The sequence below is a fragment of the Henckelia pumila genome, chromosome 3 (genome assembly GCF_033568475.1).
Source record: "Henckelia pumila isolate YLH828 chromosome 3, ASM3356847v2, whole genome shotgun sequence".
In the NCBI taxonomy this organism is placed as follows: domain Eukaryota; kingdom Viridiplantae; phylum Streptophyta; class Magnoliopsida; order Lamiales; family Gesneriaceae; genus Henckelia; species Henckelia pumila.
This window is the reverse complement of record NC_133122.1, coordinates 196,431,375-196,503,463: the sequence shown is the minus strand read 5'-3', so window position 1 is coordinate 196,503,463 and position 72,089 is coordinate 196,431,375. Positions and strand designations below refer to the sequence as shown.

Below are 72,089 nucleotides of genomic sequence, written 5' to 3'. Positions count from 1 at the left end.
TATATACAAACATATTTTTTCTATTTCTAAGAACCAATACACCCCTTTAAAATAAAATAAAATAAAAATTTTATCTTTCATAATTTTTTGAATTTTAATTACAAAATCTCACGAGAATTAAAATCATATTGATTAAATTTTTAAATAAAAACTTATTATATACACGACAAAAACTTATTTTATGGTTCATAAATTGAAAATAACAATAATAATTTTTTATAATTAATTCATTATTAATTATATAAAATTTGATTTTTTAATTAATTTTTTTATTTTTAATTTTTAGCTTAATTTTTATTATAAATCAAAATTTAAATTTTATTCACTTTAATATAAATATGCATATACATATATAATAATAATAATAATAATAATAATAATAATAATAATAATAATAATAATAATAATAATATGTATATGTATATGATTTATATATATTGACGTAGTTTTAAAAAATTATTAACATGAATGTGTGTGTATATATATATTATATAAATGAGAATAATATACTATATAAAACTAAATAATTCAAATTTTATAGATTCATATTAATTTCATAATTGCAACAAGTTTAATACTACTTATTGATTTTTATAAACGAAATTGATAAGTAAAAATTATTTATATGATAGATAAAATTATTTTAAAGAGAGATAAATATAAGATATTGATACTCGATTAATAATTTCAATAAATAAAGCATAATCAAAATCATGAATTACAAAACACATATGGTTCTATAAAAAAATTTACAAATGCCAATAAAAGTCATGAAAAAAGTTTACAAATGTCAATAGAAGTCATGAAAAACAAATCTGCAAGATTCTGTGAAAATCATTAAAAGTCTGTGAGATTTTATAAAAGTCTGCAGAAATCTATCAACTCCACAAAAGTCTGTCATTTAAAAAAAGTCAGTAACTCTCTGCAACGAATGCACCCCTAAATAAAATCAACAAAATTTATAAATCCTAAAAACAAACCACTTGCAAATAATGATTATTTCCATTTTTCAATTAAGAAAATAAAAAAATGACATAGAAAATCATAAAACTAAATGAAATTAAATCATTTCAATAAGCAGTGTTTTTATAACCGTAACGGTAATTGAACCGGTAAACTCTTAAAAAATGGTCTGACCGATTCGACCGGTTCAACCGGACGGTTCGACCGAAATACAATTAAATTATTTAAAATAACAATATGATACATTAATTGGTATATTTTAATCTTAAATGTGTATATTCATAATATAAATATATATATTTACTAAAGTTTTTTTTTGAATAAATATATATTTAATAAATTTTAAAATATAAACAACATATATATAATAAAAATATCAAATATATTTATATATATATTTTTTAAAAATATAAATCAAAAGAAACTCAAATACTACTAAAACTAGTATTTCACCCGTGCGATGCACAGACTATATATCATGTATAATATGGTTAAATTGGATAATATAAAAATTTTGAATATGAAATTAAAATATAAAAAAATTTAATTCTACAATAAGTAATAATAATAATGTTAAAAAATACTTTTAAAAACTTTAAAAAAAATCTTTAAAAAATGTGTCGTGCGATGCACATGATGTTATTTTATACAATTAATGATAAAAAAATAGCAAGATTAAACATTTGAACGAACATAGATAGAACATAAAAATAAATCAAAAAAATTTATGTATACATCAACATCTTAAAACATAGTTTTATCGTGTGAGATCTAGTAGATCTTAACAACATACTAACTGTGTTTCAACGATCAATGCTAGTCTGAAGGGTATAGTTCACGAATAACATTAAGCAAATGTGTCATTTGGTTTGCAATTGATTGGTGATTGTTTTATTGAAGTAGTTGATCATGTTAAATAATATTTTTTGCACATAAATATATTTATACATTAAGTTTATTCAAACCAATATTGGAAATGCTCGGTCAGTTTTGTTAAATTTTAAAATTTTTAATTGTGTGCAGAAAAATATAGGGATGCGATATCGAACCAAAATATCGACTTTTCGAGATACCGTACCAAAATTTTTTCGATATATAAACATTTTTTTGATATATCAAATTTTTTTCGTTATCTCTACGGTATTAGTATGGATTTTTTTCATACCAAAATTTTAGAATTTCGATATCTGTACCGGTATGAATTTTTTTATACAAATATTTTTATACGATATACCGAAACTCCACCCCTAGAAAAATCATGATTGTTTTTTTTATAAAAAAAATTAGAGGTGGAATTTTCAATTTTTTGGAAAGAAAATATTGTATGTGCATATAAATATATGAATGTATTAAATGTGATTTTTTTTCGAATCTTAAAATATGATTTTAATTTTTTTAAAAAAGAAATCAATTATCGTATATGGAATGCTGAAATCTTGGTTAAGATGTATACATATATGATAAATTAACAACATTGTGTAATCTATATATACATGTATATTTAATATTTATCGGGTATTTTAAATGTTTTATTGATATTATGATATATATTTTATATATAAATATATTTATACATATATGATAAATATGAAACATTCTGTATTTCTTAGTATTGTTTTTTCACATTAGAACCATTATCTAATCCATATATCCATGTATATTTAACATTTATCTGATATTTTAAATGTTTATTGATATTATGATACATATGTTTATAAATATATTCACACATACATGGTAAATTAGCAATATTATGTAATATATATTTTAAAAGTGCACTTTAATTGTAATTATAAGTGTTTTCAAATTAAAATATTGTATATTTATTAGAAATGTGGAATTGTAATTGTTTGTAAATATTTTTCGTATTTAAAATGAATATATATGTATATAAATAAATGTCAATATTACAAATTTTTAATTTTGTACATGAATATTGTGATTAGATGAAGAATTGTTGATGTTTTAGAAAGCAAATATAACGGGATGATATTTATGTATATTAATTTATGCAAATATTAAGAAATTACATTTATATTTAATAATAACATTTATAGATCTTAAAGGTGTATGTATATAAATTATATTATCGAATTCTGTGTGTGTGTATATATATATATATATATATATATATATATCTATATATATGTCTATGTATAAATTTATATTAAATATTTTTCGAATCTTATGTTGGATTTTTTAAAAAATTTAATCGATGAATTTTATATATTTTGGAAAGCAAATATTATGAATGAAATGTTGAAATAATGAAATATTTTTAATATTTCTGTGTAATTTAAATGAATATATATGTATATAAATATATGTAAATATTATAAAATTTTTAATTAAATGAATAATACGATTCAATTTAGAAATATAATAGTTTGTAAATATTTTTCCGTAATCCAAATATGCCAAATATGAAGAATTATAATTTGAAAAGATATAATTTTTTAAAACAATTTATTTTCCGATTTTCACAAAATTTTTGTTTAGAAACCAAGTTTTGGCGGGATTTTACTAAAAATGACAAAAAAATAAATAAATAAATATTAGAAAGGGAATGCTGAAATCAAAGAATAATGAAAATAATCATGTGTAATTTTACATGTATATATATATATGTATATAAATAGTTGCAAATGTTATGGAATTTTAATTTAATTACATGAATATTGAAATTTAATTATGAAATTTTTTATTTTCGTTTTTAGCAACACATTTTTGTCAGAATTTTGCCAAAATGACAAAAATTCTACTTATATTTATGTATGTTTAATTATATGAATATTTTGATTTAATTTCGTAATCAAGATATGAAATGCTTTATATTTTTGTTAAACCTAAGTTATTCTATATTTTTCTTAATTTTTAGATTTTGTTGTATTTAAGAATGACCGAGAAGTTAGTAGTGATTTTTTATAGTTTTAATTAAGGTAATGATTTTGTATGCTTCTAATTCGCAATTATAGATAGTGATTTTTTATAGTTTTAATTATAGTTATGATTTTGTATAGTTTTTTAATACAAAATTAAAAATTAAAATATTATGCAATTTTTCATTACGTAATATTTTGATTAAGCCTGAAATTTAAATTTTTGAAAATCCTCCATAATCAAAATATGCTAAATATAGAATAATTGATTTAATATAATTTTAAAAATTATGATTTTTTAAAACTATTTTTTCCCATTTTTGTTCTGAAAATTTTTATTTCCGAATCTTCTGTTGGATTTTATTTTAAATATTTATTTTTTATTTTTAATTTTTTTTAAAAGCAAATATTATAAAAAAAGAATGCTGAAATTAGGGAATAATGTAAATAATATTGTGTAATTTTAATTGGATATATATATATATATATATGCAAATATTATGGAATGTTTAGTTATATTAATATTGTGATTTAATTTAGTAATTAAAATCTGAAATTTTTTCTATTTTTTACGGGTTTAGAAATAATTAGTTATTTTTTTATAGTTTTTATTTTATTTACAAATTATATATAAAGACAAAGATTACGTAAATATACATAAATATTGTTTGGAAAAAAAATATTGTAAATATATGTATATGTATATGTATATAAAGATGCAAAGATTATGGAAGTTTTAATTTATATATATGTTACATAAATATGCAAAGATTATGCAATTTTTAATTAACTTAATATTGCAATTTAAGTATGGAATTTTTTATTTCCGTTTTTGGCAATATAGTTTTGGCGGAAATTAGCTAAAAATGGCAAAAACTCAGTTATTATATATACTAGACTAGATTTAACACATTTGATACTCAAATATCATGTATTTGTACCATATTTTTCATGTTTTGTACCAAATTTCATCCGAAACAAAACATGTGGGCCCAGGGAGTTTAAACAAAGTTTTTTTTCTGACAGGGACTGATTACCAATTTAAGTTTAGATCTAGGGACTGAATTATAAATTACCGTTATTTTATATATATATATATATATATATATATATATATATATATAATATAATGTTAGAGAAGGAAGGAAAATTGTGTTGCATTTGGAACAGAAATGGAAATAAGTTGTGGTTGTTTTCCTTATTTAGCTAATTTTTTTGTGAGATTTTACTATTTTTGGCAAAAACTCAGTTATTATATATATATAGATATAGATAGTATTTTTAGAAAAGTTTAAAACCAATAATTATATCTTCTACATAACCAAAAATGAAAATTGAAATTTTAAATATAGGAAATAATTTTTTTGAGTAGAGATAAAAAGAAATAATTAAATTCTAAAAATTTAAAAATGGAAATGTAGCATTGATTTTGGTTTGCTTTAATAATCATCATGTTGACATAGAACCATTTATAGAAAATATTTTTTTCCATGTGTGCACTCATCAATCAATCGGCCAATCACTCCCAAATATATTAATTTGTAATTAATAAAATTTAAAAATACTTGAACCGGTCAACCAGTTTTATACCGGTTCAAAGCCGGTTTGACCGGTTTTTGATCAAATATGACCGGTTCCTGACGGTTTTTTTAGCATACTCCGGATCGGACCCGTGATCGGTTCGCGGTCGAACCGGTCGAACCGGTCGGTCCGGTTCGGTTTTAAAAACATGGTCAATAAGTTCACTTCATAATTACTTACACGAAACCTTCGATTGCACACATTAATAAAATCAAGGAGTTAAGAATAACAAAATTTAAATTTAGAAAATGCAAAAAACTTGATAAAAATTAAAATTTGAGAGCAAGTGAAAATAAACAAGAATGAGAAAATAACTAGAATAAGAGTTGTTTTATCCTTCTTTGATTTATTTTATAAATCAAACCAAACAAGTTTCACAAATATATTTTAGAAAATAAGTTGGATCATGTATTGGACTAATTAAAAATTTTAACTTGACTAAGAGTACATATAAACTATAACTAATATTTTTTTTTAAAAAAAACAACAACCCTGGGCTGGAACCCACCCCAACCTTTAGGGTTGGCTCCGCCCGTGGATATGTGTGTTACAAAATTAACTTGCGAGACAACATCAAAAGAGTTTTTGTGACTAGTTTCAACGTGCGTCCGAGCTTGTAGAATTCAGACTCTGCATTCACGATCGCTCTTAAATTAGAGAGAATTACATTTTCTATGGTAATTTTTTTTTCCATAAAATTCAATCATAGTTAATCCCTATAGCAAATATATTGAATCGTCTCCTCTTTGAATCATGGATCAGCCTCCTTCAACAACTCATCCATATATGGCGTTCTCAAATCTCAATCACATCTCCGGTTCTATTCAACCCCCTGCCTGAACCAAGTCTCGTGGATTACATAAAACATAATACATGACGACTTGATTCAATTGCCATGAAATCCAATTGTTAAAAGGGTGTACTCCGAATTCTGAAGAAACTTGTACATCAACAGCAATAAAAGCAGCAACTAGTCGAGGCGAGAGAATCTCTCTATCCGCAAGACAAAATTGCTCGTTAACAGTGCTCAACGTTGGCGGCAATCGTCTCTAAGATACAACGACTATTCAATCGAGATATAGCAGCACAACAAACATCTCGATCTTCGTCGAACTAAAATATGTATCAACTTTTTCTTTTGTGAGAGAGAGAAGGAAGAATTTGCAGGAAAATCAGATATTCAATCGTTTGATGTTCTCAGATGTTTCAGATTGTCTCTCTGCGTTATAACAGTCATATATATATATATATATACTATGACTCCAAAATACACGATTTATGGTGTAAGGATGCAACCTATGACAGAAAAAGCCCAGAAAAGACGCAGCTTTTCGGACTGTAGATGGCGCGCTTGGTCGGTTATTTTTGACCGATCGAGCGCCCCACTTTTGACAGACTTTCTGTCTCGCTCAAATAAGGGTGAGCTCGGTCGGTAAAATTTGGTGGACCGAGCGCCCAACTTTTCTGAAGCCCACTGTCTCGCAAGGTGAGGACTGCGCTCGGTCGGTCATTTTTGACCGCTCGGGCGCACTAAATTTTTTTTTTCTTTTTCTTTTATCAATTAAATTTTATCCAAAAAGAATAATTGATCATAAGACCTCGCCTCGCCGCGCCGGTCGGCCGCGCGTGTGTGTTTGTTGCATCGATTAGCGTCTTGCCCCTTTACAAAACATCCGGTGCCCTAAGGGCCCAATCCCATAAACCAAATTTGGATTATTTAAGGTGAGAAACAAATTGGAGTTGTTCCAATGTGGGACAACCAATTCCCAATTTCCCTCCAATTTATTTCACCAAATTCAAATTATTTGTAACACTTGAGACAAACTTTTCAAGCCATTTGGGACAAGCTTTTCAAGCCCATTATTTTCACAATTCATTCAATAAAAATTTCCAACAATCCCCCACATGAATGAATTTCACGTATATTACCATTCTCACTAAAAAGTCATTTTGAGTTATTGTTAAATCAGGATAGGTAGCTTGTGGCTTTGAACCTACCGTAGTAAAATACTATCGGATTTACTAGTTGCATAGTGACGCGATGTCTTGAACTAGTCAACCGTTTATGTAAACCAAGACAATAGTACTTACATAACAATACTCTAACATATTTAGTTCTCACGTTGTGTCCATTTCGGCCCTGGACCATATCTTAGATTCATAAGTGTTGCAATCAAAGCGGTCAATTAATACTTTGCACTTATATAGGTAATCTCCTATCAAGAGTATCTTGCGTTACTCCACCTTATAGGTATAGGAATCATTAAAAGAAAACTTAACATCACCACATTTTGCAGGTCATTTATACTTGTATATTTCAGGAATGAGCAAGTAACAATTCCAAGCACTCAAACTAATATTTATAACTTAGTTGTCCCATTGAACCAAGGTTTTGGGATCTCCAATTCTCAAGGTTGGGTTACCGCTATAAATATTTTAATTTGTGGATTTTAAACCCATTCCTCCAAGTAGTTTGTACATTTGATATCTATTTATACTTTTTGTAAGTGGATCCGCAAGGTTTTCCTTTGAATTCACATAGTCAACCGAAATAACCCCATTCGAGATCAATTGTCTTATGGTATTATGTCTCCGACAAATATGTCGAGATTTACCATTGTACATACTACTTTGTGCTCTTCCTATTGCTGACTGACTGTCACAATGAATCGTAATGGAAGACACCGATTTATTACAACATGGAATATCTTCGAGAAAGTTTCGAAGCCACTCGGCTTCTTCTCCAACTTTATCTAGAGCAATGAACTCGGACTCCATAATCGACCGAGCTATACAAGTTTGTTTAGAGGATCTCCATGACACCGCTCCTCCACCAATTGTGAACAAATATCCACTTGTAGACTTGGAGTCTTTTGTGTCAGAAATCCAATTTGCGTCACAATATCCTTCTAGGATCGCAGGATATTTTGTATACACTATTCCATAAATAGAAATGTATTTTAAATATCCAAGCACTCTCATTAGTGCTTTCCAATGATCCTCACTTGGATTACTTGTGAACCGACTAAGTTTGTTTACAGTATATGCAAGATCAGGACGGGTACAGTTAGTTAAGTATATTAAACTTCCTATCACCCTTGCATATTCTACTTGTGAAACAGGTTCTTCTCTATTTTTGGCTAAATGTGTACCCAACTCTATAGGTGTTCTAGCCGGAGGACGATTTGTGGCATTAAATCGTTCAAGAACCTTTTCTTCATAATGAGTTTGGGATAACATAATTCCAGCAGGAAGTCTAGAGACTTTAATCCCTAGAATTATATCACACAATCCCAAATCCTTCATATCAAAATGTTGTCTCAACATCTTCTTGGTTTTCACAATCAATTCATGGTTGCTTCCCATGATTAACATGTCATCTACATAAAGGCAAACAATTACATATGCATTTGTAGTACCTTTAATGTAGACACATTTATCACATTCATTTATTGTGAAACCATGTGACAACATTGCAGTGTCAAACTTTTGATGCCACTGTTTAGGTGCTTGTTTGAGTCTATACAATGACTTGACAAGTTTACACACCTTTCCTTCTTTTTCGGGTACAATAAACCCTTCTGGTTGTTTTATATATATTTCTTCGTCCAACTCTCCATTCAAAAACGTTGTTTTAACATCCATTTGATGTATCTCAAGATCATGCAATGCTGCAATAGCCATAAGAACACGAATGGATGTTATTCTAGAAACTGGAGAGTAGGTATCGAAGAAATCATATCCCTCTTTTTGTCTAAAACCTTAAACCACTAGTCGAGATTTATATTTATCTATAGATCCATCTTCTTTGTATTTCCTTTTAAGAATCCACTTGGATCCTAAAAATTTACATCCCGAAGGGAGATCAACCAACTCCCATGTATGATTGTGCATGATGAAATCTATTTCATTTTGTATGGCTTCCTTCCAAAAAGGAGCCTCAGAATTTGATAAAGCCTCTTGAAGAGTTCTTGGTTCATTATCTAACATGTATGTTAGAAAATCAGGACCAAACGACTTTTCAACTCTTACACGCTTGCTGCGTCGTGGTTCCTTGTTGTTTTGTGGAGTTTCAATTGTGTGTTCATGAGTTCGCTTGTTCGAACTTATTTCTTTTTTTTCTTTACATGGAAAAATATTTTCAAAAAATACAGTATTCCTTGATTCCATAATTGTGTCTTCATTTACATAAGAAATTGTTGACTTATGCACTAAGAATCGATATGCACTACTATTGTATGCATAACCAATAAATATGCAGTCAACCGTTTTAGGCTCAATTTTTATTTGTTTTGGCTTAGGTACTTCTACTTTAGCCAAGCACCACCACACTTTGAGGTATTGGTAAGAAGGTTTACGACCTTTCCACTATTCATATGGTGTCTCATCTTTCCCTTTGATTGGAATTTTATTTAGAATGTGAGTTGCTGAGTGAATCGCTTCACCCCAAATATTTTGAGGTAAGCCAGAATTTATTAACAACGCGTTCATCATTTCTTTTAAAGTTCAAATCTTGCGTTCAGCAACGCCATTAGATTGAGGTGAGTAGGGGGCTGTTGTTTGATGAATGATGCCCGAAGTTGAGCAAAATTCTTCAAAAGGAGCCACATACTCTCCACCTCGATCACTTCGAATCATTTTAATCTTTGAACTTCGTTGATTTTCAATCTCAGTCTTATATTTCTTGAAAGCTTCAATTGCTTCATCTTTGCTTTTCAATAAATATACATAACAAAATCTGGTGCAATCATCAATGAATGTTATAAAGTACTTATTTCCACCTCGTGTTTGTACCATTTTTAAATCACATATATCAGTATGTATTAATTCAAGTGGTGTAGTACTTCTCGTGACAGTATGAAATAAAGCTTTAACCATTTTTGCTTCAACACAAATCTCACACTTATGTTGTGGATTTCTTTTAAACATACATATTATATTTAAATTTGAAATTCTTTGCAACGTGTTGAAGTTAACATGTCCTAATCGTTCATGTCATATATCATAACTTTCAGTCAAGTAAGCAGAACCAATAACTTTATTCTTCGCCTCAGGGCGGGTAACATTCATTAAATTCAATTTAAAGAGACCGCTATCTTGGTACCATTTACCAACAAATACACCGAATTTTGTTAATACAAATTTATCAGACTCAAACACCATTCTAAAGCCTGGCTTGCTCAAGAAAGAACCCGAAACTAAGTTCTTTCGAATGTCTGGCACATGCAACACATTCTTGAGCGTCACCTCTTTGCCCGAGGTCATTTTCAACACCACATTTCCCACTCCAACAACTTCAGACGTTGCGGAGTTTCCCATGAACAACTTTCGATCCCCAACGGTGGCATAGGTGGAATACATATCTTTATCGACACAAATATAGCTCGTAGAGCCGGTATCAATCTACCATTCTCTCGGATCATCCACCATGTTGGTCTCACAAATAACGACACTTAAATCAATATCAGAAATTGCTAAAGGTACATACCTTTGTTCAACCAAGTTTGATTGATTTCGTTTCTGATTTGTGTTGTTTTTCTTTGGAATTCGGCAATCCCTTGCCATATGATTCGGTTTGCCACAGTTGTAGCAACTTCCTTGAAATTTCTTCGCTTTCCCCTTTTGCTTTCCATCATGGGGGCGCTTCCTCTTTTGACTCGTACTAGACTCCGCCAGATTTGTTTTGGCCTCGGTTTTCATCTTTTTATGTGACTTGGCCTTGATATTTCTGTTGTCCTCCTCGATGCGAAGTCTCACGATCAGATCTTCAAGTTTCAACTCCTTACGTTTGTGCTTAAGGTAGTTTTTGAAGTCCTTCCACATCGGAGGCAACTTCTCAATGATATACGCGACTTGAAATGGTTCATTGATTTCCATCCCTTCGGCCAATAAGTCATGCAAGATGATTTGTATCTCTTACACTTGACTCATCACAGTTTTTGAGTCTATCATCTTGAAGTTCAGAAATTTGCCAACCACGAACTTCTTTATTCCTGCGTCTTCAGTTTTGTATTTCTTCTCCAAGGAATCCCAGAGTTCCTTGGCCGTCTTGACTGAGGAGTAGACACTATAGAGAGTGTCATCAAGGCCATTCAGAATATAGTTTCTGCACAGAAAATCGTTGTGGTTCCCATGCACCAACTGCGGTCCTCCTTTGGGTGTCAAAAACGCCATCAACGATGACAGGGGGATCTTCCTTCAGGAATCTAGACAGATTGAGTGTTGTCAGATAGAACAACATCTTCTGCTGCCAATGTTTGAAGTCGGCACCAGAAAACTTAGGCGGTTTTTCTCCATGTGCGGGGGCAAAAGCGAGCGGAGTGAATGAAACTGTAGACATCTTCAGAATCCAAGAAATACAAAATTTCGTCTTGCGATTGTTAAAAGGGTGTACTCCGAATTCTGAAGAAACTTGTACAACAACAACAATAAAAGCAGCAACTAGTCGAGGCGAGAGAATCTCTCTTTCCGCAAGACGAAATTGCCCGTTAACAATGCTCAACGTTGGCGGCAATCGTCTCTAAGATACAACGACTATTCAATCGAGATATAACAGCACAACAAACATCTCGATCTTCGTCGAACTAAATATGTATTAACTTTTTCTTTTGTGAGAGAGAGGGGGAAGAATTTGCAGAGAAATCTGATATTCAATCGTTTGATGTTCTCAGATGTTTTAGATTGTCTCTCTGCGTTATAACAGTCATATATATATACTATGACTCCAAAATACACGATTTATGGCGTAAGGATGCAACCCATGACAGAAAAGCCCAGAAAAAGATGCAGCTTTTCGGACTGTAAAAGGCGCGCTCGGTCGGTTATTTTTGACCGATCGAGCGCCCCACTTTTGACAGACTTTCTGTCTCGCTCAAATAAGGGTGCGCTCAGTCGGTAAAATTTGGTGGACCGAGCGCCCAACTTTTCTGAAGCCCACTGTCTCGCAAGGTGAGGACTGCGCTCGGTCGGTCATTTTTGACCGCTCGGGCGCAATAAATTTTTTTTTCTTTTTATTTTATCAATTAAATTTTATCCAAAAAGAATAATTGATCATAAGACCTCGCCTTGCCTTGCCTCGCCTCGCCGGCCGGTCGCGCGTGTGTGTTTGTTGCATCGATTAACGTCTTGCCCCTTTACAAAACATCCGGTACCCTAAAGGCCCAATCCCATAAACCAAATTTGGATTATTTAAGATAAGAAACAAATTAGAGTTGTTCCAATGTTGGACAACCAATTCCCAATTTCCCTCCAATTTATTTCACCAAATTCAAATTATTTGTAACACTTGGGACAAACTTTTCAAGCCATTTGGGACAAGCTTTTCAAGCCCATTATTTCCACAATTCATTCAATAACAATTTTCAACAATCCAAAACCCCAAAATAATATTTCCAGGCTTGTGAAGAAATGGGTCTTTGGAGCAGTGGCAGAGCCACACTTATGGCCACCCGGATAGATCAGAAATCTTGGCTCCGCCATTGCTTTGGAAAAGCTTCTCAATTCACACCAATTCTGAAAGAATTTTCAGATCACGCTTTCATAAATACACATCTTCTCAAGGGTACCAAAATCTAAACGTAAATTTAGCCACAAGAAAAATAGCAAGGAGACAGAGTATTCATTTCTTCAGTTCATCTCAAGTAGCATTCGAAACTCCCACCAAATCCATCCATTTAAAAGCCACGAATCGAATCCAAAGCCTTTCATTCAAATACAGCTGAAACAAGCACCTGCGTGCGGAAGGAGCAAATGGTGTGCATGCATGGAATCATGTAAACAATTTAAAACAAATCTGAAGCATTGTCACTTTGATGGGACAAAATTTTCATAAACAGGTAAGAGTAGAGTTCAGTTTTTGGCAAGTTTATTCACATTAAGTCTTTAAAACCCATACAACGATTTACGACCACATACTCACTGTCTAACTCATCACAAATCCGATTACAAGCGCAAACTTACCACATGCATCATCACAAATCCGATTAAAGATGTACAAAAATGTGAGAAAGTTGGTGTGGTGAAATTGATAATTTGATCGCATGATAATGTCAGGATTGATAACTTCATTGTATGTTCTTAATTGTATGTTCTTACAGTGGTGTGGTGATGTTGTAGTGATGAGTGATGTTAAAATAATATTTTTTAATCCATTAAATAATGTTTTTAAACCATAATAAAAAAACACATAAATATAACAAATTAAAAATAAATATAATTAAATTTAAAAATTACATAAAAAATGCACATAAATATAACAAATTAAGAATAATATTTTTAAAACATAAAAACTACATAATTTTAAAAGCATTACATAATATTCCAAAATAAAAAACACAAATGAAAAAAAATACATGAATTAAACTTGACACAAGTAAATAAAAGAAAATAAAAAATGAGTGTATTTATAAAAAATTTTATGGATTTTGAAAATTATAGCCGTTGGTTTTTTTATAATTTTTATAATTAATTTTTTTGAATTTTTTGAATTTTTTTACAATTTATTTATTTATTTTTAATTAAAATCATTTTTTAAAATTAAAATAATGGTTGAGATGATCTGACCGTTGATTTCAATAGATCAGATCATCTCAACCGTTCATATTTAAAAAAAATTAAAAAAAAAAAAAGAAAAATAAGTTTGGTGGGCTTCACTACGCGGAGCCTCTCCGCGTGGGACCCACCATCTTCACCGCAAGCGAAAACTTCCGTATGCGGTATTCTCGCTCCTTGGAGGGGACAATTTAATTGGGGCGATCAAGTTGGGCGATACAAGTGCAAATTTACCACAGGCATCACATTTGTTAGGGATTTTCGGTGCTTCCCTCCTATTATCATATAGAATTGATATGAACTGAGCAATCGTACCATTTATGATATAACATTGTACAAATAAAGATAAAAAAAAGCAAGTAAACAAACTCAAGAGTGTCAAATTGGTCCCCAAATCCTCTGGAGTTGCACCAAATTCACAAAAAGATTCTGAAAACCAAAATAAACCACAAAGGCAAAGGCAATCAATCCCCTTGCTAGAACACTAAGAACCTTTTTTCACACAAGACGCCACCAACATATCAAAATTCAACCTATTACACCTATCAGCTGCTAACTCCTACCTAAATTGCAATAACTTTGCACAAGAGGGTCCGAATTCAATACTACAAAAACCATGTTTAAATACAAACCAAAACAAAAGATCTCCACACAACACAAAATGAATATTCAAGAACATGAAAGCACGTAAAAGTACACAAGAACTATTCCAAAATTTGTAGTTGTACATTAGTACCATATGTGTGATATTGTAGACCTTGTAAACAGAGAAATAAAAACCAGAAAACAATGTCAATTTGCCACAAGATCAGAATGTCTCCATTCAATTGTCCAACCCAGTTCTCTGGAGTTGCTAGCAGACTCAAGTTGCCTAATCTTTTGTTTCAAATCATTCGATCCTTATCACAAAAACTACTAAAAACCGAAATACACCACAAAAGCAAAGGAGATCCCCTTGCTAGAACACTTGATTTGTTTTAACACAACCTAACACAACCCTTTGCCAACATTTGAAACTATTACACAGACACACTGTAGCAAACACTTTTTGCTTAGTACACCTTTCAACCACTAACTCCAACCTAAATTACAATCACTTTGCACAAGAGTGTCCTCATTTAATCTACAGTAATTAAGTTTAAACACAGAAGTAAACAATCTACATATATCACAATATTAATACCTGAGAACATAAAAGTAATTGGCATCATAACAAGAACCATTACAAAGAACTTAAAAGTACACGAGCTATTCCAAACTGGTCTTCTGTATTTTAGATGGATGACTTGTGTGTACAAAAATTATTAACACCATTCAAGAAAATGTGCAATCATATACTAAAAAGAAATAAATATGAAACACCTTTAGAAAACATAGAATCTCCACTGCAAAAAACAACTTTTAACATACTAGAACTCAGGCAAAACCAAAACCCGATAATTAGTAATAAAGTTTGAAACTATCTTGTTCAAATCCAATCACAATCACGCGGTAAAACTACATTGCCTCATCTCAATAACGTAAAATCCTGTTTAAACAAAGATTCAATCAACCGCTAATTATAGCTAAATAATAAACTAAGCGACGAGATCCAATACTATCTATCAAGATCCAAAATATCAGAAAAAACATTGTTTAAATCATACAAGAAATTAAAAAATTCATCACTTTGATGGGCCAGCGAAAGCTGGTGGCGCCGGAGGCGCACCAAGGAGGGAGCTTTGCTGGAGCTCAAGCTCGTTGAATTGCGCCTCGCGCTCCATCTCAATGATCAGAGGAAGCCCCAGAACAATGAAGGTGGTGGCGACGATCCAAGCCGCCTTGCCCGTGCTTTTCAGAAGGCGCTTCGCGACGTAAGACACATCGGAAGCGGCGGCCTTCCCCTTCTTCGCGACCGAGGAACTGGAGATTCGGGATAGTACACCGTCGCTGCTGCTCTTGCTGCCGCTTGATCTGACCATAGATGCCATTGCTGGTAATTGAGGAAGGAGATGAGGGTTTAGGGTTTGGATCCAAAAAACCCAGTCTTCCTGCAAAGGATACGAATAAAAAATTAAGGACGTCCTTCCATATATATATGCAAAAGATGGTTTTTAAGTGCATCTGCAGAGAATCTAGATCGAATCATTTATCTAATCAACCAGATATCAAAAGTTGCAGTATTATTTAACAAATTACACATACTCATGATATCCTTTTCATTTATGAGAAAAATATTGTTTTACAAAAAATAAAGAGAAATAAAATTACGGCAGAAAAGGTAAACAAATGGTCTCCTGATTTAATTTCCCTTCCGTTTCAACTATGCACATAAAAGATGATATCCCACAGACCGATTGCAAGTTAATCGAAAATTTTAAAGCATTCCATTTGAATAAGTGTTCCCAGATACACTCCATGCAAAAGAGAAAAAACCCCCACCTAATCTATATACCTAAAACTAGAAGATGTAATGCTCTTTCACAGAACCTGTTATGGATAACACCGAACGGTTTTTCAAGTTAAATCAAAGCCGCAACGCACAACTGTAACACATATCAGTCAACAATGCAACTACTAGGCAGCAGTAGCCAAAAAAAAGTGTCAAATTTAGACAGACGTCAGCGAATTAAAAAACTAAAGCAAAGACCTAATAATTTTCCGTTGCAATTCACACACACTCAATTGTTTATTCAATTGGATTGCTCTCCAGACACACAAACTTCATTGTAGTGAAGACTGAAGAGCACTAACAAATGTAATCTCAGTCGCAGTTATCCTAATCTCTATTCCCATCTCCCATAAGTCACCTGTAAACTACCGCAATTCTCCTACTTTATAGTCCAATTTACCAAAACAACGCACTTTAGCCTCGTCATAAAGGTTAATGCTTGGTTTCAACGAGGAAAACTTGGGCTACAGAAAAACCCAGATAAAGATACAACTTTCACCTAAAAGAAAACAAGAGGGAAAATACAATTGAACTCTTCTCAACGTGTGCAAGCCCTAGAATCACAGCAAATGCTTCCTTCACCGACCCAAAAACATTCGATCTTCAGGATCCAACAAAATTAAATATCAATTTCATTCGACAGACGCTTGTACGATGATGCGAATCAGGGAAAGGGGCTTACTTACGATGTATTTGAATGAGAAAAACCTAGCTAGCAACGGCACAAATCGCTCCGCGAACCCTTAATTTATCGTGAAATAGAAAGGTTTCGCTGTGAAATAGCTCAACCTTGGTATTTATACTCATCTTTGGGCCTGGGTTCAGCCTTGGCCCTCGAAAGTTTTCTGGAAGCCTGCATTATTTATAATGTATAAAAATAAATAATAAAATTTAAAAAGGTTCAATATTTTAAAAAAAATTTGTGAATAATGTGTTTGTTTGTGCTGAACAATGTACATATTTTCCTGCTTTATGGCAATGTTCGTTCAATTCTTTTATGTCATTCTTCTTTGTTGATTGTTTATATATAATATATTAATATATGTTGGGCTTTGACCCAACTTGTTTTCTAATTCCCAGCCCTGTCCAATGCCTCCTTATTAAATCCCTCCCCAGCCCTACTTTTATCAGCGCGCCCCTTTCTCTTGTTGTGTGCGTCGTTTCTTTCTGCTGATTGAGTGAGGCAGAAACTCTCGTGAGAAAGGTGAGGCTGTGAGATTAGAGAAAGAGCAAGAGAGGTTGAAGGTTGCTTGGTGTGCTTCTTTCTTCCTTGACTGAGTGTCCTTGCTGTCTTTGCTAGTCCCCTGCTTGTGCAGTTTTTGTGTGTTGCATGAACCGAGCTTGGTTGGGCCGTGGGAGAACCTTTGTGGTCTTCGTGGAGGATTGCTGGTATTACGGAGAGTCTATGCGTCTGAGCCCCGGTGATATCCATCTCGTTATTGCTATTGTTATTGTTCTTGTTCTATTTCTTTTCAAGTTCTTTGCTGCTGGTTCTTTCTTTGTGTTGGACATTTCAGCAGGTTCAGATTGAAGAAGAGGAACGACGGATCAAAGGTGCTCGGAAAATACCTAACAGTGGTATCAGAGCCACGGGTTGGTTGTCGCTGGTCCGCCGTCACCTGTCCGCCAATCTGCCGCCGGGTGTAGCCGACATCGCCGCTGGGTGCGTCCAAAACTGGACGCTGGGTGTTGTCTGTTGTGTCGCCCATTTCGGTTAGCTAGGAATCGAAACTCTAAGTAAGAGAGTTTCGCTCTGGTATATTGGCTTGAACCTTAATCCTCTTCGTTTATCGCATTAGTAGCCGCTGGCCGCGGTTTAGGTACTGGGTTTACGTGCTGGTAGAATCCCTGTGTGAAAATTTGGTGGTTTTGCCCTTATTTTTTCTGTGTGAAAAAAAAATATCTTTGACTGGATATAACCTCGTACCTTTTAATGGTAAAACAGATTTTTCAATATGGCAGCAGAAAATGAAAGGAATTTTGATTCAACAAAAAGTTTTCAAAGCGATAAATCTTTCATATTATGCCACTGATACTCCTGAGAAAAAAAATGAAATTGATGAGTTTGCTTATTCTTCTATTATCTTGAACTTGTCAGACTCTGTGTTAAGAAAAGTTGGTAAACTAAAATCTGCTAAGGAACTTTGGGAAAAATTAGAAGAACTTTTTACTGAGACTTCACTGCCTAGTAAACTGTTTCTGCTTGAAAAATTTTTTCGGTTCAAACTTGATTTCAATAAAGACATAGATGAAAATTTGGATGTGTTTACCAAACTTGTTCAAGATATTAAGCTAACTGGAGATGAGCATATTGATGATTACACCCCTATTGTGCTTTTAAATGCTATTTCCGATTCTTACAGTGATGTGAAATCTGCCATTAAGTATGGTAAAGATAAAATTTCATTAGAAACTGTTGTGAATGGTTTGAAAAGTAAAGAGATAGATTTAAATACTAATAAGGATGATAATAATTCTGGTGAGGTTATGCATGTGAGAGGAAGGTCCAAAAATCGTTTTCAAATATCTTTAAACAACTTTTCTGTTGAAAATCGAGGCAAAAGTAAGACAAGATACCAGTCGAGATCTAATAGTAGAAAGTGTTATAATTGTGGTGAAATGGGTCATTTCATTCGAGATTGTACTTGACCTAAGCAAAATCATAACCAAGATTTGAAAAATCAGCATGATGACCATGCTAACATGGCTTCTTATAGTGAAAATATTGGTGATGTGTTTATGGTGACTGAAACATGTGATGTGCCTTCTGTGAATTCTGTGAATTCTATGCATTCAAGTGCTTTGTGTGAAAATAAATGGCTTGTAGATTCTGCTAGCACTTTCCATATGTCCCCATTTAAAAACATGTTTTCTAGTTATAAAGAAGTAGTGCATGAGTCTGTTTCTATGGCTAACCAGAAATTGTGTCAAATTGTTGGTGTTGGTGATGTAACGTTGAAATTTGATTTTGGTTATGTATTGACTTTAAAAAATGTGAGACATGTGCCAGATTTATGTCATAATTTGATGTCTTGTGCTTCTTTAGAAGAAGAGGGTTTGCAGGGTAAATGGGGTAGTGGAGTGATGAAAATTTTGAAAGGTTGTTTAGTGATTTTCAAAGCCTCCAAAAGGAGAAACTTATATGATTGTCATGCTGAATTTGTTTCTCGTGTTCATGGTAGGCAATCTAGAGTTAAGTATCCTAATTCCCTTGTTTTCGAACCTGCCACTGTTCCAAACAAGGTGGAGCACTTATCTGGTTCACGTTTTTATTCTAAAAATTTGCATAAGGTGTCTGTTGTGGACTGTGAGAACCTCTTTGAGGTCAAGAGTGAATCTGAATTTGTAGTGGGTGAGGATTTTACTCAAAAGAAAATAATAGAATATAATGAAATATTTTCTCATATCATAATGTTTATTGTTATGAGTATTGTAGTGACCCTGCATGGTATCACTTACTAACTGGCAACTAATAGCATGCATTAAACTTAATACAGCAAAATAACTTAACAGAGTAAAACGTGCGAAAACATAATCATAAATTACATATCAGCTTAGTATTAAAAGTGTCAAGCTTATTCATCAGTAGTGATACAACCATATCGAAATACTTAAAAGTAAACATTATACAACTATATCAAATCCTGCTGTATAATTAACTCCTCAAGGCCTGCTCCCTAATCCTGCCTTGAACCTCCAGCTCCATCCATCCTGCGACCTGCCCCATGGAATAGGGTGTCCAAGATAACAACTAGGACGTGAGCGCTAACGCCCAGTACATAAACATGAGTACACATATAAATATGATGCATGCAACATGATGACTGGTAAAGGGTCATCTGAAAAGTCATGCTCAGTATCGGCGCCACATGAATGCTGCCACCGCATGGATCAACCTCTGGGTGCAACCACACTCGTCAAGTACACCAGAGTAGTCAGACATAAATGTCCCTGCCATCGCGGTACTCTCAGTGACAGACTATCGAGTATAGAGCTGAGCGGCTCTATAATCAGGTATATCAAGGTATAGGCTCAACGTGTATATGCACATGACATATGAATATAGAAAGCGGTAAATTATATATCATTCCATATAATAATGCCAAATAAATGCAACATATAAACATGTATACTCGCTGGCAATCTCAGTCAATGTGTACGTACCTCTAGGCTAGTTCAAGTATAGTAGGATCCTAGGTTCCAAGCCTATATTCAAAAGTTCACCGTATTACTACATAAATTCTATAAGCCTTAACTAAGCTAATAAGTACTCCCAAAACTTAAATAGATTCCCGGACCATACCTTCGTCCGTAGATAGCCCTTTGGAGTCGCTAGTCCCGGATGACTATAATCACTCCTTGGTTATTCCAGAACCTCTATTATAACCGATAGGGCCCTTAAGTGTATAACTCACACTATATAACTAAAGAAGAAAACTCGAGAATTCGTATTCAAATTATGACTCCGAAGAGCCCTATTTATAGGAAAAGTTTCGGACGAGTTTGGGCCCTCCGTACCTGAGTTCGGATCGTCCGATCCAACTCACTGTCTACATGCGAGACACGTCAAGTTCGGATCGTCCGATCTCTACTTCGGGTCGTCCGAAGTGCTCTAAGTCCGACACTCGTCAAAATTCATTGCTGAGTAATCCTGCCTACTTGGCACAAACAAGTTCGGGCCGTCCGAACTTGAGTTCGGATCGTCCGAACCAGCCTTAACTCCGAAGTCAACAAGCTCACCTTCGGAGCCCCTGGTGGTCAAGTTCGGGCAGTTCGAAGTCCTCTTCGGATCGTCCAAACTGGCTCAGACAATGAAATTTCATTTCTTGCTTCTGAAGCCCGATTAAATCCCGGAATTGGTTAATTACTAACCCTTAATTATGTTTAACATATTATTATCTTAAAATGAGTTCTGGGTTACTACATTCTTCCCACCTTTAGATATTTCGTCCGCGAAATAACATTCAAAGACAAATCAAGATAACAATATGAAATATCAAACCACGTTTTATTACAACAACTGTAATTACAACTACATGGTATTCAAAAATACAAAGCAAACAACTCAGGATATTCTGCTTGCATACGACTCTCAGTTTTCCAAGTTGCTTCTTCAACGCCTCGGCGCTGCCACTGTACCATCACAAGTGGTATAGTCTTGTTCCGAAGAACTTTCTCCTTTATGTCTAAGATACGGATTGGTCGTTCAACAAAAGACAGATCTGGCTCTAGATGAATATCAGTAGACTGAATCACATGAGATTCATCAGCTATATACTGTCGAAGTAACGACACATGAAAAACGTTATGTATACTGGAAAGATTTGGCGGTAAATCCAAATGATATGCAACATCTCCGATCTTCTCCAGTATCTGGAAAGGTCCAATAAAACGAGAAGACAACTTGCCTTTCATGCCGAATCTCATCACCTTCCTGAAAGGTGATACTCTTAGAAACACATATTCACCAGGCTCAAACTGAAGTGGCCTGCGACGAATATTAGCATAACTGGCTTGTCTATCTTGAACAACTTTGATCTTATGCTTGATCAAATCTACCTTGTCTACAATCTGCTGCACCAATTCAGGACCCTCGACTTGTCGTTCCCCGACTTCATCCCAGAATAACGGAGTACGACACTGTCGACCGTACAATGCCTCGAAAGGTGCCATATCAATATTACGATGATAACTGTTATTGTAGGCAAATTCGATCAAAGGTAACTGATCCTGCCAAGATAAACCAAAGTCCATGACAGAAGAATGTAGCATATCCTCCCTGTCCGTCAGTCTTCGGATGATATGCAGTGCTCAAACTCAGAGTGGTACCCAACGCCTCCTGAAAACTACCCCAAAAACGTGAGGTAAATCGCGGGTCTCTATCACTGACTATGCTCACTGGAATCACGTGCAATCGCACTATCTCCTGGATGTATAAACGTGTCATGCGATCATAAGAATACTCCCGGTTATAAGGAATAAAGTGTGCTGATTTCGTCAAACGGTCAACAACGACCCAGATAGCATCACACTGACGTGAAGTCATAGGTAAGTGAGTAACAAAATCCATAGTTACGTGCTCCCACTTCCATTCGGGAATCTCAAGATTCTGCAATAATTCACCTGGTCTTCGGTGTTCAGCCTTGACCTGTTGACAAACCAAACATCTTGAAACAAATTGATACACACTCCGCTTTATCCCTTTCCACCAGAATCTAGTTCGCAAGTCTTTATACATTTTCATGCTTTCAGGATGAACTGATAATCGACTCCTGTGAGCTTGAGATAGAATATCGTTCCTGAGCTCCGCAACATTAGGTACAACCACTCGATTAGATAAGCACAATAAACCATCTGCCTGAAAATGAAATCCAGATATATTAACTCCATTGGCTAAACGTGCCAAACGCTGAGTCTTAACATCAGATATCTGAGCATCTCTGATCCGAGAATACAATGCTGGCTCAGACAAAATAGTATACAATCGAATCCCATTTCTCCCTTTCTTGTGCTTTAGCGTAAAACTTAATGAACAACACTCTTGAATCATATGAGATACTTCACTAGTCTGAAGTGCAGAAAGTCTCACCTGCCGACTCAAGGCATCAGCAGTAAGATTAACAGAACTTGGATGATATTTGATTTCACAATCATAATCCTTCAGAAGATCCATCCAGCGTCTCTGTCGCATATTCAACTCCGCCTGAGTGAATAAATACTTCAAACTCTTGTGATCCGGGAATATCTCAAATTTCTCATCATAAAGATAATGCCTCCAGATCTTGAGTGCAAATACAATGGCGGCTAACTCGAGATCATGTACTGGATAATTACTCTCATGCGTCTTCAACTGTCAAGAAGCATAGGCAATAACATGTCCATGCTGTGTCAGAACACATCCTAACCCCTGACCAGAGGCATCAGTATAGACAACATAACCTCCTGATCCAGAAGGTAGAGCTAGCACAGGTGCAGTAGTAAGACGTCCACGCAGCTCGTGAAATGACTCCTCACAATCCGAGGACCATATAAAGGCAACATCTTTCCGTGTAAGCTGTGTCAAAGGTCTGGCCAACTGTGCAAAATTCTCGATGAACCGACGGTAATATCCAGCTAGACCCAAGAAACTACGAATCTCAGCAACCGTCGTTGAACGAGACCAGTTCAGCACTGCCTCTATCTTACTAGGATCAACAGATATCCCTTCATTATAAATCACATGACCGAGAAACATTACCCGATCAAGCCAGAATTCAAACTTGCTCAATTTCGCATACAGCTGTTTATCTCGTAACGTCTGTAAAACAATCCTCAAATGATGTGCATGTTCATCCTTGTTATGAGAATAGACAAGAATATCATCAATGAAGACGATGACAATTCTATCCAGATATTCTCGAAAAACCTGATTCATCAGATTCATAAAGACTGCCGGTGCATTCGTCAAACCAAATGACATAACCAAAAATTCATAATGCCCGTATCTGGTCCTAAAAGCAGTCGTAGAAATATCTGAGTCTCGTACCCGCATCTGATGGTATCCAGATCTCAGATCTATCTTGGAGTAAACAGAAGTACCCTGTAGTTGATCGAATAGATCATCAATCCGCGACAAAGGATACTTATTCTTGATGGTGACACGATTCAACTGCCTGTAATCAATACACAATCGCATCGATCCATCTTTATTCTTGACGAACAAAACAGGTGCTCCCCACGGAGAAACACTCGGACGAATATATCCCTTATCAAGTAGATCCTGTAACTGCTGTTTCAATTCCCTCATCTCTGATGGTGCTAGACGATAAGGCGCTCGGGATATAGGCGTAGTTCCTGGTACTAAATCAATACCAAATTCAACCTCTCGCACCGGAGGAAAACCAGGAATCTCATCAGGGAATACATCAGGAAACTCACTGACTACCGGTAACTGATCAATATCCGTACTAATCATGGACATATCAACTGCATAGATAAGGTAGCCCTCCCCACCTGACTCCAAGACATGACATGCCTTCAGAGCCGAAACAAGTGGCATCGGAGGTCGCGCACCCTCACCATAAAAATACCAGCTATCACCCTTAGCAGGATGAAACTGTACCAGACGCTGATAACAATCCACAGTAGCGTGACACAAAGTCAGTATATCTATTCCCAAAATACAATCAAAATCTGCCATCGCTAATATCATCAGATTAGCTGACAATACATTACCCTCAAACTCTAGAAGGCAACCCATCACTAGACGCTTAGTTACTATCTCCTGCTCCAACGGAGTAGATACAATTAAATCCATATCTAATGATACATAAGGTAATCTATGTCTCTTAACAAAGCGACTAGAAATAAAGGAATGCGATGCTCCAATATCAATTAAAACAAGTGCAGGAATTCCACATAACAGAAAGGTACCTGCCAACATGTGATCACTTCCCTCAGTAGCCTGTTCTTGAGATAAAGCAAATACCTGCCCTTGAGTCTGGTGACGGTAACCAGAAGAACTCTGTGGTGCTGGCTGCTATCGTGGAAAAGTAGAAGCCTGAGATCCAACCTGTGATCCCGATCCACTAGCAGAACCCATGCGCTGAGGACAATCTCTCCGCAGATGTCCCTGCTGACCGCAAATATAACAAGCACCAGTAGCTCTTCGACATGAAGCTGCAGGATGCTTCCCTCCACAGTGACTACAAAACTCCTCCTTCTTCTTCTTCTTCCCAAAATGGAACATACCTCGTGAACCACGAGATCCAGATGAAGTAGTAGGAGTAGAAAAAGACGTAGGTCCAGATTGCACAACAGATTGAGCTCTAGGCTCAAATGATCCACTAAGCCGTGCTGGCATCAACAACTATGCACGCCTGTTGCTGGTCTCCACAAGACGGCAACGGTTCACCAAAGTCTCATAAGATACTGGATCATCACAGACAACAACCTGTGAGTAGATATCTTGGTTCAGGCCTTGTAGAAAGAGATCATATTTCGATGCATCACTCTCATTAATATGAGGACTGAAAGGTAGCAGATCAAGAAATCGTTGCTGATATTGATCAATAGTCATTGATCCTTGCCTCAGATTAAGCAACTCCATCGATCGTGCTTGGCGAACAGCTGGAGGAATATACAGTTTCTGGAACTGCTGACAGAAATCTCCCCAAGTCACCTGTCCTCTCTCAGTACGTGCCTGAGCAGCTTTGGCATCCCACCAAAAACGTGCTCGATCCTCTAGAAAAAATTCTAGAACTTCCAATTTCTGATCCTCAGTACAATCGAAAGCACGAAAAGTACTCTCGAGTTTAGACATCCAACTTCTTGCTTGTTCAGGATTCTCGCCTCCCACCAAAGGTTTCGGTCCTACTTGCATGAATTTATTGATAGTGTAGCGACGTCTACCCTCATGAGGACGATAATGATCATCATGATGCCGATGATTACGATGATGACCACCTCCCTGGCCAATACTACCGTGACTCTCGTCAACCATATCCTGAAAAGAATTGCACATTAAAATCCCAAATGTGCAAGAATTACTCAAGACTAAACTAAATCCCAAGTACTAATTCCCAAAATCTATGCATGCTCTGATACCAAAAATGTAGTGACCCTGCATGGTATCACATACTAACTGGCAACTAATAGCATGCATTAAACTTAATACAGCAAAATAACTTAACAGAGTAAAACGTGCGGAAACATAATCATAAATTACATATCAGCTTAGTATTAAAAGTGTCAAGCTTATTCATCAGTAGTGATACAACCATATCGAAATACTTAAAAGTAAACATTATACAACTATATCAAATCCTGCTGTATAATTAAATCCTCAAGGCCTGCTCCCTAATCCTGCCTTGAACCTCTAGCTCCATCCATCCTGCGACCTGCCCCATGGAATAGGGTGTCCAAGATAACAACTAGGACGTGAGCGCTAACGCCCAATATATAAACATGAGTACACGTATAAATATGATGCATGCAACATGATGACTGGTAAAGGGTCATCTGAAAAGTCATGCTCAGTACCGGCGCCACATGAGTGCTGCCACTGCACGGATCAACCTCTGGGTGCAACCACACTCGTCAAGTACACCAGAGTAGTCAGACATAAATGTCCCCGCCGTCGCGGTACTCTTAGTGACAGACTATCGAGTATAGAGCTGAGCGGCTCTATAATCAGGTATATCAATGTATAGGCTCAACGTGTATATGCACATGACATATGAATATAAAAAGCGGTAAATCATATATCATGCCATATAATAATGCCAAATAAATGCAACATATAAACATGTACGCTCGCTGGAAATCTCAGTCAATGTGTACGTACCTCTAGGCTAGTTCAAGTTTAGTAGGATCCTAGGTTCCAAGCCTATATTCAAAAGTTCACCGTATCACTACATAAATTCTATAAGCCTTAACTAAGCTAATAAGTACTCCCAAAACTTAAATAGATTCCCGGACCATACCTTCGTCTGTAGATAGCCCTTTGGAGTCGCTAGTCCCGAATGACTATAACCACTCCTTGGTTATTTCAGAACCTCTATTATAACCGATAGGGCCCTCAAGTGTATAACTCACACTATATAACTGAAGAAGAAAAATCGGGAATTCGTATTCAAATTATGACTCCGAAGAGCCCTATTTATAGGAAAAGTTTCGGACGAGTTCGGGCCCTCCGAACCTGAGTTCGGATCGTCCGATCCAACTCACTGTCTGCATGCAAGACACGTCGAGTTCGGATCATCCGATCTCTACTTCGGGTCGTCCGAAGTGCTCTAAGTCCGACACTTGTCAAAATTCATTGCTGAGTAATCCTGCCTACTTGGCACAAACAAGTTCGGGCCGTCCGAACTTGAGTTCGGATCGTCCGAACCAGCCTTAACTCCGAAGTCAACAAGCTTACCTTCGGAGCCTCCGGTGGTCAAGTTCGGGCCATCCGAAGTCCTCTTCGGATCGTCCGAACTGGCTCAGACAATGAAATTTCATTTCTTGCTTTTGAAGTCCGATTAAATCTCGGAATTGGTTAATTACTAACCCTTAATTATGTTTAACATATTATTATCTTAAAATGAGTTCTGGGTTACTACAAGTATTATGCATGCGTTTATGCTACAATTTGATTGGGAGATGAAATATTTTGATGTTAGATTCGAGTACCTTCTTGACGTGGTCACAAAAGGTATGATTTATCTTGGAAAATTCTTTTCGTGCATGAGAATTGTGTGTTCTTATGGTAATTTCAGATTTTGTCTGGAACTTTGTGAACTTTGTGTTGTAGCTTGTAGCTTACTTTGTGTTTGCTGCATGTTTTGCTTTAAGTACTAACTTTGTGGTTTGTTGTGGGACGATGATTATGCTATAGGTGACTCTCCAAACTAGTGAACCGACATTGGGCCAAAAATGTGGAGATTTGTTGGGATTTGGCCCAACTTTTTTTCTAATTCCCAGCCCAGTCCAATGCCTCTTTATTAAATCCCTCCCCAGCCCTACTTTTATCAGCGCGCCCCTTTCTCTTGTTGTGTGCGTCGTTTCTTTTTGCTGATTGAGTGAGGCAGAAACTCTCATGAGAAAGGTGAGGCCGTGAGATTAGAGAAAGAGCAAGAGAGGTTGAAGGTTGCTTGGTGTGCTTCTTTTTTCCTTGACTGAGTGTCCTTGCTGTCTTTGATAGTCCTCTGTTTTGTGCAATTTCTGTGTGTTGCGTGAACCGAGCTTGGTTGGGCCGTGGGAGAACCTTTGTGGTCTTCGTGGAGGATTGCTGGTATTACGGAGAGTCTATGCGTCTGAGCCCCGGTGATATCCATCTCGTTATTGCTATTGTAATTGTTCTTGTTCTATTTCTTTTCAAGTTCTTTGCTGCTGGTTCTTTCTTTGTGTTGGACATTTCAGCAGGTTCAGATCGAAGAAGATGAACGGCAGATCAAATGTGCTCGGAAAATACCTAACAATATATATGTGCGAACGATTTCAGATTTTGTATAACTAATCATGGAAAAAATTGTTGTTCGTCTCTCTCATAAATTTGAAAGTAATAATAATTTATATGTATTTAGACTAGACTTGCAGAGAACCGATGACGACGCTTTGTCTTCCAGAGTTTCTATTTGTTTGTTTTGCAGTCGCGTATTGAAAGATGATTTTTTATTTGTAATGAAACAAGCGAAAATACAAAAAATGGAAAATTTTAAGTTTTATTGAATCAGTTGTTATTTAGTTATATTTTACGGACTCAAAGTTAATAGATTTTCCTCTGTAGCTAATAAATTATTATTACCATGTAGCTTCGTCAAAGAATCCATTGATTATAAAATAGAAAACGAACTTAGCTTTCGCATCGAACAAAGAGCACGTCAACGTAGTTCAAAAAAATATTTAAAAGTATAACACAAGTTAGTTTTTTTTTATAACACAAGTTAGTTTTTTTTTTTTTAAAAAAAAAAGTATGACACAAGTTACAAAGGCTCTGATTTTGCCAATGTCCTATATAATTTATGGTGATATATTGTTTAATAAAAAACCAAAATTTGGATGCTCTGTTCATGGATCAGCCTAGTACGCAATTGACCCATTTTAAAACCAACCCAATTATACATGTCAAAATTTGTTTTTTTTTTTTTGTGTTTTTTTTTACAAGGTCAAAATTTGTTTTCTAAATGTATTAATAAAACCGAAAAAAAAGAGAAGAGAAGAGAAGATATGCATCTCATTCCAATTGAAGTCAAAAACTTGTAATTTTATTGATTTTATGAGAGAGATTTTCCCGACCCGAATATTTCATTGATGGATAATTATTTCTCCCAGAGGCTTATAAACGAGTTCAATGAAATATCCTGAGCAATAATTGTTGGATGATTTTTTTGTAGAACCAGCATACCCTTGACACATTCCGTAATATACTGAAAATACATTCATCAAAATATTATGTGTTATATACAATTAAAAATTTATAAATAAATTAAGATACTCGCATCGTTATCTATCCAATATCCAGGTGTGTACAATTTGTTGAGCCATAATTTGTTATAATCTCTACACATCCCTTTCTTCATAGTCGTTTCCTCCATAATATTCAAATCCAACTCCAGCAGCTTTATATCTTTCTTATATGCTTTATTATCAAACCAACCTAAATATGGATCAAAATTCATGACAATCGGTGGAGTGATGAAGGGTTCACTGGTGAATGGAGTCGATAAAAATTTTGATTTTTTAACTACACGTTTCGGGGATGATGGGGTCATTGAATCTGGTTGATCTACTGGCTTTGGACATAGTTTTCTCTCCGATCGAAGAACATCATCTTTATCTATTAACATATATGAACAAGAAATATTAATAACTACACAAAATCATTTGGAATATATATAACCCAACATATTATAATTATAAAATACCAATTTTATGTGTGGATGTATGTTGTATGTGCTTGAATATTTCCTTCGATTGATGAACATCATCTTTATCTTTTAACATATATTAACAAAAAAATATTAGTAATTTCACAAAATCTTTGAAATGTATAACCAAAAAATTAACAATATGTTGTGTGGATGTATGTTTTATGTGCTCGAATTTTTTCTCCGATTGATGAGCATCATCTTTATCTGTTAGCATATAAAACAAAAAATATTAAGAGTAAAATACCAAAATTTCATAAGTTACTATAACAAGACCCATATATCATGAATAAAATTGTTACAGTGGAGTGTCAGTTCTCTAACAGCTCTCGTTCCTTTTCCTTTTCCTCGCAAACAGATTGTCTTGCTCTAAAATATAATCCAAAATAATTTGCAGTGTATCCTCAATTTTAGTCAATCTTGTTTCAATATTAACCTCGCTTTTTGACAACCATATTTCTAAATTGGCTTCCATTTGTGACAATATTTTATTAAGGCATTCTCTATTGTCACGAGACTGAATTGAAGTAGATGCCACAACATTTACATGTGTATGAGATGAAGACTTTGGTGCTTCATGTGCACGAAGGGATGGATGCTTGACATCTGACGGTGTATATGGCTCTATTGCAGGTGTAAATGCAATATACCTCTTTTCCTTCAATCATATACTCCACAATTTTTTTTAGGTGACCGCATCTTTCGATGAATGACCAAAAGAACCATTCAAAACTTAAACAACATAGACCTCTTCCATCGTAGGTCTCAACAAACCAATAATATACTACAAATATATTTTAAAGGTATTAATTAAGTATGATGTATTGACATATATACTTATAAACTAATACAATATCGAATACTAACATATATATGGACACACTACAATGTATGTTATTAAAATATAAATAGATAAATTAATCCATACATTGGTCAATTTTTTAGTTGCATCAGTAAACTCACTAAGCGATGGAGCTTTCTTTTTAGTCTATTTATTTGACTTCCATAGACACATGCGAGGTAGTGGAATGCTATCTCCTCTTTTTTCGTTGCAAAAAAATCTCGAATATCTGAAATGCATTCATATGCAAATATCTACAATCACAATACAATACATAAATGAAAATATCAATCAATTAAAATCATAAATAATTCATATATATATATATATATATATATATATATATAATGATCTTATTTACCTGAAGAGGTTGGATGAAACCACTCATATTGAAGGTGACATTTTTTATGCATTTTTTCTTTGCTCGAGCCTCGATAAATTGTTGTTCTTTGTCTACTAATTTTTTTTCAAACTACCAAGAGCTTCTTTAAACGCAACTCTACCCCAAGGATATTTATTAAAATCATATATATCATTAATAAGATAATGTAGTTTATCATATATAGATGGATCATACTTCTCCTTAATTGGCCATAGAAGTCCACCAACAAATAACAAACAAGCTAATCTGATTTTATCCATATTCACTGCAATTAAATAACTATAAGTCATCTCTTCTAATTTCGCACGTACATCATTCAATAAAATTATACTCGCCCCATGAATTTTTTTTCATGAAAATCAGTACATTCTTGGATTGGTGGAAAAGTCTCACTACAACCCATTCCTATTATCAGACAATAATATAATGAAAACCGAATTGCTCTCTTACAAACTACCAACTATAATTCATCCTTCTTTTTCATGCAACCCATCCTCACCATAAGATATCATAAAATTTGACTACATGCTTTGTAATATTTTGGACAAGTAATTGAATTTCCAAGTTGTGTCTTGTTTACCATGAATTTCATCTCTTCTGGATTTAGACTATTCGTTATTATCTCCGATATTTTTTTTATAATGTGCTTGAACTGTTAGTATGCACTTGAAAGCTTTTTTTTTGGGAGATAGTTGAGTAACTAAGTGTACATGTGTTCATAAGAAAAAAATAATATCAATTTTAAGATTACATGATAGTAAAAAACAATATTATCAAAAAATGATCATATGGATTTTTAAGATATCCATGGAACGAATTATCAAATATTATAATAGTTGGTGCTTATAAATTGACTGCCTCACCTTATTCGTAATCAAAATAGAACCAAAGATGGTCTCTACACATTAGAAAAAATGGTCTTCGTAGACCATCTAATGGTCTCCAGAAACATCCAAAAGTCTCCTTAGCAAAAACATGATGCACATCATAAAAATGATCTCCTCTCCTTAGCCAAGACATGTATCTTTTTTTCCTTCTTTTATTTGTGCACATTATAAAAATGGTCTCCATAGACAGTCTTAGGAACTATCCAATCTTGAGCCAAAACATTGTAAATTAACTAGTGCAAAAAGTATCATAAACAATTGAAAGGTATCCGAAAACCATCTAATAGTCTCTATAAGCCAAAACCTAGTTGTAGCTAAAGAGGAAAAATCACAGATATTTCAAATTGAATTAGGAAAAATAACCTATATTTTCAAATCAGGCAAAACATCACAACCCAAAAACTATTACAAATAAATTTCACAATATTTTTTCAAAAATAGGTAAATAAACTTACAAGAACTATTTCATTCGACATCGTAATCTTTGAATTTGAGATAATGGTCGTGTGATGGCATAGAAGAGGGTCTCTTGAAAAAGATGGTTGTTGGAGGAAGAAGATGGTCACTGGAGTGCCGAATATGGTTTTGGAGAATGATATGGAAGCAATGGCGGAACCAAGTAGAAGCTCACCCGGGCTTTAGCCCGGGTGGGCCTGATTTTTTTTTAAAATTTTGTATATAAAATTTTGAATAACTTTTGTTTAATTTGGTGTTAGCCCGGGTAGTCCAATTCAAAATATTAAAAGATACGAGAGCTTAAAATTTTAGCCCGAATGGATTAAAAATCCTGGGTCCGCCATTGTATGGTAGAATGAAGAAAGAAGATGGTCACATGAGGGTGGAAGATGGTTTCTGGAGACCGATAGTCAAGAAAGGATATAAGAGATTGAGAGATCTTCTAAGTTTTAAGCGTTAATAAACGATAATTGTTCAATTTAAGATAGTGCTTGGGAGAGCTTTTAGGAAGCACTTCTCAGCTTTTTCTTAACAAAATTTTAAAATTTATGAAATTTTGTTAAAAAAAAGTCAAAAAGAGCTTTGTACAATACCTAATTGTTAGTTTTGTTAGTCTAATATTTTTAAAAATTTATTTAATAAAAGTTATTTTTGTAATTTAACGTTACATCCATTTTTTTTTAGAAATAGGGTGAAGGGTCTGTCGCCTCTCCGACGGCAAGAACCAGTGGCAAAATGGCGCCTGCGAAGCGCGAGTCATCCATAATCGACGAAACTCAACTGAAGAAGCCACGAGCTTCTGAACACGAGCCCCCCAAATCTCTTTCCCACAGAAACGTTCGCGTGACGCTCAATCCTGCCGATTGTGATATGGGTTAGGATTTATGTCCATTTTTCCCAACTTTTCTTGATTTATTTATTATTTTCTTTCAAAAGTTTGAACATAGCAATAAACTCCGATTCGATCAGTTAATGTTTGCTGATTGCTTAGTGGCCCATGGTAAGTTTATCGAGATTGTTTGAATAGTGATGTTGGTCACACTTAAACAAGGGAAGATTTTTTAGAGTTTCAAGAACTAAGGTAAAGTGGGCTCTTATCGTCGATATGATGAAATTGGTCTTGGATTCTGTGGCGTGCATTTCGCTTTTTTGGTGATCTCATTTCAACAAGAGGCTATTGCATGTGGTGATTTTAATTTGTTTGGGAGCAACAGCTATTTAGGTGAAGCATGATGCTGGGGCTCATGTATTTTGTGAAAGAGTTTATATCATCTTTAATACCAATTTAGCATTTTTATAAAGCATTAAAAACTTGGCCCTACAATTCATATCATATCTAAGTTAACATACTCGATCACCATGTGTTATAAGTTAGTACAATTGTTTAGCTGGAATTACTGGGGATTAATAGTTGCCTCCACTAGTGGAGCTAATGAAAATGGTACTTGAGTTGTGGTATGGTTTAAGAGAATTAACTTGAATCATTGCCGGTCGTAATTTTTGGTGAAACCTCTAGCACTCAGATCTACATAATAATTTTATTGAAATGTAATTGCATCTCTGTGAATGTGAAATCCTCAAGCTCTCAAAATGAAATACAAGAGCATCCTGCAAAACTATTGTTTCTGTGTTAGGCTCAATCATGTCAATAGACTAAATGATAGTCATGTAATCTCTTTATATATGATTCTACCTTAGAAAGTAAGCAAAATAGAGCCTCCATGCACTGTTTCCATTTAAATCGTGAGTTCGACCATGTCCTCTATGCCTTTTTTTAGAAATTTCTCACAACATTGAGATACACTGAGAAGAACCTAGCAGAATGAAATCATTCCCTTTTATTCTTTTGTAATGACCTGCAGTCATTGAATATCCATTCGCTGATTTTCTGAAATTTGAAAATGGCTTCCCTAATTACTAGTGTATTTTAAAGGGATGCATTCTTGCAGTATTGAGAAGTTTGTAAGCTGGTGTACTTTCAGGCCAATAATAGAAAATATGGAACTTGCAAACTGAAAAATTTTCCGGCAATGAAAACAATGGTTGCATCGGTTGGATTGTCATAAGTAACGGCTTCGCCAATTCTAACCGTGTGATTATTCAATTCTTTTTTTTGAGCGAGTGTGATTATTCAATTCTGAAACTGTTATTGCACGAGCTAATGGCTTATTTGTTTTCTTAATGGAAACTAAAATTTGATATAACATTACTGTGATGGCAGATTTTAATGTTGAAGGAAATGGTCTACGAGGCTCAGCCCTTCATGAAGAAGGCTTTGCTTATTGTTGGTCGGGTTGTCGGGCCAATGTAGGAATCACCGGAGGAAAATATTGCTTTGGCTGCAAAATAACTTCGCATCAACCAGTGGTCATGGAAGATACTGCACTAGAGCAACAACATATTTCTCGCATTGGCATATCCAGAGGAGATGATGTTGTACGAAACCTTGGAGAGTCTATGAACAGTTTTGGATATGGTGGGACTGGAAAGTTCTCAAATTCTGGAAATTTTTTTGATTATGGTGAAAAATTTGGGGTGGGTGACACTATAATTTGTGCAGTTGACCTTGACTCAAAGCCCATGGCATGTATTAGCTTCTTCAAGAATGGAAAATTCTTGGGTTTGGCAAAGCATTTTGAGGCAGGCTCTGACGGCCTTGGTCTAGTGGATTCCCCAATAAAAATACGACAATGGGAACGAGCTATTTTCCCACATATTTTGCTGAAAAACACCGTAGTTTTATTGCAGTTCAGTGTTGATGATGGACTGGTCCCGGAAGATGGTTACAAACCGTGGGCTGATGCCATTTTGGATGGAAACTCCGTTGTGGGGCCTTCCTTATCAGTTCAAAATAATTGTGAGGTTATAATGATGGTAGGATTGCCTGCCTCTGGAAAGACTTCTTGGGCTGAAAATCATGTGAAAGACCATCCGGAAAAGCGATATGTTCTTCTTGGAACAGATTTAGTGCTGGAGCAAATGAAGGTTGGTTTGTTGTTACTCTCTTTTCTTTATCAGTACTTGTCCTAAGTATATTGACAGATTTTTTTTTCCTTTATAAAAGTCTTCCAAAAATATGAAGAGAGTTGCACATCAATTTTTACAAACTTTTTCTACTGCTGGGTGAGGAACTAAACTCTTAAAAAGGACCCCTAGAAGCAAATCAAAACAAAGAAGAGAAAAGATATACATTATTGCCTATGACGATACAAGTAATAAACCCGATCACATCTTTGATGATTTCAACACTCCCAGCAAAATGTAAATTGGATATATTTATATTGGGAGATGTAGATGCCATTTTGGTTTCTATATTTTCATTCTGATTAAATAATCTTAGAATTCCCAATTCTTCGAGCTCAATTAGTCCTACCAAGATTACTTTTAATACCATCACTCTCTTCTGTGTTGTCACTTCAGTGATGCTCGTGTAATCAACACACACAATGAGTATAGCTATTTTGCTATTGATCGAATACTATAGAAGCAGAGTATGAGTATAATTTAGTTTGAGCTTGAGTTGACTCCATGTAAGGGTGGGCGTCTGGGTACTGGCACCTGATACCAGACCCGATCTGGTAATACTTGATCAGGTTATGTTATTTTAGAAAAAGATCATAGTCTGACAACACCGAACCCAAAGTAAATATATATGTTGGGTCAGGGTTAGATATAATTTCTCCTACCCAATAATGGAGTGTGTAGAGTTAATATTTTTTTCATTATTTAATGGAGTTGTTCCTTGAAATCATCAATCTTTATTTTTTTGAATTTTTTTGACACTTTTAAGTATGTTGCCACACAAATAATCAAATACAATAGATTAGTTAAATAAACACCGCATACAATCACCACATTACATTGAGAATAATTTATACCAAAATAATAAAATCATAGGAATGATACCAATTCAAATATCTAAATATCAAAATCATAATCTCTAAACAAGACCAAAAAAACCTTGAGATTGTTCACTTTATCTTTTACTTATTTTTTTTATTAATCTTTTTTAATTTTCAGTCAAAAAGTATATCATCGTGTGAAAACCATAGCATAATCAACATGTCTAATGAAGACATTTCATTCGCGTATACGCACACCAAATTCTTTAGGTATGTAAAATAGGTAGAAAAATTTTATATATACTAATCAAACAATATTTAAAATGATAGGTGTAATAGCATTTTCCTCTCTCCAAGTTCTACCTACCATTTAATTTTCCCGTCTCATCAAACTCGGGGATTTCTTTTATAAATATTATAAACTTTAAAATAATCTACCAATGTATAACAAATATGGGGGATTTACTTTTATACACCAAATCTAAGGGATCATTTCTCGAATTTCGCAAATTTTTGGTTTACCCTTTGTGTTGAACCGGTCTAATTTGGCTGGTTCAACAAAAGATTTGCTAAGATTTCAACACTTTATTGTTTTTTTAATCGAATAGTAAGTCCGAGCAATAATTGCTCGGATCAAAATTATTTAAAAAAATTAATAGAGTGGATCCATGTAACGTTAACTCGGATCCTAATAATTTTTGAAAAAATATATAGCATCCGAGCAGTTCTATGTTGTGTAGTGTTGTGTCTTTATCACCAATTCTCTGAATTGATCCATCTCATCTATTTTCTTTCCTAAAGGGTTTAGATCATTATTGCTCTGAATTGATTATCACATCCACACATTTGTTTGTTGTCCAGCGAACATCTATATATTACACATAAAATTTTATAAGCATGTATAAATATAAATATTTCGTTTTCGTGAAGAATTTATCTTATCCAACTTCTCAAATCTCTCTTTATCATCTCCACAACTATCTAAATTACTCAATAATTTCAAGAGAATCAACGGTGGTTGGTTTTTATCAGCTAATTATTTGTTCTCAATCATTTCAAAAGGATCCACTTAAAATTATTAATATTAATTTAGATAATTTCTGATTTTTGTTGGCCCTAATTGATGTAACTGGCACAATGAGGAGTGATTGAAGTAGGTTTGTGAGTAGGTGGAGTGACTGAGGTGGTATAAGAATCCCAAGAGTCGTCGGCACTCCCATTCTCCCACTTAAGATAAGTTACGCGGGAAAAAGGAGTTGATTCAAAGAAGGTAATATCCTTGGATACCAATATACTTCTTGATGAGGGAAGTAATATTTGCAATACTTTTGCTGGGGAATAACCAAGAAATTTACATTTGTGTGTTCTAGGATCAAGCTCGGTTGAGTTGGAGTGTGAGAGAACAAAGGCGGTATGCCCATAAATTTAGGTGGCAGAGAATAAGTAAGAAAGAAATCAAAAGAGATTAAAAGATAGAGATTATCTCATAAGATAATGCACATAACTCAATAATATCTTTTATGATTTCCAGCAATATTACATTTTCTTCTGATACTGAGTGGATTTGATTTTAACTGAGCTCTCTTATCATAATTCCAGTTGCCTGGTTTGGTACGGAAACGTAACTATGGTCAACGGTTCGAGTGCTTGATGGATCGTGCAACTAAAATTTTCAACGTGCTACTGCTCAGGGCATCCAGAATGCCTCGGAATTTCATAATCGATCAAACAAATGTTTACAAGAGTGCTCGTAAGCGTAAACTGAAGCCTTTTGCTGACTATACAAAGGCAAGTGGAAAAGAAGAATATTTTTCGAGTTTTGCCTTGTATGTTGCTCTAATACAAGAGAAGGACTTTGACTTTATATTATTAACTCTCTGCAAAATAGATTGCTGTTGTGGTTTTTCCAAGACCAGAAGAGCTCAAGCTTCGTGCACAAAAAACATTGAAAGAAACAGGAAAAGAAGTACCTGGTGAAGCAGTAAATGAAATGTTGGGTAACCCTCCTAAGAACTTTCCTCTTGCCAGTTGGACAACTCTTGGTCATCTTCCCATTAAGAACTGACAGTGATTGTATTTGGTGTTTTCAAATTATCTTTGGCAGCTAATTATACTTTGCCCACAAGCAAGGATATCCGTTTAGCAGATGAATATTTTGATCAGGTAGTAATAATTTGAAGTTTTTCTTTGTTTTGCTTCAGTGATGAAATTGATACACCTTTACATTCTTGTAGGTCTTGTTTGTGGATCGTAACAGAGAAGAGTCCCAGAGATTCTTGGATGAGATGAAAAGAGTTACAAGCATGAAGCAGCCAATGTCTTCTAAATTGGATATACCTTCTCCAATGTCGTATTTCCGCACTTTTAGGCCACATTGTCTAGAAACCCCAGTTCAGTCAGACTCTCGCGTATCATTTCAAACACAAGGTTATTTACTGAGTTTCTATTCCTTGTGAATATTAATCTTATTGTGATTCCTTGATGACCTGTTTTAATTTTTAAACACACCAGATGTTGGTGATCCTGGGAAAAGCTCAGATTTCCATCAGAATCAATCACAATCCCCTTTTGGAAAGTATTATGATTCAAGATGTGATTTTGACGAACTCAGAAGCTGCAGCGGATATGGTTTCAACAAGATTAACCCATATCAAAGTAGAGGTCCTGCACATGGTTCTGTTGACCGGTTCTTTCAAAGTTATCAAGGAAACAATGCTTACCAACATACTAGTGTTGAAAGCAGAGATTTCTATCAAGTTGGAGTTGACTATTCAGTGTCAACTTCCTTACCACAAGACACTTGTTATGATGGATGCACCCCTGAGTTTAGGGGCACCTCATATGATTTCTCGTCTACGAGGCATCATGCATATCAGTCTGCTTCACAATTCCCCTATGGTGGGTAAATGGCGCATTTCTTTTCTGACCATTCTATTTATAGAGATTGTCTAAATGTTGAGCATGTTCAAGGTTAAGTAAATTAAAAGAAAATACATTTTAATTATTGAACTTTCTTCATCGACATTCTAGTCACCTGAGTTTATGTTCTGTGTCCATCGGCAGGTTCTCATGGAATTCATTATCCCAGGCCGTCCCTTCACTTTGGAAATTATCCCACTGACATGCAGCATACTGGAATGTATCCCTCTCCTCCTCCAGGACCTCAGCATATGAATATTTCTTCTACTGTACATCGTCCTAGAGTCCAACCACCTCCTAGACGAAACTAACTTTTCAGGTACCCTATATGAATATAAGACAGGGATCACAGGTACACAAACAAAATTGGATCATTTTACTTTCTTCAGTGCATTCTTCTTCATCGTGAATATGGATGCTGTGGAAGGCACAAATTTCATTTTGGTATCCATGCATTTATAGACTCCCGATTCCCGTGCTGTGTTATGTCTCCTGTCCTAGAGTACTAATTTAAATTATTTAACGTGCTTGTAGCATCTTGGTTTTGTATCAGAAGGAAATGAGAGTGAAATAAATGTATAATATCAAGTACTTCTGGCTTGGTGGTGGCATGCATGCGTATTGTAAAATATTTCTCAGCTGACTTCCCCTATGCATTCAAGCTTTGGTGCTTGTTTTCTCATGTGATTTACTTTTAAAAAAGAAAAAAAAAACTAAAGATCTGTACAAACCAAGATTTTAAAAGGGCCCAAAGCCATGTGCTTGGTTTGGACTTAGGCTTCAAATTTTGCTATTGAAGATTCATTTGGTTATGGATGCAAATCAAACACCTGTTTTTGGGTGACTTTTTTCTTTCCACTCACTGTGTATTTTAGGTAATACTTGCAGTGCACTATGTGCATTTCAATATCCAGCCATGATGGGGCTGCCTCTGTCTAGGCATTTCTGGTTTAGTGGTTAGAGACAGAACCAACTATGTCGAGCAAAGGTTGTTTCTCCTCAAATCAAAAGCTTTCGGATGTATTATTATTGAAGAGTATCCGTCATGATTTCGTGAAGATGGTTTGAGGATGATGGACCCATGATGTCAAGCTCGAATAATTAATTTAGATAGAAATTAATTAAAGCTATTTAATTAATGGTCTAATTTATTAATTCTACGGTTACTTGACTATAAACCCGAAACTATACTCTCGAGAACTGGATTATTCTATGCTAGATCTGGAGTACTTTTCTCCCCATGATGTGGTCAAATATTAGTCCTTGGATCATCTACAAACATGTCAATTTTCATAAAAATACAAGGGATCCACATGATCTAATGATATTGAATTAGGGGGTGAAACACTTTCGGTGTAGTATAGACTAACCTCTCGAGAACTAACGAACATGTTTATTCAAAAGATTTGAATAGTTCATCGATACAAAGTATCTATTAGCAGTGTTCAACTCGTTTTAGATAAAAATTCGAACGAAATCATGTTATATCGGTTTTACAAAATTTCAAACTAAAACAAAGCGTAATTGTTTATGACTAAACCAAATTGAAATTCATGGTTTAGATGGTTAATTTTAATTTTTGAATTTTATAGTGAAATTAATGTATGAGAAATTGTAATTTAGAATATGTAGCAATCGACATTTGATAGACGTCAAATGAAAATTTTATTTGATCATGGATTAGAATCATCGTCACTAAAATATTATCATAAACTATAATATTTATGTAGGATACAAAATTTTTACAAACTTAAAATAAAAAAAAACCTAAACTTTTAGGGCAGTGGGTATACTTATTTTGGTTAAATCTGTATTAAATGATTTCTCAATGTAATTGAATTGTTTACAAAGCTCACTAATAATATAACACAAACTAAAATTTTTTAAAAAAATATTTCTATATCCAAAAAAATCACACTAAATCAACAATTTATTACAGAATTTTTTTATACATGAATGGAATCGAATTATTTTAGTTGCGTAGTAAAATAAAGCTAATTAATAGCTGTGAAACCTAAAAGGACCATATATTTTCATGAAAATAACTTGTGTGAGGTCTAAGGTCTTTGAGGAATAAGGATTATTCTATGTTGCACTTGAAGTACTTCTTCCCTATGATGTGGTCAAATATCAACCATTGGATCATCAACATATATGCCAATTTTCATAAAAATATAGGGGTCTCACGTTATCTAATGGTATTGAAATAGGGAGAGAAACACTTCCGATGTAGCATAGACTAACCCGAGGAACACTGCTTTTATTAGATTTGACAAAATGAAGTGTCAGCCTTAATATTTTAAAAAGATTTGTCTGTTCGGAGAAAAAACGGATATGGTGATAAATATTGTACATTTTACATTATTCGACCAAGAAAATATAATGTGTGGGGTGGGCACTTTAATATGATTGGCCAACTTACTGCTCAATTATTAGCATTCGAGATTATATTTAGGGTTCGTTCCACTCTATCAAAGTGTCGATGCATTGTGTAACGTAAAAAAAAATATATATATGTATTTTCTGTATACTAAACGAAGACAAATAAATCTATATTTAGGAGGAGGAATTTTTCAAATAAAAATTCCTAAATAGTTTCTATTCGTAAAAACAGTTTCGATTATACAAGAAAAGAATATAAGTATTTTGAAAAGGTTCTAAATTGAGTGATTCACCATTTTATTTATGGAAATTCAAGAATTAAATTAATTGATTGGTGGCAACTTTTTAAAAATATTTACAGATAATTTATTTGTTTTTTTCCCCCTTTCTTTCCAATTGGTTCTCAAAGTCAGTGGGCTGATTTGATCCTAATTATTTGAGTATAATCTTATCATTTTAAATTGAGGAATCTATCATATATATATATATATACTTTGGAGTAGCAATATCTTCTCATGAATTTTCATTTCTGACAAGATAGTTCGTTACTTGGGACACCTTGCCTCTTTAGGCAGAAGAACACCTCATTTTTATATTATTTTTCCTCTGTTAATCCATGTGGTATGTTACCAATTATTAATTTAAATTGTTTCATTTAATATTTAACCAAAGCATGCCATCGAATTAATTAACGAGGGATATCCTTCGGTAATCCGACGTTCACTTTTTTAGGCCCGCAGATATAATAATGAATGGATAACATGATATTTTATAATCCAACATTTTTGTAAAATTTGAGTCAGAAGTTGGAAATATTAACTCGTCACGTGGTCTGATTATATATACCCAATGCAAAAAAATTTATTATAGGAAATCAGTTTAAAATATTATAAAAAAATTACCATGTGAAAATTTAAAATAATGGAAATATTATTTGGGTTTTTTGGGCTAGGAAAAAAGCATATCGCGATTATGACCGGCTTGGTGGAACCGTGATAAACTCAAGTAGACCGGGTTTTTTTTTTCGAGTTGCGTGCATGCGATTAAAATTACATAATATATTATTCTGTTACATTTGAATCCCTTCGTCTTCGCTTTTACTGGAGCTTCTCCGTTCCATTTTCATGGCGGAAAGTTTCGGAGCTCTGAGTCCCTTTACAGAGGACAATTTGATTAGGGAGACGCTTTCGTTTCTCTCCTCGGATCCTCTCTTCTTGACCTTCTTCACTTTTTACGCAGTCATTCTCCTTTACTTCCCGTCGTTTTTCCTCAGCTTCGCGCTCTCTCCGGTGCTTATTTCCACCGCAGTCCTCTTGCTTTCACTCCTCAGACTAGGCGCCGCCGCCGCCGCCCAAAATCCCGTTCCGAAGGAAACGGAAGACGGACCCGATTGCTTGGAATTCGATTCCATCGAGACCCGATCGCAGGATTTCGATGATCGGGGTCGTACGAGGATTCCATGCGCATCGGTCGCGGACGGGAAGCTTGGATTCGTCGAGTCTTTCGTCGAGTGGGACGTGAGGGCGCCGCTGGAGGTCATATACGAAGAGTACGAAGGCCAGGAGGCGGAGGAAGACGGCGGCGGCGGCGGTTCTCAGGAGAAGAGAGAATCACAGATGGATAATGTCATACAGAGATACGCGTCTCTGTCGTTGTTCTACCCGGAGTCCGACACTGACAACTCGTCGGAAGGGGATTCCACGGCCGTCTCAGGCTGCGACTCGCCGGAGAATTCGTGCTTCCGGTGGGAAGATGGGTTGATCGAGATCGCGCTAGGAGAGAAGAGGATGAGCGAGGTTGATGAAGAAAACTTGATCGAGATTGATCTCTCGACGGTGCATTTCCGGTGAGGTTCCGGCGAGCGACGATTGAGGTTTAATTAGGTGTAATTAATTATTAATTAATTAAACTTTACGACTGATTACTTAATTTTTAAAGAAAAAAAAATGTTTTTGGGTTTCGGGTTTGTTTGTATCTACTTGAGGATTTTACAGTTCCTATCGAGGGATTAATTAATTATCACTAAATCCAAGAAGATTTTTATTTTTACTTTTTAGCTATATATATATATTCGATAACATATGGATCTCGAACTCAAAACCAAGTCTTGTAACAAAACACCTGCACGTGACACAATTTTGTGGATGATTGTGTAAATTGTTCTCTTGTTTCTTTTTGTTATTTCGTGTGAGAGCTCTATATATACATCATCTAATGTGGTTCATTGATTTTATGATGGGTTGTAATATATTTTTAAGATTGTAATTCAATTATAAAAAAGATTCGACTACAAATTGTATAGTTTTTTTTTTTTTTTTTTAATTTGTATACTCATCCGTAATGCAAGGCTTAATTTTAATTTTACAGAAAGAACCTTTTTTGCCTTTTAATTTGTGGGAAGAAACATTATTCTTTTTTCATTTTTTATTTTTCATGGAAATCACTTGTTTGTGTAGTAGGAGAAAGTTGGAGTCCTTCCAATGTCAAATCAGGATAACCTAAAAGTTGCTTTTAATTTAATTGAAATAATATATTGAGATAAACCGTATACCAATTTTTAAAATAAAAATTGTAAATGTTATCAAAATATTGAATTATACAGTGGCATAAATCTCTTTTTAAGAAAGAATCGTGGGTTCAAACAAAAAACAAGAAGATGAATGAGTTAAATCTCTTTTTAAGAAAGAATCGTGGGTTCAAACAAAAAACAAGAAGGTGAATGAGTTAAATCTCTTTTTAAGAAAGAATCGTGGGTTCAAACAAAAAACAAGAAGGTGAATGAGTTGGTGGAGTAAATAAACATTTGACCAGTAATTCAGTGTTCGACTCATCTTACCACGAGTCTATTTGTACAGTGTTTTTCCGTTCGAAACTGTTTGCGATCGTGGGTTTCCACATAAAAATAATAAAAAAAGACCTTCCCCACATTGTAATTATAATAAAAATAAATAAAAAGTTATGGTCCAGGTCCAAATTAAAGCCCAAAGCACCACTTCTTTATGTATACAACTTTTTAGGGAAGGAAATCGGGTTAGATCCTTTGCACTTTGTTATGAACATCACAAAAGTCGTGTTACGTGGAACTGGTAAAGCGCATTTTCATCATGTGATTTGGTACATAATGCATGAGGCGTTCAAGCGATAGCGACTTATCACTAAAAAAAAAAAAGGTTTGGTGATGAAAATACCCAAAGCCCCACTTGATCTACTGGAATTCTTCCACATTCGGCAAAGGTACTTTGGGGAATCATACTTATTAATTGATGGCTCTATGCATGGGTGGTCACTCTTTCATCTACAACTTGACTTTTTTTTGTGTACATCCATGATCCATCGTCATCGATGATTTGAGAGATTTGTGATCAATAAAATATAATCACCGGATAAAATATGTTATAACATTGAAGATATATACTACATATAAATTATATAAAGATATTTTCTCCATAAAATTTTATTGTTTTTAAATTTATATATAGCTTCTTGTTGCTAATTGTTGTGACGGACATTTGGAGTTCCGGCAAGCATTAATTAATTGCCGATAATGGTTGAAGTATGTTGTTTGAGTTATTACATTATTTACTCACATACACACATATATATATACATATATACACATATACATGTATCGAATTAGAAAGAGCTACATATTTACTATATAAAAAGTATATTATAAGAGAATCTAAAAAAAAAGTATATTATAAGAGGTCTAGTACAGTAAAATTTCTATGATTAATACTCGATAATTAATAATATCTCTTAAATAATATTTTCTCATCGATTTTGACTTGAACCAATGTACTAAATTAATAAGTTCGATAAATTAATAAGAGAATATATTTTAATAAACTTATAGTTACATCAATATTATAAATTAATAATTCACTAAAATTACAAAATTACTAGTACAATTTAGTAAGTGTGATTCTATTATTGTTTGTATTTCATGAAATTTTTATATTATTTTTTTTATATGTTGAATTTATTTTGATTAGTCAGTATGACAAATATTATTTAATTATTAAAAACAATAACTTATATATATATGTGTGTGTTTACACAGACCAATAAATAAAGGGGTCGATTTTCGATATTGAAACGACTCAAACATTTTAAAATAACATATGCGGAAATTATTTTTTTTAATACTAAGTAAAATAGATGTACATACATGCCCATACATATATGCACAAAAAAAAATAAACGGATTTAAAAAAATAACATAAATATGCAACATTTCTTACTTGAATAACTGAGTCAAACTTAAATAAAATACTGTCAAACAATCCACTTAAAAGTTTGCATGCAATAAAATTATTTAATAAAAATAGTACAAAAATTCACCACTGAAAAGACATAAAAGAAATAAATAAGAAACAGAGTTTAAAATTCTTAAAATGTTCATAAAGACTCAGCCGACGGTCACGGGAGATCACTGCATGTCCGCTCATACGTCCTCACCACCGGTAGGAACTACATCTTCCTCTACGTACTCACCTGCACCATATAAGTGTAGTGAGCCTAGAGGCCCAATATGCTAACATAACAAGGGCTTAAAATAATTTAAATCACTGAAATACTAATACATAACATATACATGAATGGACATGCTTAAAATCATGAATCATAACTTAAAATCTTGCTTAAACTTGAACTTAAATATAATCATATAATACATACATAACATTGTTGAGCATATCATTTTTCTAACATCGCATGGTCATATCTGTAGTGTAACCTTAAACTTAAAAGGTTCGACTGATCAGTCTCTTAAAACCAACGTACGCGGTGGTGACGAATCACCTCTTACTGATAGTAAACTACCCTTAACATGTGGGGACTTGTCCCCCTTAAATTGTCACACTACTTCAACTTCCAACATAAAAATTATTTTCTAGCTCAACCTTAAACATTAAATCATGCCATAAAATTATTTCATGAATGGATGTATTTAAATAAAATGTGTGTCCTTCCTATATATTTAATTTAATTTTTATACTAACATATAAATACTAAAATAACATTCATGCATAAAATAATTAAATATATAATTAGGACACATGCAATTTCTCATGATTTGTGCTGAACTGCTGGCCATAACACTCAAGCCCATTTTCTTAAATTTTGGCCCATTAACACTGAGACTGGCCCATTAACAAATTTAAGCCCAAAAATACATTTCTAAGCCCGATTAATTTATTCAAGCCCATTAATGCATTCCTGGCCCAATAACAACCTATTCTGGCCCAATGGGCCCAAAAGACCAAAGACTGGCCCAATAACTTCCATGGGACCCCAAGCCCATAAAAATCATTGGACTAACTTAATTAAATTTATTTAAGCCCAATAATAATTAAATTTCAACCCAAATAATTAAATGGAACCCAATTAAATTTTTGAATTTAATTAGGCCCATTTAACACTTAATTAAACTTAAAATTTAAAAAATAAAATACCCGAGCCCGACTCACTTAACCCGAACCCGGACCCAACTAACATAACCCATGACTTTCCAGACCCGACCCGGACCCCACAACCCGACCCGGATCCACCCCAACCCTAAAACCCGATACCCCTTCTCCTATGCTTCCCGGCCGCGAGCAGCAGCCTTTCTAGGGCTACTGCCGCCCTGCTCCGGCCGTCCCTGGCCGGAGCTCCGCCGCCCAGACGTAGCCCATGTCTGGGCGGTCTGAACCTTACCAAGGTCCCGACCCCATGCAGCCCACGCACAGAGGCCGAACCCACCTTCCCTCAAACCCTAAACCTGCGCCCCATGAAGGCCGATCTGCATCAGCTGGTTTCTTGGGCTCGTTTGGCTCGAACCACTCGAGCCATTCGAGTCTAGATCACCCTCACACGACCTAGGGACCCCTGACCAGCAGCTGGATGCACCATGGATGAAGAAAACGTGAGCATGATCAAGCAACATATAAGAATAAGATACAAGCGTCAAAACCGATTCCTTTTCTGAAAATTCTTGAAAGATTTCAATGCACACTCAACACACACATAATAATTACTGATATAGTGCAAAAAAGAGGAAGAAAACATGCCTTGCACCGTAGAATTAATAGGTCAAAGTGCGTAGAACGTTTCCGGGACGACGAGACGACGAACAACCTTTCTTGATGCTTCAAAAATATCGAGGCTATGGAGTCCTTCTTGGAGGCTACTTGGTCGATGAAGGAGATGAATAATGGGGGAGGGAGGCAGCTAGGTTGAAGATTACGTGAGATTGGGGTAGGTTGTTAGGGTAATATTGATTTAAAATAAGGTGTAGGATAATTAAATTAAATAAAAGATGTTATATATATAAAATATACAACTTTAAAACTCCAACTAAAAGTTAAAAAAATCTGATAACTTAATTAAATCCCGAAATATTAATTTTAGGGAATTTTAAAGGTAATTAAAAGTCAATATTTTGGCTAAATTTGGATAAAAATGAACTCCTAAAATTATATAAAATTAAATACTGATAATTTTGAGGAGATAAAACTCAAAATAATATTTTTGGGCTCTTAAAAGGCTCATGAAATAAATTGGATAGAAAGTTGTCATCTCGTCCGTCTACGGTCCCGTCTACGCGATAAAATAATTAAATTTCCATAAATCATGAAAAATCACTAATTATGGGTTAAATGCTTAAAAATAACTTAAAACATGCACAAATAATTTCACATAATTATTTAACCCATAATCTAAAATTTTAAATAAATAAAATCCCTAATTATGCATGCGAATTTACGTACTAAAAATACTGGGTGTTACAATTCTCCCCCCCTTAATTTGAATTTCGTCCTCGAAATTAAAGTACTTACCCGAACAACTCCGGGTAGCGAGTCCTAATGTCTGCCTCGGTCTCCCAAGTAGCTTCCTTCTCCGAGTGATTCAGCCACTGGACTCTGACCATCGGTATGACCAGCGTCCTAAGTCTCCGCTCCTCCCTAGCCAAAATCCGTACTGGCCTCTCCTCATATACTAGATCAGGTGGCAACTGCAAGGGCTCGTAATTCAACACATGCGACGGGTTAGAGATATATCTCCGAAGCATGGATACATGGAAGATATCATGCACTGCCGCAAGCCCTGGTGGTAAGGCCAAACGGTAGGCCAATGTGCCAACTCTCTCCAAGATCTCAAAAGGTCCAATATATCTCGGATTAAGCTTACCTCTCCGGCCAAATCGTACCACTCCCTTCATAGGTGACACTCTCAGAAACACGTGATCACCTACTGCGAACTCCAAATCTCGTCGTTGAGTATCTGCATAACTCTTCTGACGACTCTGAGCAGTCCTCATACGATCCCGAATCGGAGTCACAATGTCAGTTGTCTGCTGCACGATCTCAGGACCAAGTAAAATCCTCTCGTCGACCTCATCCCAATGCACAGGAGATCTGCATCTCCTCCCATACAATGCTGCATAAGAAGCTATACCTATAGACGACTGAAAACTGTTATTATAGGTAAACTCCACTAATGGTAGTCTAGTCTTCCACGAGCCCTGAAAGTCGATGACACAAGCTCTCAGTAGATCCTCGAGAACCTGGATCACTCTCTCAGACTGACCATCTGTCTGGGGATGGAACGCTGTACTGAACAAAAGTCTAGTCCCCAATGCTGTGTGAAAACTCTTCCAAAACGCAGACGTAAATCTCGGATCTCTGTCTGATACTATCGACACTGGTATGTCATGCAGTCTAACAATCTCCTTGATGTAAAGCTCTGCATACTGTGTCAGCGAGTAAGTAGTCCTCACCGGCAAGAAATGAGCTGACTTGGTGAGTCTATCCACGATCACCCAAATAGCTGTGCACCCTCTGTTACTCCTCGGAAGGCCAACTACAAAATCCATCGTGATGTTCTCCCACTTCCACACCGGAATGGGTAGAGGATTAAGCAGCCCTGCTGGACGTTGATGCTCTGCCTTGACCTGCTGACAAGTCAAGCACTCTGATACGAATCGTGCGATATCACTCTTCATGCCGGACCACCAATACAAAGTCTGCAAATCCTTATACATCTTCGTACTTCCTGGATGAATGGAATACGGAGATGTGTGAGCCTCTATCAGGATCTCAGTCCTCAGCTGATCAATGTTCGGGATACACAATCGACCACTTTACTGAATAATGTCATCACTGACAGTAAAAAGAAGATTGCCCTTAGCCTCATCCCTCTGCACCAACCGCTGTAACTCCTCATCTGTAGGCTGTCCATCCCTGATCCGATCTCGTAGAACTGGCTGCACCGTCAACACTGACAAGCTCGGTGCATGACCACTCGAGTAAAACTCTAAATCAAACCTCTGAATCTCGCTCTGCAGTGGTAACTGCACTGTCAAACACGATACCACTGTCGACTTCCGACTCAAAGCATCGGCCACTACATTAGCTTTATCTGGATGGTAGCTAATGTCGCAGTCGTAATCCTTCACTAACTCTAACCATCTCTGTTGCCTCATGTTTAACTCCTTCTGAGTGAAGAAGTACTTGAGGCTCTTATGATCCGTGAAAATCTTGCACTTCTCGCCATACAGATAGTGCCTCCAGATTTTCAAAGCGAAGACCACTGCTGCTAACTCCAAATCATGTGTCGGGTAGTTCTGCTCGTGAATCTTCAACTGCCTCGACGCATAAGCAATAACCTTACCACACTGCATAAGTACTGCGCCTAAACCTAGCTTAGACGCGTCGATGTACACCACTAACTCCTCGTGTGGTACTGTCATTGCCAAAACCGGTGCGGTAGTGAGTGCTTCCTTCAGCTGATCGAAGCTCCTCTGACAGTCTGGACTCCAAATAAATTTCGCATTCTTATTGGTTAAGGAAGTCAAGGGTACTGCAATAGAGGAAAAACCCTTGATGAACTTCCTATAGTATCCTGCCAAACCCAAGAAACTGCGAATCTCCGAAGCATTCCTCGGAATACTCCATTTCTGCACTGCCTCAACCTTCGACTGATCCACTGCAATCACATCTCTAGAAATAATGTGGCCAAGAAATGTCACCTGCTCAAGCCAAAACTCGCACTTGCTGAACTTGGCATACAAACGATGCTCCTTCAAAGTCTGCAAGGCTGTCTGTAGATGCTGCCTATGCTCCTCAACGCTCCTAGAGTAGATCAAGATATCATCAATGAAGACTATGATGAACTGATCAAGATACGGCTGAAATACCCGGTTCATGAGATCCATGAAAACCGCTGGAGCATTGGTCATCCCAAATGGCATCACTAAGAACTCGTAATGCCCATAACGTGTCCAGAAAGCAGTCTTGGACACATCTGCCTCTCTAACTCGCAGCTGATGATAACCAGATCGCAGATCGATCTTGGAGAACACTGAAGCTCCCTGCAACTGATCAAATAAGTCCTCTATCCTCGGCAGTGGGTACTTATTCTTCACGTTGACTCTGTTGAGCTCTCGATAATCGATGCACAGTCTCATACTGTCATCCTTCTTCTTCACAAATAACACTGGAGCTCTCCAAGGAGAAAAGCTAGGACGAACAAAGCCTTTCTCTAATAACTCCTGAATCTGCTCCTTTAACTCTTTCATCTCGGTAGAAGCAAGTCTGTATGGTGCCTTTGAGATAGGCACAATGTCTGGCAATAAGTCGATACTGAACTCCACCTCTCTCACTGGTGGAATCCCTGCAACATTCTCCAAAAAGACGTCCGGAAAATCACGAACTACCTCTATCTCTGATAATGATCTACTAGCTGGTTCTGAGGCCGTGACAACACTTGCTAGGAAACCTCGGCAACCCCGTTTCAATAGCTTCCTCGCCTGAATAAGAGATATCACCTGAGGAATATCACTGCCCTGAGACGCATGAAAAGTAAACGGGTCGCCTCCCGGCGGTTTCACTGACACTGTCCTCCGACAAAAATCAATCGAAGCTCCATTGACTGTCAACCAGTCCATACCCAATATCAAATCAAACCCGCTCAACGGCAAAACCACTACATCTGCGCGAATGGAGTGCCCCTGCAGCTCCAACTCCAGCTCGCGGATGACCCTAGAGGTAGTAATAATCTATCCTGACGGCATAGTGACATCATAACCACTGTCGGCAATCTCAGTTTTGATGCCTACCCATCTGATAAACTCTAGGGAGATAAACGAATGCGTAGCCCCTGAATCTAGCAACGCAAACGTGGAGTTGCCTCCAACTAGAATTCTCTCTGCACGCAGAAGAATCCCACAACTTCATACCACTAATAAACTTTTTCCCCAAAGATGAGTCACTAATAACCTTTAATTCTAATCACAAGTAAAACATGCTTCCTATTCTAACATGCAGATAGGAAATCCCAAATAACAAATTATTCCACAAAGAAAAATCAAAATTCTTAACCAAAGGAAGAAATTATAAAATACTAGGGGTAAGATATACCGGTGATCAAGGAGGTATCTGGGTCTGCCTCCTCAGCCTGCATCACGAACACTCTCCCTGTAGTGTTCTTCTTCCTCGGGCAATTGGCCATCTGGTGCCCTGGCTCTTTACAATGAAAACAGACGCCCGCTCCTAGAAGACATGGTCCTAGATGCATCTTCTGGAACTTCGGGAAAGTAGGATGTCCTCCCGCATTAGGGGCCCCGCCCCTAGGCTGCTGTCTCTGCTGCTGTGGCTTCTGTTGGTTCGGGCCCTTAGACGGCCCAGTAAACTGCTTCTTCGCAGGTGGCTGCGAAGATGGTCGCTGATACCCAGACTGAAACTGCCTCTTACCCTGCTGCTCCCTCTGGATCTCTCTCCTACCCTCCTCAGAACGCAAGGCTCTATTGACTTCAGTCTCATAAGTAGGGACGTCCGCCATGCGAACGTCATGCTTGATCTCTGCCCTGAGCCCCTCAAAAAACTGTCTCATCTTCTCAGGTGCACTGTCAGCAATCAGCGGCCCAAGGTGACAGCCCCTCTCGAACTGTCGAATGTACTCCACCACTGTCTTGTCTCCCTGCCGGAGACTCATGAAATCTCGAATCATGCTGCTGCGCACGTCTTCAGTGAAATACTTGGAAAAAAACATCCTCCGAAAGTCTGCCCATCGCATAGTAGTCAGATTCACTCCCCGTGATGCACTCTCCCACCATAAGTCTGCATCACCCTTCAGCATGTACACTGCGCACCTCACCTTGTCCGCATCAGTCAACCCCATGTAAGCAAAGATGCTCTCCAAAGAACGGATCCACCCCTCAGCAATGAGTGGATCTGTGGCCCCTGCGAACTCTTTCGGTCCCTTCTTCTGGAACCTCTCCGCTACGTCCTTATCATGGGACAGTCTCGGACGTGCTGTCTGCTGCTCCAACAGAGCAGTAATCCCGGCCATCATGTTTGCATTGGCCTGCTCCAATGCTGATAGAGGGTTTTGCGGAGGTGGGGATCCTCCACGCCTGTTCACTGGTCTCGGAGGCATTCTGCACCACCACATATTTCTTTATGTAAATCGACATGCATAACTAAGTACTTAGAAATTTTCTGCTAACGTAAATGCTTAAGTCTTAAACATGATACGACTAAATCATACTAAAAGCAATTAAAACTTACAGACCGGTAGCGTGGATTTCTGAGCTCGCATAACAGTGATGACCCCTCCAAGAACGCGGCTCTGATACCAATTGAAACGACCCAAACATTCTAAAATAACATATGCGGAATTTTATTTTTTTTTAATACTAAGTAAAATAGATGTACATACATGCCCATACATATATGCACAAAAAAAAAAATAAATGGATTTAAAAAAATAACATAAATATGCAACATTTCTTACTTGAATAACTGAGTCAAACTTAAATAAAATACTGTCAAACAATCAACTTAAAAGTTTGCATGCAATAAAATTATTTAATAAAAATAGTACAAAAATTCACCACTGAAAAGACATAAAAGAAATAAATAAGAAACAGAGTTTAAAATTCTTTAAATGTTCATAAAGACTCAGCCGACGGTCACGGGGGATCACTGCATGTCCGCTCATACGTCCTCACCACCGGTAGGAACTACATCTTCCTCTACGTACTCACCTGCACCATATAAGTGTAGTGAGCCTAGAGGCCCAACATGCTAACATAACAAGGGCTTAAAATAATTTAAATCACTGAAATACTAATACATAACATATACATGAATGGACATGCTTAGAATCATGAATCATAACTTAAAATCTTGCTTAAACTTGAACTTAAATATAATCATATAATACATACATAACATTGTTGAGCATATCATTTTTCTAACATCGCATAGTCATATCCGTAGTGTAACCTTAAACTTAAAAGGTTCGACTGATCAATCTCTTAAAACCAACGTACGCGGCGGTGACGAATCACCTCTTACTGGTAGTAAACTACCCTTAACATGTGGGGACTTGTCCCCCTTAAATTGTCACACTACTTCAAATTCCAACATAAAAATTATTTTCTAGCTCAACCTTAAACATTAAATCATGCCATAAAATTATTTCATGAATGCATGTACTTAAATAAAATGTGTGTCCTTCCTATATATTTAATTTAATTTTTATACTAACATATAAATACTAAAATAACATTCATGCATAAAATAATTAAATATATCATTAGGACACATGCAATTTCTCATGGTTTGTGCTGAACTGCTGGCCCTAACACTCAAGCCCATTTTCTTAAATTCTGGCCCATTAACACTGAGACTGACTCATTAACAAAATTAAGCCCAAAAATACATTTCTAAGCCCAATTAATTTATTCAAGCCCATTAATGCATTCCTGGCCCAATAACAACCTATTCTGGCCCAATGGGCCCAAAAGCCCAAAAACTGGCCCAATAACTTCCATGGGCCCCCAAGCCCATAAAAATTATTGGACTAACTTAATTAAATTTATTTAAGCCCAATAATAATTAAATTTCAACCCAAATAATTAAATGGAACCCAATTAAATTTTTGGATTTAATTAAGCCCATTTAACACTTAATTAAACTTAAAACTTAAAAAAATAAAATACCCGAGCCCGACTCACTTAACCCGGACCCGGACCCAACTAACATAACCCATGACTTTCCAAACCCGACCCAAACCCCACAACCCGACCCGGATCCACCCTAACCCTAAAACCCGATACCCCTTCTCCTATGCTTCCCGGCCGCGAGCAGCAGCCCTTCTAGGGCTGTTGCCGCCCTGCTCCGGCCGTCCCTGGCTAAATTTTAAAGGTAATTAAAAGTCAATATTTTGGCTAAATTTGGATAAAAATGAACTCCTAAAATTATATAAAATTAAATACTGATAATTTTGAGGAGATAAAACTCAAAATAATATTTTTGGGCTCTTAAAAGGCTCATGAAATAAATTGGATAGAAAGTTGTCATCTCGTCCGTCTACGGTCCCGTCTACGCGATAAAATAATTAAATTTCCATAAATCATAAAAAATCACTAATTATGGGTTAAATGCTTAAAAATAACTTAAAACATGAACAAATAATTTCACATAATTATTTAACCCATAATCTAAAATTTTAAATAAATGAAATCCCTAATTATGCATGTGAATTTACGTACTAAAAATACTGGGTGTTATAGATATACCGTAACAAAAATATCGGTATAAAAAAAATTCATACCGGTACCGATACCGTAATTTTGAAATTTTGGTATGAAAAAAATCCATATTGATACCGTATAGATACCGAAAAAAAATTCGTTATATCGAAAAAATGTCTATATATATAAAAAAATCGGTACGATATACCGAAAATTTGTTATTTCTATTCGGTATCTCATCCCTTACATAGATATAAACTATTTTTTATACATGCATTGAGTCAAATAATATGATGAAAGCATTGATGAAACACAATGATCTTTTATACGATGAAATTAATATTAGCCGAATAAAAAAAAAATACTCTTTAAAATAATAAATTATTAATTTATCAATAAATTAATACCTCTTAGGGCACCGTTTGGTTTGAGTGATAGGATAAGTAATACATAGATAAGTAATATAATGTAAATTAAAAATAAATAAGAAAAAATAGTTAATACATTATTTGATTTGATGGATAGATTATAATTTATTTGATTTAATTGATGTAAAATTAATAATTATTAAATGGATAAATAATATGACGAGAATAACGCGAAATTGAATGAGATAAATTATACATAGATTATTAATACATCAAACCAAACAATGACTATATAAATCCTCACTGTCTCAACATCGTTAACTTTTAGAGGTTTTATTGTATATAGTAATTGTGCAATATTTTGAAAATATGTGGGCTAAAAATTAAAGTATGATTCTAAAATTATGTGGAAAAATTCGTAAATACAATTAGGAACCATGTTTCTATGAGTATGACGTACGGTATTATCCTCATAATTTCTATCTTATATCATTACATATATTTACATGCAAGACACATCCAATGATCCAATTGTATTTTTTTTGTTTTTTAAGTATGTGATTTGTGAATGCATGATTTGATTGATGTTATCTTCGGAGAATTTCATGTTATTTCATACCAAAATCAACAAAGAGATTGGGATTTGTGGGAGTGCGAATCACACAAATGTTGCCTTTATATATCTTACTTCTAATCAATCAACTTTAATTTCAATTGTGTTTGCCACTTAAATCTCAGACCGTTGATTTCTTAATCTTTAATTAAACCATTATAATTGCAGAAATCTCAATTCCTCCCCCAAAATTAATAGATCGTATATGGATTGATGAATTTGAAGTTAAAAGATTTTTTTATTTTTTTTGAAGTATGAAGTTAAAAGATTTTAAGACCATAATAACACGTCTACTACTTTGTTTGGATAAATTCATCTGACAATAAATTTGAACTTCTTGGAATTAAATGGTTGAAGGACATTTTTGAAATTTATGAAAAACATTTCACCAACACACCAAAAGTTGATTAGTAAGTATTTTAACTTTAATTAATTAATAGTATAGATATTGATATATAATTTAAATAATTACAATTTTGTTTCTAGATTTTCATTTTAAAACATCAAATTGGCTGCGATACAATTAAAGAATTTAGTTGGGCTTTATTAAAAAAAATATATAAAAAAAACTTATGCATAAATGCGATGAGATATGAGCCCCTAAATTGATTTTCCCCCCTTTTGAGGCCTCGCCCGATGGGTTACAGTCCAATGGGGAACCATAACCTCACATTGGTTATACCTTTAATTGAGTTCATCAAAGCCTTCAAAGGACGTTTCATTTTTTTCATATCAAAACTTGGGGAAACAACATATCGTATATATTAAGATTGGAATTTGGATAATTGTAGGATTAAAATCCAAATTAAGCTTTATTTAATTTACATGACCATATTTGGAATTTTTTTTAAGGTTTGCGGGACATTTTTTTTTAAAAAATTTATGAGGAATATAATATATATTCTTCTTTTCCCACGAACTGATTTCTCGTGACAGGGCCAAATGTTTACTATGAAGACGAGAAAATAGCTTTTAACTCGTTTTCATGCACAAGAAACGTAAAATTAATGAGAAATACATATACATCTTCATCAAGAACTGTGCATGTACTAAGTTTTTGAATGTGTTGATGCTACTCTTGAGGACGGTCCGAAAGATGCATCCAACTGCTTAAACTTTTTGCACGCGAATATTTTGCATGCAAAAAAAAAAAAAGAAAAAAAAAAAAGAAGAGCAGTCAGATCTAGCACTTGCACAGTGCCCATATGCTAACATTGACAAAATTTAATTTTTAAATCATGGGTAAAATTGATGGATATCGGAGTTCAACGAGAACAATCTTAGTTTGTTATACATAACCATAGCTTCGAGTCACTGCCATTTTCAAAGATTTATCCGTCAACTTCTGTGAGTTTTGCTTACTTGCAAAGCTGAAAATTATATGTCGAAGGTAAAAAAATTCGAATAGAACTCAAGATTGTTGAATGATTTCTTCGTTTTTTCATGCAGAATAAAGTGTTCATACAATTTTTTTTAAATCATGGTGGAACTTGTAGTGACCAGAGTTCCGTTTTACATGTTTAAAAATAACATTAAATGTTAAAAGTAGTAAAATATGATTAAGAGGTCATTACTTAGCTAACCAAGTCATTAAACAGTTTGTAAATTAAATAAGAAAATAAGCTTGGACTCTCCAAATGGATCATACCGTCCGAAGTATGGTTTGGAAGATCCGAAATGGTCGGATGCCAAATTGTGAGTTCGGATGTATAGGGATAGATCGGACGCTCCGAACTTGAGATTGGACGTTCCGAAGAGAGTTAGGCCATGCAGAATTTGAGTTGTCAAGAGAGTACTGACACGTAGCAGTTCGTACGATCCTAACTAGGCACGCGATTGGACCATCCGAACTTCGGTGACCAGTAAGGTTTCGAGACGCTGGTAACAAGTACGTGCACGTAAAGTTCGAAAGTTTCGAACTAACGATCGGATGATTCGATCCTATAAATAGACAATGGATTTCTCACAATCAGTGTGTGTCTTGAGGTGTGAATTGGGTGTTAGTGTATATATATTTTGAGTATTTCCAGCATATAGTCGAGGGTGGGGCACTAGCGAGGCATTACTGGGCATGCGGCGGAGTTGTGGCCTTCAACATCAGCGGGATGACGACGAATGCTGGTATAAGTCTTGAATATTATAAGTGGATTTATGGAGTAGCTATTACTCTAGTTAAGAGTTTTAGATAAATTATAGTGATGTGGTGTCATTTGACTTGTAGGCTTGGAATGTAGGCAATTGTCTCTACTAGACCAGCGAGTTGAGGTACGAAAGTACAAAATGAGATAGTCAGCTGAGTATGTATGTTTATGTGTAGTATTATTATATGTTGTATTATTACTTGACATATGATGCATGTTTATGTATGCGGCATTAGCATACCCTGTTGAGTTTGTTATCTTTTCGAGATAGTCAGTTATGTCTAGGATCACTCAACCCTAGTTTTTTTTTGTACGATAGGGTACCGTGTGACAACAACTGGATTAACGGGGCAGCGTGTGCGATTACCCAGGACGGTGGTAGTCCAAGATTGGAGTCAGTATATGTGGCACCAACTAGATCCTTCGGGGGCAGAGTGTGCATACTGGTGACGCTTATGTTCTGAGCATGATGTTCAAGAGTTTGATCCATGTTTTCCTAGTTCATTCATGTATCATGATTGCATGCATTGCATAAAACTGTATATTCATGTTTACGTACTGAGCGAGTGTCGCGAGTGTCTGTGCTTTTTTTATAATGTACATCCCATTCGACGGGGTAGGTTTGCAGGTTGTCTAGTATTGGATGAGCGGTTGGTCGGTGACCAGGGTCTGAGAACGGATGTTGTCGTTAGTATTAGTTTACGTTATTATGATATCATTATTTTCGATTGGGTTGTATTTTTTTAATGAATGAAATTCATTAAAGGTAAACGGGTAAAAATACAACTACACCGGACATCCCCGGATGATTACAATAAATCAAAATGCAAGCTAACAAAGCCAGGAAGACACAACATCATAGTTCGAATACATACAACGTAAAACCAAAGTCTTAATGCGTTGAACCATGTCTTCAACATCCGGAGTTTCATCTTCAAAGCATGATCTATTACGTGCACTCCATACTTGGCATATGCAAGCCGTCAAACCCATCACTCACAAGCGGGTCATGACACCCGCACCCCTATAGACTCCTCAAAATGCTTTCAAAATCGTAGTAGGTGGTCTCATAAACTTCCTCATGTGAAGTCAATCTCTTATGCGATCCCAAACACTTCATGATACACGACACTGAAAGAACAAGTGTCCATAGGCTCATCACAATCCTTAAAAAGTCCACAACTCTAATTTTCCACAAAGCCAATTCTATCGGGTAAGTAATTTCCCGTGAGCAAAGAGTCAAAGTATAACTCTATGTTTTTGGAAGTATATACGACTTCCAAACTAGAGGTTTCCATGTCCAAACACCCCAATTCTCCGAGAAGAAACCATACGCCTTTCTCAAACCGCAATTACCCTTAAACCACTCCTCTAACCCACGAGAAGCTAACTCAACCGTCCCCATATGATCCACCATAACATCCCGAATAGACAACAAATTCTTGATCAAAGTGGACTCTTCCTTATGCCATCTCCAATTCCACACATCTCCAAACACTCGATAATTATGATTCACCCATTTAATCCACAAAGTTTCCTTACGGGAATGGATATTCCAAAGTGTCTTAGCAAGTAATACTCGATTCCATACAGAAAGGTTCTTTAATCCCAATCGACATCCTCAATCAGCTTACACACTCTTTCCAAGCAATCGGCGACCGTTTAGTGTTCCAAATGAATTTTCGGCAAATAACATAGATATTATCAATGATACTGGCCGAAAGAGGAAAGATAGACATCCAAAAATATTCAACCCCTTGGAGAACGGATCTCACCAGCCAATCTCCCCGCTAAAGATAAAGAGTGTCTAGGCCATCGCGACACACGATCTCCAATAGCATCCACCAGCAAACTATAATCCGATGTCCGAAGTCTAGCCGATGCTATCGGAATCCCAAGGTACCTAAATGGCAAGGTTCCTTCATTAAAACCCAACAACTCCAAGATTTCAACTTTTTCCCTCACCGAAATACCCGCCATAAACACTTCAACATGTTAATATTCACCCTCGACATTTCGCTAAGCCGAGTCAAGCATCCAAACATAGCTTCAATACTCATGATATCACCTCTAGCAAACAAAAGTAGATCATCCGCAAATTCAAGGTGGGTGATGCCAAGAGGGGCACATCTCGGATGGTAGTTGAAATGAGATGAAAAAGGTGATGCCGCCATAGCTTTCAAAGCCCTCGTGAGTGGTTCAAGACAAATAGTGAAAAGTAGTGGTGATAATGGGTCTCCTTGTCTTATCTCCCTCTGTAATGACCCGCACCGTGATCACCTACTAATGTAAAGCTTAGACATGCTATTAAACAATACTTAATCATAATCAGAGATAATGAAATGACCCTAACTCTACTTTAAATAATAATTAAATAAAATACGGGTTTTTCAGAAAATTTTATTAAAATTTCGGCATAACCTATTTGTTTATATTACAACCAATCTTTCTCAGACAGCAACCAAAATAAAATAAAATAAATAAACAACCGACGACACAAGTAAACTACACCGAGAAAAGAACGAGAACCCAATAGAGAGATTCGACATAACAAATATCCACAAGATTAGAAGTCTAATGTTTACATGCCCAAAAACAATTATATCAAAACATTACATATGCATTTGTCATATAAGCAAAATAAATGCTTCTTAACATAAAAATTCGAGTAACTATGCGAAAGACGAGCATAGGTCGAAGGGATGTGCCGTGCCCGCATCGCAGTCCACTCAATAGTCTCGTCCCTCGATCTCAATGAAATACACCTCACCTGAAAACAATAAGTATAGTGAGTCTAAAAGACTCAGCAAGAATATGGGGGGATAACGAGTACTACATAAATATAAGCACATACAGATTAAAAATAACTTGTAATAAAATACTTTGTGTCCTTAATTTGAATAAAATATACTTCTAAAATGAGAGAACATGAATATAACATATGCATGACTAAGTCATTTATAATCAATGTAACTGCATAAACTGTACTGAAATGTAGTCATAAAAACTATAAACTGTAACTGTGAACTTAGATCTTTGATTGTGACTCTGTGATTTCGATCATGATCATGGCTGCAGTGCACTATGCCGCAAGGAAATCAGGATAACACCCCAACCCGTCTTGCCCTATGGTTGGTAAGGGAAGTCAAGATTTCTCCCAATCCCATGCAATACACATGAATAGTTGGTAAGAGAAGCTAAACGTCTCCAGCCCCACACATTACACATGAATAAATGTAGTCACAATCATCTCACTTCGTTCAAAATATTTTCTTTCCTTCATGAATATGACATTTAGCATGCATATGTAAATATGACGTACATGTAAATATTTGAACGATAATCATGTAAATGACTCACACATGGATGATCGAGATGGTGATTTAGGAGACAAACCAAAGGATGGGAAAACTAAACCATAATGTAGCGCTTAAGACAAATTTGAGCGGTTCGCCCATAATATTTGTAACTTGCTCAATACTTAATCAAAAAGGATTCCGCTTGAAAACACGACTCCATGAAACTTAGAACTAAGCCATGAAATCATTCTTGATGTATTATTCCTATCCCGTCATTCTACAAAAATCCCATTTCTGGACAGCCACCTCCTATAACTTCAACATTCTGCACACCTTCCTTTATATGTCTAGAACTCGACCGAATCTTAACCGAATTAATTTCCGCTTGAACCGACATCTTTCTAACATCTTAGAATAATTCCAGACCCGAGCCCTTGACCAAAACCCGAGTTTAACCCCTGTTTTAAAACCAGTTTCCGGACAGCAAGCACATCATTGCTAAAATTCTGCACACGTCTTAGTTCTATATTCAATCAAAACTTTAGCTATTTGACTCCCTTCTTCCAAACCAATAAGCTAGAACCATGACCAAATGCTTAGACTCACTCCCACCACTAAACCATGCCTTAAACAGCTCGACAATAGCCCCCAATCAATCAACAAAACCGAATCCATTTCCTTTCCAATTCAAACGTCCCCCCGAACCCAACCTTCAAGCCAACTCCAAGCAATCCTAATCCTACCATGTGAACTACATATCACCCATGGTAGGTTCCTAATTCACCATCCAAACCAACTCAATCAAACACCAAATAATCGAGCACAAGACAAGTAGAAAAATTCTGGAAATTATTTTCAAACCATGCCTTGAACCAAAAAAAAATCCGGAAACTTTCGAGACTTAAACGTATGCTCATTTCAATCCTCAACAAACCAATATCATAACATCAAACATTCTCAAGCATGGAATGCGAAATGTACGTGCAAAACAGGGAAAAAGAAATAGCAGGGCATAAATGTATAGGTTTCGAAAATTATGAAATGAAATCACACAAGCTCAATAAGCATTCCAAATCCTCAACTAACAACATAAAAACACAGTGCATTAACAAGGATGCATCGAAAATCTTTGATATTAGAACATAAAACTCGAACAGGGCACTATTTTTACGCAAGTTTCGAAAATTTCATGGAATGGTGCCACACACAAAATACACTAATCTACATGGTGAGAAATGGACCATATCCTTGCCTAAGCTATAACAAAGAAAAAGAAACGAGAGCTGGAGGTGCCAAGGTCGATCGAGGGAGCTGGAGGTTAGCTAAAAATCGAAGCCAATGGAGGAGGTTGCAGCTCGCTCAGCTAGCCTTGTAGTCGCCTTGCCGGAAAATAAAGAAAAGAGGGGAGCTACGGCAGCTATGGAGGAAGAAAAAAGAAGAAGAAGAAGCCGATGGAAATGGCTTGGGGAAGAAGAAGGGGAAAAGTTTGTGTCGTGAAGTGTGTGTGTGTTTGTCGTGTGATGTGTGAGTTTTGTGGCAAGGGTTAAATCTTTGACCTCAAGTGGATAAGTATAGGTAAACCTAGAAAATGGGTGTGTATAAATTTTAAAAAAAGTGCAACACACTTTTAAAAAGTGCTAAACTAATATAGCAATTAGGATAATAAATTAAATTGTACTAAATAAAAATACAAGCTTGAAAATTTTATGAATTAAACACTTTAAATATTCCGATGTCACGGCGACGAGTAAAATATTTAAATAACAAGCAAAACGATTAAAATAATTTTAAACAAATTAAACTAACGTTTAGGAGAATTTTAAATAAATACACAAGCAGAAATAAAAATATTTAAAATGATTTGGACAATTAAAAAAAGGATTTAAATAAATAAGCTAGACATTTAAAATAGTTTAAAATAATTTAAAATAACTGACCGCTAAACTTAGACTATTTAGAATAAATAAGTTGGACACTCAAAAATATTTAACCAAATAAGCTAAACAATTAAAATCATTTAAAAGAATATACTAAACAATAAAAATCAAAATCATTTTAATAAGCAAAATCTAAACCTTTAAAATATTAACACAATTTAAATTGCACAATAAAATCATTTAGATAGATAAACTTAAACAATTAAAAACATTAATTAAATAGTCAGTAAAATAAAATCATTTGAATAAATAATAAAATATTTTAATAGCACATAATTCAGATAAAGAATTTAAATCAATTAAACTTAAAAATAATAATCCTAATATTTATTAAATTAATGCATGCGATTTAGTATATTGGATTTTAGGCGTCACAGATAAACTGCGAAAACTATAATAACTTAATACTAGCATGATAAAATTTAGTGGCTGACCCTGCAACCCTGCCTTGATCACCACCCGATTTCCAAACCCCTAGGAGAACTACCTGCAACTGCCCATCAAATGGGGTGTCCAAAAATAATAGTACGAGGAAGTGAGCATAAAACGCTCAGTACGAGAGTATGAGTACACAATATTATATGCGCATGAATGTAAATGAACGAGTACCAAGACACGAGGTCAAGAATATCTGATCAAGAACAGACTTGAGCCCTGGGTAGGTGGCACGTTGTGCCGTCGCTTCAGGAGGTGACCTACATACCTAACTTATGGTGACCTGACACAAGTCCATATGTCCAACCATCCACTGACAGGATAGGGTAAACACCCTACTACAGGATATCACAAGGATATAAGAACAAGATGATCATGCATGCAGCATAGTAACATGTCATAATATATGCAGATAAAATCATTACATATAAATCATATAAACCATGCAACACATAATACATGCATACTCAGTCAGGGTATCTCGAGCAGTACTATCGTACCTTTACTAAGGCAGATCCTAGAAGCTTCCCTCTAGATCCAAGCCTACCATGTAGCACTACAATAAATAAATATCATGTATTATCTAGCATGCCAAAAATCACCTAACACGCTCTAAAAGCCTTAATTAAATTATAGCATACTCTTTATTTCCTATAAGGAGCCAGAGCTATGCATTCGTCCGTCGTCAGCCTGCTGATGTCGAATGCCCCAGAGCTTGGGCAAAGACTTGCTACGACTCCTGGACACCTCGCCAGAGCTCCGCCACCTGGCCACTACTACGAACACTGTCCGTTATATAAAAACTACTACATACTCCAACTATTAAAATAAGAATACCCAAAAGCTCTTAAAATCGAGCTAACATGGGCCAAGGAGAGGTGAGGAATTATCATTTCAAAGGTTTCGGACTCCTATTTATAGACCACGATCAGACGGTCCGATCCCACCAACGGACGATTTGATCTGCACGTTATTGCCACGTGTCGCAATCCTATCAACACCCGTCTCGACACCTCATCGGATGGTCCGATCTTGGACACGTGTCGACTAGAGATGTCAAAACGGGACAACGGGGCGGGGCAGTTCACAACCTGTCGTAACCCACCATTAGGCGGGGCGTGCCGGGCCGGCCCAGCCAACCTTTTAGGCGGGTTGGGAAAACACCACCCAATCCACCTAGTTTAGGTGGCGGGACGGGCCAAACCGACGGGCTCACATGTAAATTGGCGGGTTTTTGCGGGCCAACCCGCAACCCACCACAACCCACCATTAGGCGGACCGGGGCGGGCCGGCCCATATTTTAAGCGGGTTGGAAAATTGTCAACCCAACCCACAAATTTTGTATGGCGGAGCGGGCTAATCCAACGGACCTAGCCCATTTTGACACCTCTAGTGCCGACTCCAACTTGACCCTAACAGGGGGAGATCGGACTCTATGTTCCCGAGTTCGGACGGTCCGATCCTGTCCGAGTCCATTTTGAAATTTAGTCCCTTAATCAATTTCTTAATTACGTTTAAGTCTCTTAATCTTGTAAAATAAAATCGGGCTACGACATCCTCTTTCCTTCAAAGAAACCATGAAATTTTTCATTGATGGAAATAGAATACGACGTCGTAGACACGCACTCCATAAACCAATCCACAAATGCAATTGGGAAGTTCAAAAAGATGAGGGTCGCCTTAATAAATTTCCATTCCACCATATCATACGCCTTTTTGGACATCCACTTTGAGTTTACACTGGGGTGAGATGTATTTTCTCGCATATCCCCGAAATAGCTCTTGAGAAAAGTGAATATTAACAACAATGGACCTCTCTTCACAAAAGCCGCTTGTGCTCCATCCACCAAATCTCCAACCACACCCCTCAGCTGATTCACAAGTACCTTTGAAATAATCTTGTATAACACCGTGCAACACGAAATCGGCCTATAGTCATTCACTGTAATGACATGAGGGCTTTTAGGTAGACCTGGCCACGGGCCGGGTCCGGGTTGCTATTTAACCAACCCTTAACCGGCCCGCCCTTGGCCGATTTCGGTCCGGGTTGGTGAACCGGCGGTTCCGGTCCAGGTACGGGTCCGATTAACCGTCGATTCCAGGTCCGGGTCAACCTGTTTTTTTAAAAAAAATTAATTTTTTTTAAATTTTTTTTTTACAATTGAACTTTTAAAAACTCTATAAAATATTTTATTTATCTAAAAAAAATATAAATTAATTAAATAAAAAATATTTACATTTAAATTTTTAACATCTTCTAATATTACATTTATTCAATAAAAAAATATCTACCCTATCCTATTAGTGGATGAAATTCCATCGATTTGGGTCCGGCGTATCCACTAGTATTTCGGTATGTGAGCCACCTCCTGAAGCGATGGCACAGCGTGCTACATACCAGGGCCCGGTCTGTCTTTATTATCTGATTCTTGACCTCTAGTCAGTAGATGGTACACTTGCATTCATGTATACTCATACTCTCGTGCTGAGCATTTTATGCTCACGTCTCGTATTCTGTGTTTCTGGACACCTGGCCTATTCCATGGGGCAGGTTTGCAGTTGGAGAGGCGGGTGGATCCAAGAGGGGCTAGGCAGTGGTTGGCCAGCTGGAGCTTCGCCTAGGGTTTTATTCTGTTGTACTTGGGTTGATACAGCTATTTCAATTTGATTGTATAACTATTTGGGTATTGCAGATTCCTTTCTTTGGGATTGTATTAATGTTTATTGTTTTCGCAACTTAATTCTGGTTTACTGTTTAATTGAGTTAATTGCATGTATAAGTTCTGTTTAGTAGGTGATTTCGGTAAAGGTTACTATATTTATGGTATCATAGCATGCATAGTATTCTTGGGATTTAGATTCTGCATAAGGTAACCGTGAGGTTAATTTTGTAGATGGTGGATCTTGATGATCAGAGTAGCCATGGTAGTGGAGGTGGACGTTGGGGCGATGGCGATCGGGAGCGTCGTCGGGAATGCCATCATCGTCGCCATGATGATCAGCATTTCAGTGTGCGCCGATTCTTACAGATGGGTCCTAAGCCCTTGGTTGGAGGCGAGTCTCAGGAGGATGCGGAGAACTGGCTAGATCGTATGGAGATGACTTTTCAGATGTTTCACTGTACTGAGGAGCAGAAGATGGAGACACTTGGTTATCTTCTGGATGGGCGAGCCCGAAAATGGTGGAGATTCACTTCTGCACCCTTTGTTGCGGCGAGAGGAGTTGCCACTTGGGCTGAGTTCCGCAAGCTTTTCAAAAGCTGTATTTTCCTCCTACACTCCGTCAGATGAAGGCGGGTGAGTTACTGAGTCTGCGTCAGGAAGCCATGTCTATTGACGAGTATGAGCAGAAGTTATTCGATCTGTTATCCTATTGCCCCGAGATTGCTGACAGCTGTGAGATGAAGTACAACCTGTTCCTTCAGGGCCTTAACCCGAAGATTCATGACCGTGTGGCGGTCGGTGATGATATGACCTACGAGGGTTTGGTGAGCCGTTGTCACCAGACGGAGGATAGCATTCGGCGTAACAGGTCTTTCTCTCAGTCTAGTCCTGCAAGTTCTTTGGGTTCCCGTGCTCAATCTTTCAAGAAGTCCGGATCAAATTCTTCTTCCTCTGGTTCCGCTAGTGTTGTTCGTTTTGGGAAGAATGAGAAGTGCGACTAGGGGTGGGATTGGGTCGGAACCCATCCTGTAACCCCCTTACCCGATTTCCGTCTCGATAAGAATTGAGATATTTTTTTCCTCCCGATCCCGCATCCGAACATTCGGGATCCCGTCGGGTCGGGAAGATATATCCCGAATAAAAGTCGTACTTCGACGTAGATGTTGTCAAGCTCCAACAGAAAAATAATATATATATATATATATATATATATAATTTTGAATCTAAACGTGTAAATTTTAACAAAATCTAATGTATTCAAAACCAAAATTTGAATACATATGCCAAATTCTAAAACTATATTCCCAAGGTTTTAATCATAATTTCCAATAAAAAAACGAAAAAAATAATACATTATTGGTACGCACATGAGTATATATCATGAAGATGTAGTCTAAAAAATCAAGTCCCCATCAAAGAAAGGCAGAAGTTGCCGAAATGGAAGCACAGTCCCTTGGATAGCAAATCATCAAGGAGAGCAAGAAAAGACAGAAAATATCTGAGCAGATGGCTTACCTTAAACAAGAGATGGATCATGGATGCACTTAAAGCAGAATGTCAACAACTCAAGTCCTCATCAAAATGTAAAAATGTTGAAGATGAACCATTTTATGTACGAAAAGAGCTATATATTAGGAGAAATCAAACTCATAGTTAACCCAAAAAATATTCATACCTTTTTCCACAGAACCATATCCTTTCTTTCCTTGGGTGAGAGAAGATGGATCATGGATGCACTTAAAGCAGAATGTCGTAACCATGAAGCAGCCACCCAAGGAGGCTCACCCGCATCATTTTCACTCCTAGACGTCAATGGCTTCTCCTCGAGTATATCACAAACCTAAAACAAGTAACTAGATCATTAAAAATTGTCAATTTGTAAATGCTACAGGGCAGTCAAGCATACTAAGAAATCTGGAACATTTTGTCTGAATCTCCAACTCATGGACAACTGTGGGGACCCCAAACTTGTGAATCAGAGTACAAGAATTTTGGTAATGGAGATGATACGAATCAACAATCGACTCTAGGCATTTGAATTCTACAATCTTGAGCACATGATTTTAGATAATCAGCAAGAAGTTTTTTTAATTAAAAAAAAGGTGTCATTTCCTTCCCCAACCTAAAAGACAAATCAGGATAAAGACAGCTCTATAGTGTTTTGCTTGTTAAATAATACAGAGATGTATTTCTTTATCAGTGGACGTAATGAAAATGTCAAGCAAGAGCTTGAGAACGAAAAGTGCTTGAATAATAAGATGAAGTTACAGTTGAGGATTCAAATTCTGAATTTGTTCTTACCTTAAAGGATCTTAATAAAGAGTTGCAGCAGAAAAACATGAAAGCGTGAGATTTTCCCATTCATTCTTTTGAAGGCGGCGGTAAGGTATATGAAAAGCTGAAGATTTACCCTAATTTGACTAAAAAAATTAAAAATAAAATTATTAATATAAAAAATTAATATTATTAATAGAGTCGGGTCGGGTCGGGATTCCCGTCGGGTGAAAATTTTTTTCCCAATACTTATCGGGACGGGAGAAATCCCGACATTTCGGGTCGGGAAATTTTTGGGTCGGGCTCGGGATGGGTCGGGATTTTTGTGTTTTTTTCCAGCCCTAATTGCGACCATTGCGGGAAGAACCATCCGACCGGCAGATGCTGTAAAGCTTCTGGAGCTTGTTTCCGTTGTAGAGAGGTGGGTCATCTCCGGAGGGATTGTCCACTATCTGGGGGAGGCGGTTCTGGTTGGGATCGGGTTCTCAGGCTACCGTTCAGCAGAGGTAGCAGGGACAGTCTGCTGGGAGTTCTCACTTGAAGCCGCGGGCTTCTGGCCAGATGTTTGCCTTGAGGCACGATCAGGCAGTGGAGGAGAATGAGAAGGTCATCGCAGGTACATTTCTGGTATATGGTATACCTTCTCTTGTACTTATTGACACTGGTGCATCTCATTCCTTCATTTTTGCACGTTTTGTTAAGAGGCATAAGTTACCATGCATTGCACTAGACGTAGTAGTTTCTGTTTCTACTCCGACGGGCCAATCTGCTTTGGCTAAGCATCTAGTTATGGGTTGCTCTTTAGAGTTCGAAGGGAACATTCTGATAGCGAATCTCATGTTTCTTGCGATGGATGACTTCGATTGCATTCTGGGGATAGACATGTTGACTACCTATCAAGCTTCAATGGACTGCTATCAGAGATTAGTACGCTTTCATCCGGATGGGAGTGATAGCTGGTTTTCTATGGTGAGGGAGCGTGACCCCTGATGCCGTTGGTATCAGCTTTGAGAGCCCGTCGAGCTCTAGAGTCTGACGGAGAAGGTTACCTCATCTATCCAGTTGATTTGTCCACTGAGAGCGTTGGGATAGAGAGTATTCCGATTGTGAATGAATTCTCAGATGTATTTTCTCATGAGATTTCGGATTTTTCTCCTGCTAGGGAAGTCGAGTTTGGCATAAAGTTGATGTCGGGTACTTCGCCTATTTCTTGAGTACCGTATCGTCTGGCTCCGTCAGATATGCGAGAGTTGAAAAATCAGTTACAGGATCTTTTGGACAAGGGGTACATTCGTCCCAGTGTATCTCCTTGGGGAGCTCCTGTTCTCTTTGTGAAGAAGAAGAATGGGTCTATGCGGTTGTGCATTGACTATCGGAAACTGAACCGAGTTACTGTGAAGAACAAGTATCTTTTGTCTCGTATCGATGACTTGTTTGATCAGCTGCAGGTTACTTTGGTTTACTCCAAAATTAACTTGAGATCTGGGTATCATCAGATGAGAGTCCGAGATCAGGGCATAGCCAAAATTGCATTCCGTACTCGCTATGGGTATTACGAGTTTTTAGTGATGCCTTTTGGTTTGACTAATACGCTGGCTATATTTATGGATCTGATGAACCGCGTTTTCATGGAGTTTCTGTATAAGTTTGTCGTGGTTTTCATTGACGACATTCTGGTGTATTCGCGTGATGCGGACGAGCATGTTTCTCACTTACGGTTGGTACTGCAGACTCTTCGGGATGAGCAATTGTACGCCAAATTGAGCAAGTGTGAGTTTTGGATGGATCGAGTGGTCTTTCTTGGCCACATCATCTCCAGGGAGGGGATTTCTGTTGATCCGAGCAAGATTGAGGTTGTGCTTAATTGGTCGCGCCCGACGACGGTTGCTGAGATCCGTAGTTTTCTGGGTCTAGCAGGATATTATCGTCGCTTTATTCTGAACTTCTCGCAGCTAGCTCGACCTTTGACGCCGCTTATCCACAAGGGTGTTGATTTTGAGTAGTTCTCAGAGTGAGAGGAGAATTTTTGTGAGCTTCGACGGAGGTTGACTTCTGCGCCAGTATTGGCATTACCGTCAGGATCTGGAGGGTATGTGGTGTACACAGATGCTTCTCTTCAGGGGTTAGGTTGTGTTTTGACTCAGAATGGGCATGTGATTGCATACGCTTCTAGACAGTTAAAGTTGCACGAATACAATTATCCAGTTCATGATTTGGAGTTGGCAGCAATTGTGTTCGCTTTGAAGATCTGGCGTCATTATCTATATGGTGAGAAATTTGAGATCTTCACCGACCATAAGAGTCTCAAGTATTTGTTCACTCAGGCGGAGTTGAACATGAGGCAGAAACATTAGATGGACTTGTTTAAGGACTATGATTGCGAGATTAAATACCATCCGGGAGATGCTATTCTCACCGATGATGTCTTGAGTCACAAGGTGCGACTATCCGCACTTCAGACTTGTTCGATGTCTAGTGCGATTGGAGAGTGTTGTTCTTCAGGGTATACCTTCAAGCACAAAAAAGGTATGCAGAGTATCTAGATGTTTGCGATACTATCTGAGCCAGCTTTGTATTCGCAGATTCGGGATGCTCAGATTTCTGATTCGAAGACCCAGCATTTGGCTCGTCTAGCTAACGAGGGTAGCACGTCTGGATTTCACTATCAGTCAGATGGATTTATGTTTTTATCTGGTAGGCTTGTGATTCCGGAGGATGAAGAGTTGTGAGAGGAGATCTTGTCTCAGGCACATCGCACTAAGTTGAGTATTCATCCGGGAAGCAACAAGATGCACAAGGATCTACGTACTTGGTTTTGGTGGAAGGGAATGAAACACAGCGTGTATCAGTATGTTTCGAGATGCTTGGTCTGTCAGCCTGTGAGCATTGTCAGCAATTGAGACCACAGGTTTACTTCTAGATTCTGGGAGAGTGTTCAGCGTGCGATGGGCACTACTATCAGTTTGAGTATTGCCTATCATCCGGAGACTGATGGACAGTCAGAGCGTAATATCCGTACTTTAGAGGATATGCTCCGAGCGACGTTGTCGTACTCCACTCTTCTGGAAAGAAGTGGGGAAGAGACATGCTGAGGGACCGGAGTTAGTCCAGCAGACAGCAGATATTGTTGATCAGATCAAGAAACGGATTAAGACTGCATAGGATCGTCAGGCCAGCTATGCTAATACTAAGCGTAGACCTTTGCAGTTTGACGTTGGGGAGAAAGTGTTTCTGAGAGTTTCACCTTTCCGCAGGATTCTCAAATTCAGCCTTAAGGGCAAGTTGTCTCCCAGATTTATCGGTCCGTTTGAGATCTTGGAGAGCATTGGC

The 72,089-nt window shown here is 36.3% G+C and overlaps 3 protein-coding genes across 5 annotated transcripts; 2 read left to right on the top strand and 1 right to left on the bottom strand.

The window, feature by feature from the left end:
• Nucleotides 1-15,389: 15,389 nt before the first annotated feature.
• Nucleotides 15,390-17,228, bottom strand: LOC140892453 (mitochondrial import receptor subunit TOM9-2). Of its 2 annotated transcripts, none has more exons than XM_073301341.1 (2): nt 17,087-17,223; nt 15,390-16,003 (listed from the first exon to the last, which is right to left on the bottom strand). In XM_073301341.1, the coding sequence occupies exon 2, from the start codon at nt 15,941-15,943 to the stop codon at nt 15,638-15,640; it is 306 nt and encodes a 101-aa protein (XP_073157442.1). In that variant the 5' UTR covers nt 15,944-16,003; nt 17,087-17,223; the 3' UTR covers nt 15,390-15,637. The 2 variants fall into 2 exon arrangements, with proteins under 2 accessions (XP_073157442.1, XP_073157441.1); XM_073301340.1 differs by having other exon boundaries at nt 15,391-16,003; nt 17,091-17,228.
• Nucleotides 17,229-33,059: 15,831 nt separating this feature from the next.
• Nucleotides 33,060-40,348, top strand: LOC140891485 (uncharacterized). 2 transcript variants are annotated; one of them, XR_012152525.1, is made up of 8 exons: nt 33,060-33,235; nt 34,583-35,346; nt 37,803-37,991; nt 38,092-38,200; nt 38,308-38,366; nt 38,438-38,630; nt 38,715-39,173; nt 39,267-39,399. XR_012152525.1 is itself a non-coding variant. In XM_073299994.1 (8 exons), exons 1-8 carry the CDS (start codon nt 33,097-33,099, stop codon nt 39,431-39,433), a joined length of 2,007 nt encoding a protein of 668 aa, XP_073156095.1. In that variant the 5' UTR covers nt 33,060-33,096; the 3' UTR covers nt 39,434-40,348. The 2 variants fall into 2 exon arrangements, 1 of the variants encoding a protein (XP_073156095.1); XM_073299994.1 differs by having other exon boundaries at nt 38,715-39,101; nt 39,267-40,348.
• Nucleotides 40,349-42,612: 2,264 nt separating this feature from the next.
• Nucleotides 42,613-43,815, top strand: LOC140893009 (uncharacterized). Its single transcript, XM_073302079.1, has one exon. The coding sequence runs from the start codon at nt 42,629-42,631 to the stop codon at nt 43,352-43,354; it is 726 nt and encodes a 241-aa protein (XP_073158180.1). The 5' UTR covers nt 42,613-42,628; the 3' UTR covers nt 43,355-43,815.
• Nucleotides 43,816-72,089: the final 28,274 nt, after the last annotated feature.

Coding starts and splice junctions, on each gene's coding strand:
- LOC140892453 (XM_073301340.1), bottom strand. CDS start 15,943: ATGGCATCTATGGTCAGATCAAGCGGCAGCAAGAGCAGCAGCGACGGT.
- LOC140891485 (XM_073299994.1), top strand. CDS start 33,097: ATGGCGCCTGCGAAGCGCGAGTCATCCATAATCGACGAAACTCAACTG. Junction 35,347..37,802: donor TAGTGCTGGAGCAAATGAAG/GTTGGTTTGTTG, acceptor TCATAATTCCAG/TTGCCTGGTTTGGTACGGAA. Junction 38,631..38,714: donor CGTATCATTTCAAACACAAG/GTTATTTACTGA, acceptor TAAACACACCAG/ATGTTGGTGATCCTGGGAAA.
- LOC140893009 (XM_073302079.1), top strand. CDS start 42,629: ATGGCGGAAAGTTTCGGAGCTCTGAGTCCCTTTACAGAGGACAATTTG.